The sequence below is a fragment of the Ammospiza nelsoni genome, chromosome 3 (assembly GCF_027579445.1).
Source record: "Ammospiza nelsoni isolate bAmmNel1 chromosome 3, bAmmNel1.pri, whole genome shotgun sequence".
Classification (NCBI taxonomy): Eukaryota; Metazoa; Chordata; class Aves; order Passeriformes; family Passerellidae; genus Ammospiza; species Ammospiza nelsoni.
The window spans coordinates 73,787,581-73,855,779 of NC_080635.1; the positions used below are offsets into that span (position 1 = coordinate 73,787,581).

At 38.5% G+C, this 68,199-nt stretch overlaps 1 protein-coding gene across 1 annotated transcript; it reads right to left on the reverse strand.

Annotated features, from left to right (window-relative positions):
• Window positions 1–42,381: 42,381 nt before the first annotated feature.
• TDRD15 (tudor domain containing 15) lies at window positions 42,382–51,262 on the reverse strand. Its single transcript, XM_059469110.1, has 3 exons — window positions 51,110–51,262; window positions 49,885–49,950; window positions 42,382–48,266 (listed from the first exon to the last, which is right to left on the reverse strand). Exon 3 carries the CDS (start codon window positions 48,259–48,261, stop codon window positions 42,382–42,384), a length of 5,880 nt encoding a protein of 1,959 aa, XP_059325093.1. The 5' UTR covers window positions 48,262–48,266; window positions 49,885–49,950; window positions 51,110–51,262.
• Between the last annotated feature and the right edge of the window lie 16,937 nt (window positions 51,263–68,199).

Sequence of the window (68,199 nt, forward strand, 5' to 3'; positions counted from 1 at the left end):
TAAAAAAGGTTTTTAGAATTGCTGGGGCCTATGGTATAACATTACACTAATTGTTTTAAAGTCAAGCAGAAACTGTAAAATTTATTAATTGAATCTGACAATGGTTTTGGCTTTTGCCAAGAAGCAGTAAAAATCTTAATAAATAATAATACATAATAATAAAAAATGTTTCTTTCTTCCACTGGCTCTGATATGATAAATTTTAATGGACACAGAAAGACCCATATTATGCTATCCTTGGTATCTGTAATATCCCTAAACAGAAGAACAGGTAACAGGCAAATTATTTTCCCATTTACTCTCTGTTTGAGAGTAAATAGGAAAATAATTCTTTTTTTCTCAGATAGGAATTCCAAAGCATAGTCATTAAACAATTTTTTTTTTTGAACAGTTTATGCTGTCGTCCAAAGGAAAAATTCATATTTCCATTCCTCAGTCACTATAAATTGTCTCCTCAGAAAATAAAAAAGTATGTATTTTCCTTCTGAAAGGAAATACAGAAGCAAAACCTTGGAAGAACACTGTCATTTGGGCAACTGTGTAAAAATTGCAAAAGGTAACACTTTTCAACTATTCAGTTTCCTATCAATGTTTGAAAATAGAAGAAAACAAAATGAAAGAATCAAAAAACATGGGAAAAAACCAAAAAGTTTGTGAGATATGCAGAAGGTTCTCTGATCTGTTACCCAGATTCATGCTTGGTGCTCTGCAGCCCTGGGTTGGCTGCTCACAACTTCTGAGAAAAACCCCTCTAATTGCTGTCACATGCAGGACCACAATCAATGCTGGTTTAGGGGGCATTCAGTTGATGCAAAATTTCCCTACAGAGAACTTCACTGGCTGCCAGTGCAAACTCCAGACTGGAACACAGAGAAGCTCTTGCAGTGTCTCGCAAGTGGAAGGTTTATCATGGTTGGATAAAGCAGCACTTGCTCTCCATGACTGCCTGGCAGCTGGAGATCACTACAGTGCCATCTCCACTCCTTAAGCTCTTTACTAACTTGGAACTCCTCTAGAACCCCAGATGTGAGACAGGGAGAAGGCTATGGAAAAAAAGGCTTGGTAGCTGAAGATCACTACAGTGCCATCTCCACTCCTTAAGCTCTTTACAAACTTGGAACTCCTCTAGAACCCCAGATGTGAGACAGGGAAAAGGCTATGGAAAAATGGATCTCCAGTTATCCTTCTTGAGCAGCACTGGAATCACATGACTATTGAGTTGTTTTCCTATCCTCATCGGGAGTTTTAAACCATCCCCCTGATCACCAATTCTGTTGCACTGAGCACTGCAGAATACACTTAGCATATGCAAGGCTAATTAATAAAAAATTCTAATTAGTACCTTTCAGGTTTTGAATCCATTCAGTATCACATATTGAGAATTAATTTTTTTAAAACTTAATTATGCATTGGTATTTGTCTCAGGTTATCATCAGACAATCTATGTAAAATATTATATCTGCTTAAAGATAGGTCACCTATTAATTAAGAACATTGTGGCCAAACTAATGGATGGAGGTCTTAGTAATTCATAATAACAGCATCAATGAGAGCCATAACATGCATTTAAATATAAAATGTAATAAAGTGTACTTTGAAAAAATAATGGTATTAGAGAAGCATCCTTTTAATCTCATCAAGCCTGAGCCTCGTCATAAACACAGGTTATTTCTTTTTAGGGCAAAACATTACCAGCTACATTCTCTTCTTGATGCATAAAGATCTACATTCTCAGCCTTGCACCTTTTGAGGAGGGACCATGACCTGTTTTATTTCTCAAGTTTTACCACTTATGTTTATTTGTAGAGGATGGGACAGAAGTATTTAAAAAGCAGTGAGTGCACTCCTGTTCACATTCTTCAGTGTTGAAGTTCAGAGTGATGTCAATGTAATCAGCATTCTTAATTATGTCCTTGAAATGCAAGAAGTTTGCAAATCACTTAGATGTTAAAAACAAAAGAAGAAAGGGAAAAAATTGGCAATGGGTAATTTGAAATAAGAATGCATTCCTTAGAAAGAAACCCTAATTTACAGAAGGTCCTGATTACAGCTGCTTTAGCAAGACCTTGCTTAAACAGAGAAATTATTTATGTGTGGCATGACCTTGACAAAGCTACTCCTTCTGCAAGGAGAAAACTGAAAATTAATATCTGGCAATGACACATTAGTGCTAAAACTCAGATCTGTGTGTTTAGGATCCTGTCATTGTTCTTTTTTCCTGGGGCAGGGAGAAAATGTCTCCTGAGTTTCATTCATTTAAGATTCAAATCTCTCAAGTACAGAGCAGCACTGGAAGCTGCTGAGCACAGTGAATTTTTCCCACCATCACCACAAGTGTTCATTCTGGGAGATGAAGACTTGGCTCTTCTTCCTGCAGAATCACATCTTTAGTGATAAGTTGCTTGATCCAGCTCCTCATGAAGTCAAGGGGAATCTTTCTCCTGATTTCAGTAGGACTGTATTGAGCTCTCAGTGAATTTAGTAGGAATTTCCACTGCATAAATAATGTGGGGTTTGCCACTGTATTAATTTTTTATCTTTTGTGTTTCTAGATATTTTAAATTGAAGAATTCTCTCGGCTGTTGCTAAAGTCATTGGGATTCTCAGGAGGTGCTAAGCTGAAAGTTCAACATCCCATTTGTACCCTGTCTTTTGCAGCAGCCATAAAAATTTGCTAGGAGACTGGATTATGACAGTTTTGTGCAAGCAGATATGCTTAATGTCTCTTTCAGCTAATCTGCACAATTGCCTCAGTACACAGGACATAGTTCTTAAAAATACTTGCCAGTGTGCACAGCAAATAGCTTAAAAGTTAAAAATCTGTAATTAAATACATGAAACAGGACTTTGGGGACACAAAAAGCCCAGCATACAATTAGCATCCTCTGAAGTCTGAGGTGGAACAAGATCATCATATTCTACCCCAAAGTAGCTTGCATATTTCTACCACTTTACACATCTCATAATAATAGACCAACTGAGTGAGAAATAGAGTAGCAGTGGGCAAATCATAGATAAAACTCCAGGAGAATTTATGACAGATTGTAACATAATTCCACCCTTTTGTTTATTTGTTTGTTTGCATTTTAGTTGCCAGACACTTTCACAGATCCATTTTTAATGCAAAAATTTATTATTTGTTCCTTTAATTGTTTCATAAAATATTTACCATGGTCTGTTTAAATAAAGGAATGACATCATGCATAAAAAATGAAAAATAATGTGCCTGTAATAAGCTAGAGGTTACATTTAATGAAACAATGCCCATAAATGAAATTTCATTGTGAGTGCTGATGATGTTCATTTCAGATGAATGCACTTTGTATTTATTAGTTTTAAGCGTGTTCATCCTCAGCTTCTGTAATCAGAATTACAATATCCACTCAGATGAGAAAAGTAATTAAATCATTAAGACATATTTTCTTAGGGCTGGGTGATTCTGTGGATATGCAACAGTTGGCTGTCTCCTGCCCTGAGTCCTTCCTGCAATAGATTAATTGTTTCTCATTATTTTCCAGAGGGTATCTATCCTCACAGCAATAAGCAGACACAGTCTGAGAAAAGGCCAAGTGCCTCACACTCACTTCAGTGTTTTGTGTGTCTGTCTTTGGGCTACCAGCACAAAAGGCAGCAGATTCCTTGTGTCAATACCTAGGGAGGGTGACTTGGCACAGCACACGTGAGGCAAGACCCAGGAAAGGCTTTTGGACCGTGTCAATGTTTTGCAGACATTTGGCTCTGGCTACATTTGCTCAACCTATACTCAGTGCATCAGATGTGAAGTTGTACATAAAATTCACTTCACATGCACAATTTTAGTAGAACTAACTCCACACAAAGAAAAATTATCAACTCTTCATTCATATATTCAAGTACTCTGCCTTAAGTTTTGCATTTTTCCAGCACATGCCATTGAAAAATTCAGGAGTTTCATAGTTCTTTAAGGTTTACACAAGAACCATAAATGATTTTAGGGCCTTTTGTCCAGGATGCACCATGCCTATTGAGAATATTATCATGTGTCCCTTCACAGCATCAGTCCTGTTCCAAAACAGCAGAACATTTCAATCCTTTTTTTAAAGTATGTTAGTAGCAAAAGGAAAACATTTAACTGATTCCTGTCAAGATGGTCATCTGAAGAAAAAGTGAACGTATTCAAAGGGTTTTTTGCCTCAGTCTTTAATAATACTGATAGATCTTGGGCTGCCCAGCCTCCTGAGGTGAATTCAGGAGCATAATCATAATTCTTCCAGTGATGACTATCTTCTATGGAAAATCTATGTGATTTATAATACTTATGTGCTTTAATCTTTACTATTCTACATGACGTGGAGAGTAAAACAAAAACAAAAAATAAAAAATGCTTTTAATATGATATTAAGGTGCTAAAAGCAATATTAATGCAGATAGCATGTATACTGTTTTATAAAATTTTCATTTTAAATGCTGGACTGGAAACTGTTTTCCTGTGCCACAGAATAATACTTCCACAAGTTTAAATATTCCAACTCCATATGAGGACAAGATAAAATTGAGTGAGGAAGGGAGGGGAGAGAGAAAAATCTGGCAGACACACACTCGAGCAAGCCAGCAAGACCAGTGACTGGGGCTTCAGCTCAGATGAACCTGCTCCTGTCCACACCAGGAGCTTGAACCAAGCACATTGAAGACTTCAAATGAATGTTCTTCAGTTTCTGACCTATTGGCTACTCTGTGCAGTCAGTGTCTTCTTTTGATGAGAGACTCCCTTCTGAGCCTAAGAAGCCATTTTCTGATTAAAGATTAATCAAAATTTAATTTGATTCCCAAAGCAGCTACATTTGCTGTGTTTTGTCACTAAAAGCAGTAAAAATCTACCATACTTGACTGGGAAAAAAATGAAGCTGGAACAGTTTCAGAAACCTTCTTTTGTATTATATTTTAACATTTCAGTGGCAGGGAATTTAGAAGTTAATGGCAGAAGATTACCAAGTATTTTGTTTCCCTGCTAAGAAAAAGAAAAGCGAGGGGAAGAGCCTTTGCATAGTAAGTTGATTTTTAAATGTTCCAGTTCAACTTTGAAGTTCTTTCAATGAGTGGAATGTTAGTGAGTAAATTTACATTTTCTGTGAGCTTTGTGTTAAACTAGGCAAGCAAAAATGCCTTTTCAATCATGTATGACTCTATTTTTATTTTTTCCTCCAACTAAGAAAACCACTGATTCCTTCTCTAAAAGAATCTATGTGTGAAGATCTGAGTTTCAAGCTTTGAACATTTGCTGCCATTCTGTTAAAAAAAATTTTAAAATGTAGTTATATATACTTTTAAACAATGGGAAAAGTGTTCTTTCCTCTAAGTCAAAAACCTCTAAGTCAAAAACAGCTGAAGGAATTGCATTCCAAGAATTGTATCAGCTGCTCAAATATACTATTTTCTCAGATAGATACCAGCATGAAGAATGGCAAGCTCCTAAATGAGTTCTACAGAAAGATATCCAATTTTTTTAGACACTCAATTACTACATCTATGACCAGTGGATTCTATTAAAAGAGCAAGATGCTGGGCAAAATAATTGCATTAGAGAATATGCCATACTTTTAGTCATCATTTTGACATCTGACAGATACAAGGCATTGATTTGACACTGAAACTATGAAATCAGACCATTAGAACTTAATTTCTGACATAAAAACAAGAAAATAACATTGTTATGGGGAAAGAATAAGTCCTCTGATCAATATGCACCACAAAGATGATCTTCCAGAGGGAAAATTATTTAATAGAAATTTTACTAAGATATCTTCTCTATGTTGCTTTGTCTTTCTTAACTCATGTTTAAATCTGTTAATGTGGATTTACCTTAAGCCTTTTATAACTTGCAAGTAGTTTGTCTCTGAGGTTTTAAAAACTGCTGACTAAATGATACCACTTTTTTAGGGCCATAGATATAACTAACCTTTGTTGATAATTTTGGAATTTGACAAAAATATTTTTACATTTTGCAAGGAAGTTAATGACTTGTATTGTGACAACAAAGAGTTTTAAGATTGGCCACTATTTTAAATGCTGTGAAACTCCTCATGATTCACCACAGTGAAAGTTCTTTATGATCTTTTTTCATATTTTTGAGCTGCTGTGATGAAGCTGTTACCTTTGCAAAGTAAGAAAACTACAAGAACAAAGGAACATGCAACTCAAATATCTACAAAGGGTGAGCTACACAAATGTAGTGACCAAAACAAATAGAAAACAGATGATTAAAGGGTTAAAAAAGGAGAGTACACAAGGAAAACTGCATGTTGTTGGAGGCTTGTACAATAAGGAATGTAACACACCAAGAAAATGTAATTGCAATTTGGAAAATGAGCCTGCATCCATGTCCATCCCTTAGTTTGACTGAGGAATTCTGAGAGGGGACAGCTCTGACTGCTGCAATAATAAATACAGCACTTTTGAAACTTGTAATTGGAAAAAAATTCTAATAGTTTCCCTTCAAGAAAAAACTAAATGATGACTCCCCATCTTCCACTCTGGAAGGTTCCTGCCCATTTCCCTTTCTCCCAGTTGATAAAATGTCTCCATGGCCACAGTTGGAAAGCTGAAAAATCCCACTGAAGTTTTCTGAAATGGAATTTCCCATCAGTTCTTAACCACAAAAACTTTGTGGACTTGAATTTTTGTTTTGATTAGGAGTTATTTTCTTAACACCTTTTTTCAAGGGAAATAATTTCCATCTTCTCATTAGTCCTATTAAGGAACATCCTGTGGCTTAAAAAAAAGCATTTCATTTCTCATTAGTCTCTACAATATGAAAATGTGCATTCTGTATCATTCTTGGATCTCTCTACTAATATAAGTCGGAGACAGGGGGGGAACGGAAAATGCTGATACCTTCTCCTGAAGGAGAAAGCACTGTGTTTGGTGTGAAAATAACATTTTATATAACAGTGGTAGGAGTTTCTCCATGGTTTTGCTGAGGATCCTTTGTAAGTCTATACTTATACAGCTAGGTCAAGATTTCACTTATATTTATTCTGAACTGCATCCATATATACATGACAAGTAACACAACACTCCCATATTTCTCTTTAAATTTTAAAGAGAAACATTATATTCATGGTGAAGAAGCAATAACTGAAATATTTGCTCAGAAAATTATTAATTTAATAAGTTCTGCCTTTATGTTAATGGATTAAGTGGTCAGAGAGATTAAAGACCATATTCACACTTAATAAAACAGTTGAATGACACCAAGCCCTAATAACTCTATTTGAATTATTTTATTTACAATTTTATAATATTTTGGTACAAGAAAAATAGAACGCATTTTTCAGAATTTCAGAAGTAGATCACTTGAAAATTTAGAGAAATTTATTCCAAAGTCTGTTTATCTGTATGTAATTGCAATGGTTGGCTGAATCAGCTTGAAAACTAAGACTTCACTGCTGCAGCTTCATGAATAGTTATCCATATCATGCAATAAATACCATTACTGCTTCCTGACTATGTGACCTAATTGTGCTTAAACTATTTCCCACACTGGCAAAAATAACAGCTTAAATTAAATAAACCTTTTGTGAAGGTTTACATTTCACCAGCTCCAAAGAAAGTTTTACTTGAACAAATGTTCCCAGACAATAATGGGAGAACATGCTGAACTGAAATCTATCTGGACAATTTTTCAGCAGCAGATTTCCATACTACCCAGTCATCCCTGTTAGTTTGTGGCACACAGTGTCTGACAACTGAAAAAAAATGTAAATTGCTCTATACTTGTTATGAACACTCCTCCAGATTTTGCTCAAAAGCTGTAACAGGCTGGGCTGCTCAGCATAATTTTTTGAAGCATTTGCAAAGCTGGTACAAGATCCTGCCCTCTTTCCATATGTATAGCCCTCGTTTGATTTCCATGGAAGAAATGCCCATTTAGCTACATGAAGAAAGTCATTTAAACTCAACTCCATTTCCCACATCTATTTTTGTCCCATTATACACATACCCTACACAGAAATTTTCAGTCTTGGTTATTATTTATGGAGAGCTTTTGGGATTACCTTTTACAGCTGATTTATAAAAGTAATCACCTGCCTCAGACCAAAATGTAGCACTTGAAGTTAAAATGCTGCTTCTGATTTGAAAGATGTCATCTGCTTGAATAAAATCCTTCATTTGAAGCACAGAAAATCTTTTTGTATATAAAAAAATAATTTAAAATTCAGAATATTTCTTTCATTGAATATGTACAGTTTCCACTGAATAGCTCTGTACATATTTTAATTAATTTTATAATGAGATATGTGGATTGTAAAAACATATATGCACACATTATTCCATTACCTGTCATTTGAACTAGTAATACTCAGGGTTCAAAGTAGATGCTGTTCTTTGAGTGCATGCTTATGAGAAAACTAGATTCCACTGCAAAGAGAAGCATTACACTATGCAAAATTGATTCAAGCAATGTAAAAAACATGCTCAAAATCTGTCTCTGAGATATCAAGGGCAGCTTTCAGACCCTGTACAGAGTTCTGCTCTAATGCTCCCTGCTCTACACTGCCCGTGGCAGAGCTGTAAACTGTCTGCCTGCCTGGGAGAAGGGACAGAGCATGCCATCTCCGAAACAGGCAATTTCTGATCTCCACTCCCAGCTTTTCAGGTGGCTCCTTGTCCTGCTAAACCTCCACACCTTAATTTTTACTTTATTCTTGTCGCTGCCTTGGGATCTGAAGAACCATCCAAACGGTAGAAACAACCCTTTTGTCATAAATCAAAAAGGCAGTTCAACCATACAAGTTTTACATGTGGCTTATTTTTCTTCTCTACAGACAAGTCTGCATTTATTATATAACAGAAGGTGGCATTCCAGATTGTTTGCAGGATGTAGACACAAGGGTTTCGTTTTTAGCACACTTCATAAGTATTTTGCATAGACAGATGAAGATGCACAACACAATGTAAGCAAAAGCAACATTTCATGCCTTTATTCCATAATTAGGCTTAGCTCTTAACAAGTCACATTCTAATTCCCATCAAGCAAGTATGAAGAGGGCATCTGATCTCAAATACCTTATTCATGCAAAGAACAGGTTCAGCTAGAGTGCAACAATGAATAAAATATGGGGAACGTATCTCTGAAAGGTTATTTTACTGTGTCACCAAGTTAATTCTGGCACAAGATGACTCAAACCATCTGCAGCTTGAACAAGAAGAATTAAACATTTTGACAGGCCTGAAAACCTCATACTTTGATTTTCCATTTTTTTAAAATCCCAGTTTAATTCCACTTCACTCCTCCTTTTTTTTTTTTTTAATTTTTTCCCCCTAATGCTCTCCTTGCCGTTATCTCTCCATTAAATCCAAGTGCTGGAAACCCCCCACTGTGTGACACTTTCAACCAGAGGTTTCTCAGGTTGATGTGAATACATGGTAGTTATTCACAGTCTTGCTCAGAACTCAGGCTCCAGAACTTTTTGCAAGGCTGACTTAGAGCAACCTTAACATATTACCCATGTTTTGTGTGGGTTTGAAATGCAAATGTTTACTTTCTACTGTAACATAAACATGATTTGTTATGCAGGGCACTGACACTTCTTATCATACCTCTAAGAAATGGTATAACTGCCGCTCTTAAACACATTTCTCAACACCAGGATGCTTGAAATTTATACTTTGGATAACAACAATGTACTACGGTGAATGCATAAATCAATATGCACTGATCCTCACTTGAAAATTTAGGCTCTAATTCAGGAAAAAAAATTGCGTCATATTCTTCTGTTTAAGAAAGCATTTAAATATTGTCTTCTATGAGGATGGAATTCTTAATGCACTTATAATGTTAGAGTGTGTCACTACATCCCATCCTTATGGGTTTTCTCTTTCTTTGTCCCTTTTCCTTGCCATCTGCCTTTCAGTGTTAATTACATTTATCTGTCTAAAATTTTGCCACATGCTGCATTTTTATTGAGCCAAATGATACAGTGCACATGCATTTTACTGGTGAATTTATGGCTAGAGGGCCCTCTCTTTTTTTCTGTCCTTTATGGAGAGGAACAGTTCTAGTTTAAATGCTTTGGCACATGAGCTTTAATAGCATCCATGCATCTGCTCCTGCGCTCCTCACTTAAGCTCCCTATGTACTGTCCAAGATGGAAGCTGTAACAAAGAGAGAATATTTCTCACCACTCCATTTTCACACTTGCTTCTCAATCCTTTTCCTGACTGCTGATCACATAGTTCTAAAACCTGACAGTTAAGTGAAGATGCACAAAAGGCTTCTCCATCAACAAAAAGGCCCAAGCTTTCAAAGAGATGAATTTGAGAGATGAAGCTCAGATACCAGACACTGTCCCACCCAAAATTCATGTTTGCATTAGGAGGCTTAGCCTTTCCTACTGTTCAGTTTCTGGGCTCTGCATGTGTGAAATTATTTCTTTATGCTACTCTACTTCCAACATTTAAATGCCAACATTATAAATATGGAGGGAAAATAGGAACAGGCTCAGTCAAACAATTATGGGCAAATAATTTTATTTTTCCATTAAAATCTGAATTACATTATTCTAAGGTTTATTTGGGGGTTTATTATTTTTGTGATTGTTGCTTAATTTGTAGCTGGTAGATCCAAAATGTTTTTCCAAATTGGATGTAATTTGTGCACTAAATAAAAAGGCAGTGTACACTTTTAAGAATATTCCTTAAACGTATAGACCAATCCAATAATAAGTTTTAAGGAGTAAAGCCATTAAGATGTTGTAATGTCAACCAATTTTTTTTTTTGCAAACTATTATATACTTCTGTTTGAATTTAATCACTTGCTAAGCAGCTAAATAATTATTTCAAGCTAATGAGAATTAGTTTTGAAGTTGTTAGTATTAATGAGAAATCACCATATCCATATTAGTGCTGCATAGTACTAAATATTTGATACCTCAGTTCACATTACTGCTTGGAGAATACTAACAGCAAACAAAATTATTAGTTTCATTTTGTCAGACAAAGCACAAGTTTTTACTGTTTTTAAAAGCAAGTATTTTCAAATGGAAATAAAACTGTACATCATTGTGACAACAAAAAAACCCCCACCCCAATCAGTCTCCAGATTTAGAAACACAATGCTGTCTACTTGCTTTAAGCCCTTGAGAGAAGGAAGGACAAAATCATAAGAATTCAGTAGCAATCTGGAGCATGCAACGCTTCCTAGGAGATTTTCAGCCCTGTTTTAGGCACAAGCCCTAGAGAAATTGCTTCTTTCTTCCATGCAAGATCTGCCCTATTCTCTTCCAAGGAAAGGAATGCAATTTTCACACCTTCAAGATTAAGCTCATGGTTCCTGTTCATTGGAATTTTAAATCTCTTTCACTTTTTATTGTTTTTGTGAAGTATTTGGTGCTTTTCCATTAAGCTAACAAGAGTGATTAGATGGCACTTCTCAGGCTGCCAACAATTCCACAAACTCTAGCATCTAAAAATTCTGGAAAACGTGAGCATGAATGTTTCTGGTCCAAACAGTGTTACAAGGACAGCACAGGAACACAAACAGTGAGCTAAGATCTCCTCTATTTATAAATCACCAAAATTCTCATTGCAAAAGAAATCTGCTGATTCACACCAGGTGAGTATATCTATAGAATGAACATAATTACCTTTTGGTAACATTATAATTTCTCTTTTAATGTTCTGCGACAATGATAAACGCACTCTCATCTCTTTCTGGGCAATCTGCAGAAGTTTATCCCTCAATATCAATGACCCTCAATATACAGCCTAATGATATTAATGACTTTTTTCTTGTGATCCAGACAGAATGCCTAGGATTAATAATCTTGCATTTTTTCTAACTTTCTGAGGTTCAGCTTATCCACCTCTGTGTTTCTCACATGTTATGAAGGTACCATGCTAACTGTCTTTGGCAGTCCTAGACAAGCTTCTCAAGGCAGAATTTTCCAGACAGTGTAGTTTCTCCTTCTTTTTCAGTTTAGTTGTGGTTGCAGGCTGACTCTGGCCAGCAGCTGAGCACCCACAGCCACATGCTCGTTCCCCCGCAGCAGGATGTGGGAGAGAATCACAAGGGTAAAAGTGAGAAAACTTGTGGGTTGAGATAAACACAGTTCAATGGGAAAAATTTAAAATAAAGGCAAAAAGAAGCAAAGAAAAACAAAACCAAGGGAAAAAAAGCTGTTCTAAACTCTAATCTCCCTCCTCCAGCAGACCAATGCCAGCCAGTTCCTCGTTATAGCAGTCCTGACAAAATTCCCCCACTCTGCTTGTACTGCTGAGCATGATGTCCTATGGTGTTTGGTCAGCTAGGGTCAGTTCTCCTGACTGTGTCCCCTCCCATCTTCTTCTGCACCCTCAGCTTCCTCACTGAGGGAGCAGAGTCAGAAGCAGAAAATGCCTTGATGCTGTTCACTAATAACTAAAACTGTGTTACCAACACTGTTTTCATCAGAAATTGAAAACAGCACCATACAAGCTACAATGAGGAAAATTAACTCAATCAGCTAAAAACAGTACAGTGGTACAATCTGTGGTTGGCATGGCTGTCTCTACATTCTCTGAAAAACTATTTCATGGTCTATTCAAACTTATTGCAAGGATGTTTTCCTTTGCTGTACTCTTCCACCAATAATTCTACTGCCTTTTCAAAAAAAATAAATTCTTTAAATTCTGAATGTCTTTCCAAGATTCAGTCTATCACCTTCACTCCCACACAATCTAAATTTTACGTAGTTGGCACTTTTATCTGCAATCACACTTCCTGTGGCCCTATGACTATTTTGTTTCTTTTTGACAGAAACATTTTCCACTTTGATATTCTTGGTGAATATGAACTTGTCATTACACTTGACCTGGTCATGTTTTCTACAGCACTCTCAGCTACCCAGTCATTTTACACCTACATGTTTCTACGGGTAGGCACTGTGTGATTTATCTAAGAGAAACTCTGTCTCCTGCCTTTCAGGCACAGGATACTATGGCTCTGCAATATTAATGAACCAACCCATGACAATCCTCTCCATGCCCACACTGAAAACACTCCCTTGCTCCCCAACACATTCAAACTGCCAGCAAGGAATGCTCCATGGCACAAATTCACTCCTAGACCATGCCTAGGAGTAAATTGGAAGAGCACTGGTTAGCTCAGGCCAGAGGCATGCAAGAATCCTTGTCCCATACAGCAGCAAAACCAGCCAAATTGCAATACCTGGTCCCTTGACCACGATTTGTTCAAGCACTTGGACAGACTAACCATAAATCCCAGAGCTGAAAATTATTTCTTCAGAGTAAAAAGGTGTCTCCTCATTTCTGCTTTCAGACGTCTCAAAAATTACAGGGTTTCACAAAGAAGAAAGTGTATCAGGAAATGTGTATTCACAAAAGATGTGCCTAAACAAGGAATATTGCTCATGGGAATCAGAGTTAGCAGGCATTGGTTTTCTTCACACAAAATTAGAGACGGTCATATTAAGAATCACATTACCAGACTAATGGAATGTCTGGAAAGTCCTGGAAAGAAGACTTTTTAGAAAACTTTTGCAATACACATGACACTAAACTCCCCAAATCCTGTTTAAAAGGAACCATTTAAATCACCTGTGTTCCTCAGACCATGGTGAACTCAAGTCTATACTTAAAAAACGTCTTTCAAAATCATTCAGTTATGGTCAAAAGAGTTGCTATAATAAGTGAAGGCAATGGTCTCTGAGGTTCAATAAACAGATGCCAGCAAAGACTAACTTAAAAAATATATAAGAATACACAAAACAAGGCAATCATGACATACTTTCTCTTTTGAAATAGAGTAACCTTCTTGGGCTATGCTTGGAAATGCATCTTCCGGATCACTTTAATCACTGATGTACTGAATGCTCACATTATCTATTTTCCTGTCCAGGTCCAGTCTGTGTCTGAATCAAATTTTGTTTAGGAGTTTTCTAAAACTAAATAAAGAAAATTACAGGTTTAAGGAAAAAAATAAACCAACAAAAAACCCCAACAACAACAAAAAAACTAAAACCAGAAAACACCACATCCCAGTGAAAAATATTTCCCTAGAAACATATTTGAGTACATTATCATTTTTTAGTTATTTAAAAGTATTTATTTTTCTTTTATTTTGAACAGTAATATTTCATTCTGTCCTTACTATAATTTCTGGGTTTTTATTTCTCATTCATTCTTTTTAAAGTAAAACATGGATATGAACAAATTAAGTTTTGGTGGATACTTGATGGAAAAAGAAGTTATTTATTGCTATTTGATAAAAGGAATGGAAAATTATCTATTCCTATCTCTTAGTGCCTTCCTGTATCATTAGGTTTTTTACAATTATTTCAGATGTGTCCCGCTTGGTAAATTTTTAGAGACTTTGTACATTATTGGCACACTGTGGTTTTTTTAATGGGAATGGATTGGTATTTAGGGAAAAGAAATGTTTAAGAGAGCAGGGAATCTTCACAGAAGAAGAAATATTAAAGAGAACTAAAATTTCAGTACATTTCTAAGAAAAGTTTTGCCTGAATAAAGATTTCGCATTTTAACCAAATTTAAACAGGAACATGGGACTGGAAGGGATCACCTGAGCTACTGAGTGCAGCTGATGAAATGGAGTGTTGCTATCAATGTCCTACAGCACTATTGTTATTTAGCATTTATTAAATAAAGATTTACTGTGACTCAGGTTCAACTTTCTCTGTCTACCTGCCCCAAGATTAACTCATTTTGCGTAATCTCAGACAAAGCACATGAACTGAGAAAGCCAAGCACATCCCACAGTGGGCAAGAGTGGGTTAAAATTAGTATCTGCCAGCCTGAGCTGTTGCAGTCTTTTGAATATGCAAATATCCAGAAAAACTGGAGGTGGATATTTCTGTTTTTGCAGAACAATCAGGGAAAGGCAACTCTCCCCACACAATCCTCACTAGTCCTCTCTGGATCAGCAGGGGAAAAGCCACCCTCTTCCTGCAAGCAACCTCCATATCAGAAAGAGGTCATTAATATATGAAGTGATCAATATATAATCTTGTGTCAGAGGCATCAAACGTCCAAGGACTTGTTCATCCACAGCAAACTTAAACTCCCTTATTTTAATTTGTAATCCCTCTCAGTAGGTTACCAAACATCATCTTAAAACAATTTTGATTCCTTCTCCAGTTGGCTATTTGGAACATCATTCCAGTAATTCACCCTTTTTCTTTTTTTTCATACCCTACACTTCATGAAGACCAAATTTAATTTTTTTTTTAATTTCAGAACCTTTTTTGATATTTGTTCTCCAAAAGTATCTGTAGAAAGTTATCCTTTCTGAAACTTAGTTAAAGTAAGGTTAAAAAAGCAAACTATTTTATTCTGTCAACTAAGGTTTAAATAATGCTCTTTAGAATGGAAAACACCTGAAGCCAAGTAAACTCCTTGGCAGCTCATAGTCATCGTCCATCTAATGAATGATCTTTTTTGTTTTCCAATTTAGAAATCCTCCATTTATAGAAAAAAAAATACTATTGAATATTTTGAGTGCCAAGTATTGTAATTTGAAACTCTCAAGTTTAATCTCATGCTTTTCATTTCAGTGGCGTGAGTCATCTGATCCATCTGCCCTCTTTTAATGGATGATTCTCTCCCCAACCTCTGTTTCAGCCCTACATCCCAGCTTTATGATCACTTCTGAATTTCAGAATCCCATATTTAGTTCTCTATATTTAATTAACAAATACATTAAACAGGATCTGTCCCAGACCGATCCCTTGAGGACACCAACAGTGGCCTTTCTTTGTCCCAGTATCCCCTTCTGCACATTCTCGCCTTCTAACAGCTCTTCAATCCACCCTACATTCTCCATTAATTGCCATCATCTCCACCAGCAGAACCAAATTTATACACAGGATTGTAGAAAGTGTTTTTTTTTCTACAATCTGTAGGGATAAGGTCTAACCTTACACAAAAAAACCCCAAAAACAAAACCAAAAAACAAAACCAAAAAATTCAAAAACTGAAACTAAACGAAACAAAACAAAACTAGGATCATAGACTGATCACACGAAAAAACACCTTTGATAACAAGTGATGTTCTATAAAGCTTGCATTTTCCTTTAAAATATTTTTTAATATTTTGACTAGTATCAGGACTGGTTTCAAGCATAATCTTGGGAGGCCAGGGCCTTTGCCAAGGGCAAGCTTTGGTGCCTGCTTTCTTTGTCCCTATTTTCTCTTGTTTCTGGGAGCAGGAGCTGAGAGAAGAGACAAGAAAACTGTGTCACTTCCAGCCCTTTCCTTCATGTCTGACCAGCTCCTGTTCTCAATCCCAACTGATGGCTGGAGCTACAGGAAAGAACACAGGAGAATGGAAAACTGGGAACAGGGTGAAACCTGAGAGGGTTCCATTGTGGACACTGGTGAAGATCCTTCTCCTGACATGATGAAAAAAGAACAAGAAGGTGATTTTAGAGGTGGTGCAGGAGACTCTGTCTTTTCCTGTTATGGACTGGAGAATGAGGAACTGAGCCAGAAGAAAAATACCTATGGAAATAAATGGGAAGGGAAGGGAAGGGAAGGGAAGGGAAGGGAAGGGAAGGGAAGGGAAGGGAAGGGAAGGGAAGGGAAGGGAAGGGAAGGGAAGGGAAGGGAAGGGAAGGGAAGGGAAGGGAAGGGAAGGGAAGGGAAGGGAAGGGAAGGGAAGGGAAGGGAAGGGAAGGGAAGGGAAGGGAAGGGAAGGGAAGGGAAGGGAAGGGAAGGGAAGGGAAGGGAAGGGAAGGGAAGAGGGACATAGATGACATAGATATAATTTTTTTATTAATGGGCTCTGTGGGAACAAAAGAAGCAGCTCTGGAGAGCTGACAAGCATGGGAAGGATACTCCTCACTTCCAACATCCAGAAAAGTGGGATCTATGTCCTGAGCATGTGGCCAGCATCCTTTCTATGGAGTGAAGGCTCTCTCTGAAAGACACCAGAGATTTGGCTGGCAGGGTCGGGACAGAGAAAAAGCTCCTCAGACCAGTCTCTCCCATTTACTATTACTTCACTAGAGCTTTTAAAAGCCCCTTCAAGCTTGTTATTGCCTACTCTGTCCTCCCAAAATCCTTCTTTGCTCCATGACAAAACTGAAATGTCAACCCAGAACAATAAGAAATAAATTAATGTCCCTGATGCTCACCCATGCAGTGGCAAAATTGCATCTAAGAAGCCCTGAGTTGGCCCTGATGAGAAGCAAGAGAACAGAGGCTGGGGGGGAGGAGGCAGAGCTTGTGATTTTTTTTTTTTTTTGTTACTGGTTCTGATTCTCTCTAATCATACAATCCTTGAAATCCATTAAAAAATCTTGCTGCTGCACTTGGCATTTCCTGTATTAGATTCCTTCAACAGTCTAGAAAGGAGATTATCTGGATTTTTTCACACTTAGCAATCTAATCTTCGCTTCGTAGAGCTCTGTTCTGCTGCTTCTGCTTTGCTTAGAGCTACTGGGTGTAGAGGAGTTACTATGACTGATTTATGATTATATCAGAGACCATGTACAATGCACAAAACAAAGGGCTAACATTCTAATCTTCTTGCATTCAAACAGAAACACCCCAGTGGAGCCAGACACTGAGATAATGAAATAAAGTTCAACAGGAAGATCCTGAGAAAGGATTGTAATGGTTTTAATAAACAAGAATTGCTAAAGTTGGGGAGAGAGGCTTTCTGGAGGCTTAATTAATCAAAACAGCTAGGGAACACCTAAGCAACCATGATAAATAGTGCAAATAATTGTTCTTTATGTGAGTACTTTAAGCCAGGATGTAACTTCCTAATTTAGCTGTGGAATGATATAGAGAGTGAAGAATGTAGAAAATGTCTATAGGTTCATAAAATCATAGGCATGTTTTAAATACATTTTTAAAATTATTACTTTGTTGATTGGCTAGGAAATGTAGTTAGGAAAGCAGAGCCCATAATCTGAACAGAGATATCTGTTGTACCATTTTCCTGTGAGGGACTGTACAGTAAGAAATTGTATCTGGAGGTTGCATCCAAGGCACTTTATAAAAGCTGGGACAGAATCTCAGATGGCATCTTTTCTTTCAAGTTTAATAATTTGTGATTGTTCCATCATGCAGGAGGAAGGAGTCATTCAGACAAATTCCTGGTTCAGAGCAGCATTTCTTAGGTGTACCCATGTGCTCTCCATGAGAAATGCATCACTCTAACCACACTTTTTATGACATTCTGGTGTCAGCAGAACCAGCTGTCGAGGCTAATGGAAGTGCACAATCTTCCTGATGATTTCTGGAATAATCCAAAGGAGAAGATGATGACAATTACCTTTGAGACACCTGCCTCTAAAATAGCACATGCTCATTTTAAACAGCCTGTAATCTCACCTTGACTGACTGCCAGGCTTCATTTGGATCCTTCATGTTTAATATATTATTTAGATTGCATGAGTTTAGGCCTGAAAGGAAGCAATTTAGATTAAAATTAGCAATAGAGTGTGGAATTATACTGACAGTCAGTGGAAATTAAGACAGTTGTTTCAGAAATATCACTCTGTGCTCTACATGTGCCTCTATGCTACCGAAAATGTTTAGATACATCATGACATCACAGTTAAATGCTCAAAAATTACAGTTCTTAAGTTAAGGTGTCAGGCTGCTGTTTTGCTCCTTTCTTTGTTTCCCAGTGCATGACCAACAGCAGAATGTCACACCCACACCTCTGGCTGTTGATCAAACTGAGAAATGCAGAGAAGGCTGATCAAGGAAAGGAAAACAGATTTCAAGAGAGGTAAGTAAAGGAGGGCTGGTTGGTTTGTTTGGTCAAATAAAATACGAGTAGAAGCTGATAAGAAATATATCCAAGATGATACAACAAAAAGAAAAGAATAAATATTTATATCTGAAGAATAATCTTGGTATGAGATCATCGTAGTAGAAATCTGTCACAATAATGTGATGCTGAAACACTGCAAAACACTGACTGGCTTCTCATTTTAAATCACATGCAATGCAGCTCTATGTCCTTTAAGTCTTGAAAAGGGAGGAGTTGTGATGATTATCTCCTTTTTATCTTTTTCCTGCAGAAAAATGGGTGAAGGAACTTTCAGCCAAACTGGCGAAAGTTTCTGAAAGTAGAAGGTAATCAGGTGCACTTTGACACCCAGATATAAATCTGCTAATGGTGTTCACTATGTGTCATGATATATGGAATTGCCATTCATCTTAAACAGCAGGCACTTATTCAGGGGAAGTACAATTTGCAGACACTGACAAGCTCTCATGCATGAGTTCCAGCTTTTACTTGCTGGGGACCACATACCAAAACCAGACGCTTGTAAATCAGTCACGTTAGTCTAATCCTGAGGTGACACTGCCATGGACATGCGTGGTGAGACTTGGATAGAAAAGAAGCAGACTTGTCAACACACTGGGATTAGTTGCTTTTCCTACTCCAATAATATTGTTTTATCAAAATGTAGCCAACTAGCATTTATTACTTAACTATCCATCCAGAATGGTTCTTACATTATTATCTATGCACTAATATTAGTTATATCTCCCATATGTAGCTTTATATTGCATAGTTAAGCTCTACAGAGATTGGAGACAAAAAATTCACTTACCAACATCTTGCAATTTTTTTTTTTAATTTTTTTTTTCACATACAGCAGCTTCTACTGCCTTTTTATTTTAGACAACATATCTTTTCAATCCAGCCAGCCTTCAGTGGCAGTGTATATTTTTAGGGAGCTGTACAGCCATCTGGAAAGGTTTTATTTTTTTTTTATGTTTATCCTTTGCACTTTTCAGATTTCTGTCAACGTCCATGGTAACAGCTGCTATAATACTTCCATTCTTGTGTGGTTTGAGAGCTGCACAATCCAATGTGGTTTGCAGTCTAGACTTCAATCAACCACCAATTTGTAAGACCAATAGTGGGGGAGTGACTTTGGAGAGTATCATAAGCTGCCATAAGTGTCATTTCTGTGTCCTTTTTGCTTATATTTTATTTCAAGGGCGGTTGATCAGGAGACTATGCATTAGTTTTTCATACTCATGTGTGCATATATATATCTATATATAGAAAAAATCTGGAAAATTTTGACTTTTGAATTACAGGTTTTGTGTTTAGTTTGTGGTTTGGATTTTTTGTTGTTTGGTTTTGGTTTTTTGTTTTATTTATTTATTTATTTATTTATTTATTTATTTTTATCCTCTATCATCCACCCTGTAAATTAAATTATTTTCCTTGCTTGGGAGAGCATAAACTCTGCAATGTTCAGTTCATGTACAGTTCTATTTCACTTCTCATGAACAGTAATAACTTGCATAGGTACACCATTATTCAACTCACAGAACTAAAAAAGGTGGTGTCACCTGCAGGTAAAGACATAATTACTTGTTGTTTCAACAACAACAAAAAAACCCTGTAAAAATAACTGTAAAAGCAGTAAATAAACATTTTTTCTAAAAAAAAGTAACTAAACCTGAGGGATATATTTGTGAAGATGAAATCTGAGTTGCCCTGAGAGTTAAAAGCAAAAAGGAAAACAAATACCGAATGATTGCATAATATTTTGAAACAAGTTCCCAAACATTTGTGGAAATTACTGGAAAGAAAAATATTCCAATAATTTCCTATCTTGAATTGAGGAATTTTATGGTATGTGATCTACATTCAATTACTTGCCAGACTTTTCGGCGCTTACAGCCCAGGGAGCATCAGTAGCTGTGCCAGGGATGTGTGCTGAGCCAGAGCTACGTGAACACCCAACAGCAAACACCAAGGTTGGACTGGTGTCTGAGCAGGTGCCTTCTGGGGCTTAGTTGTTTAAATCTAAATTAATCCTGTGCATCTTCAGAGCCATGCCAGGCAGTGCTTGTTCTAATCTGAAAGCTGATGCTCCGTTTATAGCCTGTGGAGAATATGCAGGGAGCGATTCATCCCACCCTAAGACCTGAACAACCACTGAAGTTTAAAAACTGTATATTTCGATCACTGAATTTTAAGGTTGGAAAAGCCTTTCAAGATCATTGAGTTCAACCATTATCACAGCACCACTGTGCTCACTCCTAAGCCACGTCTCAAGGTTCCACATCCACAGGCCTTTTGAACACTTCCAGTGATGGTGATTCCAGCACTTCCCTGGGCACCCTGGTACAAGGCCTGGGGTATTAAAAAATTTAATTAATTTAATTACTCTGTACTTGGAATTCAGTGTTTCATTTCAATTTCCTAAAATTCAACTTTTGCACAAAGGTCTACGGACTGGGACATTAGTCTCAGAACACAATCTGAGCAGGAAGGATACAAACATTTCTCTTTCAGAACTTTCACATGGCAAGTCTAGGAGAAAGATATATTTCTGTAACTTATTCAGATTTCACAGCAATGGGCAATGTAGGTACCTAAGTGCCCATTACTGAGAAATCTGAGTAAGTTACAGAAATATATCTTACCTCCATTTATATCAAAGGAAAACTGAGAGTCTCTACTTGGAATCTGCCTTACAGCTAAAGACCTCTTCAGTTCACCAGTGAGGGCTTTATCCTTCCCTTTTACAGAAGGGTAAACGGAAAAGCCAAACTGTAGCCAGCAAATTTTCATTATCTTATTCTACCTCTGTGTCACAGGACTGGGGTAGTGCCTCTGAAAAATCACATGGGTCTAAGAAACTTTATGCAAAGTTTGACTGGTCTTAAGGAATAAGAGAGAGAGAGACAAAAAGCCCTGTGAATTTATACCCAGTACAGTGTGTTGAACTATAGGCCCAGCAACATCAGCATATCAAGGAAAACAGCTCTTGGGAATGCTTAACACCATGGAGCAGAGAAAAATTTGCTATATGATGTAAATATTGGACTGTCTGTCTTTCTATATTGTTATTGCTAAGTTCTTTACTGTTTAAGCTGTGTGGTACAGTACTTGTCAGTCTCTGTTGTACCTGAGAGTTCCTATAAACAAACAGCATTATGATAAATCTCTTGAGTTTCCCTGAGGCATTTTTGCTGCTGCTGGAAACCTGAGGTCAGTGTGCAGTCAGTCCTGCAAACATCCCCCTTGACTATCAACTAGGACAGCATGAGTCTGGATGCTGTGACACTGGAATGCTTTAATAAAAATCTCACAGTACAGAGCTTTGGGAATCAGCATCTTTAGGAAGTGTAAAAAATCTTTTTGTTTCTTCTAAGGATCAAGAAAAAAAATCATGTCTGTCAAACCATCAAATGTGCAGAAGAAACTGTCCCTGAGCATACTCTGTAAGTGCACAGACAGATCTGGCAGTGAGAGCCCTGCTACTTTATCGTGATCCACTGACAACTCACAATAAGGTTCCTGCCTCCTTCAAGGCGAAAGCTACAAGGAAACTAATTTCCAGTTTGAATTAAATAGATAAATGAACAAAATTGGATATAGTGTTTCCACTTTAGAGGCTGGAGGTCAAACTCAAGCAAACTAAAGCAAGGTAACACCTAAAAATGGCACGTCAAGGTTTAGTGTTATGGTTCAGAAAATCTGAGTTAGTCATCTTGAGGTCTTAAGGCAGTGCTGCTTCCAAGGGAGCCCTTGTAGCCTGAACTCCCACTGTGGAGCCCTATGGAGCAGGGCAGCAACTGAATAACGGCCCTGCCCAGCTCAAGGCAGAGCTAAAGACGGGATACAACCACCCTAACTTCAGGCATCTAAGGAGGTTTTCTGTCTCTAAACTACCTCTGTGGTCCACACACAAAAGCAAGAGAGTTAAAGCACCTCCCAGAACACCTATTCCATGAGATGAAGTACTTCCCTAGCTGTGCATATTTGTCTCCACTGGCTGAGAACATAACTTTTGAATGAGCCTGTTTCAGGGAGGGGAAAGTCATCATAGCTGGCTTAGCCCATTTCCCATTTCCCATTTTCATATATCAAGCTATATAAGTTAATACAGAAACACAGAACTGTAAGAAAGATGACACTTATTTGCACTGACTGGACCATTATGGGTATTACTAAAGCTCCTATTTGCCTATTAATTTATCTGTGTCTGGTTATTTATTTTTTTTTAATGTGAATCAAAGAAACAACCTGTGGTTTTCTCAGTTGTCAATTCAGTTCTGTATTTCTCAAAGTATATCATCCTAAGAGAAATGCTGGCATTCCTGAGATTACAACTCATGACAGTTTTCTGACATGGACAGGCAACAAGTAAGTATTTTCCTACATGAATCACATGACTTTATCGCAGGGGCCAGTTTCAGTCAACACCTAAAAGGCCATGCTGTGGTTCTGTTCCCTTTGAACCCTCTACCACACCCAAATCAAGATCTCTACTGGAAGGCAGAACATTCTCTTGCATCTTAGTTTACAAAATTATCTTATGTCAGAATGACTTAGCTCACATGTGTATGACAATATTATACCACACATCATTACATGTATGAAAGCATGAATGTGTTCTATTTACAAATCCTAACCATGAAAAATGAAACCATCATTACTCCAGTTTTCATTTCTGAGACAGGGAATTGAGAAACTCTATTCCATATGGACTACTTGGATTTTTGTGTAAGAAAACACTATTGTTTTACTTGCAGAAAAATCCTGAAAAGCTTCCAAGGACTTTAAAAACAGTTTTGCTTTCAGTTACATTAGATCCTATAGGAACAGGAAGAAGAGAAGACTTTTCTTGTGCCATTGTGAGTACATCAGCAAGATCAGTGCAAAACTGTTCCCATTTCTCTGGATGACTTAGAAGAGCTGGAAGATTAATTTGATAACCCAGGAAGACTCATTCAGTCCATGTTTGCAGGCTAGCCTGGCATAGAATGAAATACAGAATCTCCTCTGAAACTCCTACATCTCCCAGAGTAAATCTGTGAGGATTTGTAACACTCCATTGCCCATCCACCTCCGTGTCCTTGCCCCCACCAGCAGGGCGTCCCCAGGCAACTACCTGGGAAGCAATATTGGAAGCAATATAGACAGTTATACAGGCAATATTTTTATTGCATCTGCTGGCAAAACTTGCCACAGACCCAGGCTCTCCTCCATGACTGTTCACTGCAGACCATGTCAGCCAAGGGTGGTGCAGTCAAGCACCTCTCTCCAGGTTTTACAACCACTGAGGAAGAAGAGGCTCATAAACAATGCCTTCTGCATATATAATTGCTGTTGTTTGTGTCTCCTGCCTATTAACAGGTGTATCTTGTCCTTCATGATCCCAGAAGAAATAAATCATGCACACAAATAAAGAATATATATGTATCTTTTTTAAAATATAAATCAGAATCTCCTTTATGTGTGAGTCAGGTTTTGTCCCATAACACAGGAAATAAGAGTTTTTCCAGAAAATGGTGTCATGCAGATTTCTAATACTTATTATCCTGACTGAGATGATGAAGCTACTTTTGTTCTCCATACAAAAGTGGGTGCAGTGAAAATTGTGTGTGACTTGCCAGCACATTTGTGTTTTGAAGGGTTATTGATGTGAGTAGCAGGTGAAGTGTAAAGAAAAGGCTCCAGCTGTTTCTTGTTTTGAATTCTTCCTTGGTGCAAGCACCAAGAGTAAATGCTGGAATGGGAAAAGTTAAACTCATAAGTGTCTCTGTTACACTCAAAAAGAAAAGAATTAAAACCCTTTTCTGTTGGTGTGCTATGCAGTTCTGCAACATTGATTTTATTCACACATAGTGCACAGCTGTTTATTGAGTCTGACCCTTGAGGGGAAGCTGAAGAAACACTGAAAATGAAATCACTCAGAAAAAGACAGTTTTCCTTTCCTGTTTACTTGATAGATGTTTTATATCTAAAAAAAAATCAGAAAAAGAAGGAAGCATTTTTTATATAGCAGTGACATGCAAATCATTGTTTTGAATATTAGCATAATTATTTAAATACTTCTGATGTTTTTTCCATCTTATTCTCCAGAACATTTGCTTTCACTAAAAATGAAAATAGTGGAGAAGCTACTGTTGTTATTGTTCAGGAGACTACAAAATAAAAATAAGCAATGCTTTGCTTTGATTAGAATGATTTAGTAGCCAGACCAACTCACTTGTCTTATACTGCCTTTAAATGTTACTATAACCAGCCTTAAATATGTCATTCCCATTCTATTTGATTGTTTTGTCAGAATAAGAAATAGAAAATACATAATGGATTCAAACAAACAGAGACTGAAATGAGGTGACCACATTCATATCCCTGAAGATCCAATTTTGTGGGTAGGGAGGATGACTGGGAAGTTGCCACCTGAGTACTTTTTGCTAGACTCCTGCAGAACTTTCTTTACTTAATACAACAATTCTTGAATCAAGCAGTACCATTATTTGAATACAAGTACTTACATGAAATTTTGAGCCATCCTTTTGGAACTGAAGCTTTTCTTTAAATTAACAACACCGAAGACAGTAAATGTACAAAATAAAATGATGCCTTCAATCCCCCTTTCTTCTTAGGTGCCTCTAACCTTCCAGTGGCAACATCTGCCCAGCTGAAAGTGATTTCCAGAACCATCAATTCTGTCTTCAGCACTGGGCAATTCATCACAACCAGATAAAGCTAAATTTTATCAATTTGAAATGGCATATGTCTATGCTTTGAGACTTTTAGAGGTATTCAGATTTAAGAATTCCTTTAGTTTACTTTATATTGCTATAGACTCAGCTCTAGTATATATGTCAAAAACTGAAATTCTAAATGTTCTTCTCCTGAAGGACAGCGTGATAAAATCATAAACTACTGTGAGGATGTTACCAGAAAATGAGTGTTTGAACCTCAGGGAGGTTTAAAAAGCCAGGTCAAGGGGACTTGACAGAACACAGGATCCAAGATACAACCAGAGACAGAGCTGTCAAGTGCTCTGAAGACAGTTCAAACTCAGTGCTGCTTACAGAAAGAGCCAGTGGAAGATCTGAACAATGAAACAACTGATATATCAGAAAGGCAGATTTCTAGATATTTTGATGAGGAATGCTAAATAAATGCAGAATGTTAGTATTTTCCAACAGGAAGGTAGGCTGGCCATTACGGGGTTGGAATGAGAAATGCAGATTTTAATTAAAAAGAAAAAAAATCGCACATCCTGTTCAGAGTTAGGGAGAAATATTTCCCAGCGTGTTAACTTTCAGATTACTGCACCAGGACAAATGGGTACAAATTTTTCTTCCTCATTTTTAAGCCATCTAAGCTGGAGGTCAAATGTTTGGATAAAAGTAAGCCCATGCAAATTTTCCTTTTGTTGTATGTAGACTATTTTTTCCTATTATATTACTTCTGAGTTTTATGTTAAAGTTCTAATGCTCTTAATCTTCTCCTCTGTGATATCTACAGGAACAAGGACAATAGTGAAAACCATCAGCCTGAATAGTTCAGCAGCTTAGGCCAGCACATGAATTGATCAAATTCAAATAATGTCCATGACAGTCTATGTTAGTCTGATTTATTTCAACAAAGCTGTATTAGAAACAAAGCTGTATTAGAAAAAAGATCTTAATAAGGGGCTTAATATTTTGCTGCAATTAATGCTATTCTTTGGCTTATGCATAATGGCCAATCACTAAATAAGCTCTAGCAACCTCACTGCCCTTTAATGAACCAGCTGAAAGTCTTTTGCTTTGAAATACATAGACGAAAATAGTATAAATTCAGAAAGAAAGAAAAATATTAAGGGACACATTTAAACCTGCAGGTTATGTAACAGTCCTCTTTTATAAATCAAATCTCAGTAATATAATCAAAATTCCACCCTGAAGAACAGTGGATTGCACCATCACAGAAGATCTAATGAGGGTGAACCTTACAGATGTGATCACGAGCTTTCCCCCACTATAGTATTTCATACTAACAGCGGCACCCAAAGAACTGCCTTTCACAAATGAGGGACATCAAGCAGTTTGCAGATCTTATTTTGAGTGCTAGATTATCCTCCTTCTAACCACATGGAATTATGAGCCCATATGGAACAAATGGTCCACTCCAGGAGAACCTGCCCTCAGAGTGCCACACATCCCTCATCCACTCATACAGCACTAAGGTACAGTTTTATCATTAATTATCAGGCTCTTTTTTCTTAGTCTTTGTGAATCATTTTTCTCATGATTCATAATGAACTCCCTAGAAAGCTAAACAGGAGCACCAAATACCACCAATGTCTAGAATATAAAAAAGGCAAATTCATAATAAAACTAAATATCCACATTTCTAATGACAAATGGTCAATTATCTGTGATGAATGAATTAATGTGATGACTTCAAATTAAGATGAAACATGTTTCCAAAATTTGTTCTCTATTTCAAAAAAAACCCCAGAAGATAGATGTGGATAATAGGGGGGAAAAAATAGTTCTGTACTGAAAACCAAAAGCCCATCCAGAGCAGCTTTCCTCAGGCACCCTGAATCTTTTCCACAGCACACAAGGGATGAGTGTGGCCTAGAGGCACGTTTAAGTGCAGCAGTAACCCCAGCAGAACTCACTGGGTACCCTCACTGCTCTATAAGTACCTGCAGGTTTCATACCAAATCAAAACCTGTAAAAAAATTCCTCAACTGCCCAACTCCCATGCACTACTTGATCCTAAAAGTTCTTTGGGAATCTTTAAAACTGTTTTTCTAGTACTTATTTATTTATTAAATTTAATTTTCCTTTTTTTTTTAAACAGTAACCATTTTTCTACATGAGCATCTCTTTCCATTCCACAACTCCCTCTCACTGCTACAGACAAATACTGTGTTTATCCCCAGGCCCAAAGCAGATGCCACCAGCCATGGCTTAGGCTTTAATTCCACTTGTTCTTTCTTTCAAATGAACATTTTTCAGATGTATCTGCTGATGGAATATGCCAAAAGCAGGAAGAGGATTGTCAACCCTTCTTTTGCCCAAAGGTCTTCAGGATGAAAACAAGGGAATAAACTAAGCTCATTAAAGTGCAGAATAGCAGAATAGTGATGGAATCCCTGAGACCCCTCTACCCACCACCACCAGCTTCATTCCTCACCTGACTGCAGCTTTCATTGCTCTGTCACTCAATACTGTCATGTGCACCCTTTTAAACCACATCTATATGGATTTTTTTGCCTATCCAAGACCAACTAGATCAACTCATCCTCTTTTTTTTTTTGGACACTCTCCTGCACAAAATAATCTGATTCATGATATCAACCTTTTATTTCTTCTATTCACTTGCGACTCAGCCCCCAGATTTACTCACATATCTCCCTTTTCCAACAAGTTTGTAGCTGAAACATGTTATTATTGCTGATCAGAAAGGAAAAATGGTTTATTTTCCTGCCCCATTACTGAAACTCTGCAGACAGATTAGTTACAGGGCAATGGGTCCTCACCTCTGCCTGAAGCCTCTTCATTGTATAAAAATGTAAAGAAATATGGTGGAGCTCCAATTTAATATTACTCTCCTCCATATTAATAAATAGCTAGCCTGGAAAACCAATTTCCTCCATAAATTTGCAGATTGTTATAGATGACACTGTCTATTACTATTTGCATTTAGGGACTTCCACTTACAGAAAAGCATGCAATTATGTCTTTGCTATTAACTATGCTACACAAAGATAAATGTTATTTAAACCTGCTGCAAATTCTAAAGGCCAAAGAGTCTTTATAACTAGGTCATTTTTAATGACAATAATTCGAGATTGGTCAATTCCCTGCCACTTAAAAAGAAGAATCAAGCAGATAGAACATATTTAACTTTAGCAAATTCCATTATTTCATGAAACAATTCAGCAATATATTGCTAGATCCTATACTCTATGCTTCTCTCTTTTTTTTTCAAAGAATTAAGGCTTAGCCTCCTCAGATCAGCCTAGGAAACTTTTCATTGCAAGAATTATCTACAAGAAGACCTGGAAAATAAATGGGATTATTATATTTTTGTGCAAATGGCTTCTTAGGCTGATATCTTCTTTTACACTTTTGGTTTAGGAAAAATTAAAGCAAAGTCTCCACCTGGTGGTCAGATGTATCTTAATGAAATCAAAATATTTTGCTGTCTGGTCAACATTATATTTTGATCTCTTTCCTACTCATTCAAGCCATTGCTTCAAATTTGATTGTTACCATTAAACAGTGGGCAGAAACTTTGGGTTGTAGAAACAATATCCCTAATACAGTGAATATACAACGCTAGTCATCTGTACCTCCCAGGTTTGTCATTTTGCACAGATTAACACCTCATTTTTGCCATTGTCTTGTTATGATCACAGTTTAAATATACACAATCCCAAAGTAGCCCAAGCAGGTAAATAAAAATGTGAAGAAAGGTTTAACAGAGTAGTGAGCCATTTAAACTGAAAAACTCAGCAAGTATCTTCTCTCAGAAACAAAAAAAAATGTGATAGCAGATTTCAATATAAGAAATGGGACAACCTCTGAGCTAAAAGAAGAATTAAAAGAAAACAGCAATTAGAAGAAAAGAGAGTTATTCAAATAAAGCTCAGTGTGGTGGGTTGACTCTGGTGTGGTGCCTTATTCCAACCAAAGCCCCTGTGTCACTGCCCCCCTCAACTGGGCAGGGGAGAGAAATTGTAATGACAGACTCATGGGCTGGGACAAGGGCAGGGAGAGATCCCTCAGCAGTGACCATCATGGGCAAAATAGACTTGACTTGGGGAAATTTATTGAATATATTACACATCAAATCAGAGGAGGATAATCAGAAACGAAGCCAAGCTTTTAAACACCTTCCCTCTATTCACCCTAAACTTCTTTCACAGGAGGATGGGGAATGGGGGCTGTGGTCAGCTCATCACATGTTGCCTCTGCTGCTCCTTCTCAGGGGGAGGATTCCTCAGTCTTCCCCTGCTCCAGTGTGGCGTCCCTCCCACAGGAGAGTCCTCTAGGGACCTCTCCAACATGAGTCCTTCCCATGGAGGACTGCCCAAACTGTTCCAGCATGGGTCTGTCCCTCCCATAGGATGCAGTCCTTTAGGGACAGGCTATTCCAGCATGGCTCCCTCTGAGAGTCACAGGTCCTGCACAGGGTCACAGCCTCCTTTGGGCATCCCCCTGCTCTGTTGTGGGGTCCTCCGTAGCTACAGGTGGATCTCTGCTCCCCTGTGGGCCTCCAGGGGCTGCACCAGGAGCTGCAGGGGAATCTCAGCTCCTGGGACTGGAGCAGCTCCTGCCCCTTCCTGCCCCTCCTCCTGCAGGGTTGGGGTCTGCAGGGTTGGGGTCTGCAGGGTTGTTGGGTTGTTGCTCTCACATATTCTCACTCCTCTCTCCTGGCACCCGTGCAATAACTTTTTTCCCCTTAACTCTGTCAGAAGCTCTGCCATAATCCCTGACTGGCCCAGCTGTTTGGAGCTGGCTGACATTGGCTCTGCTGGACATGGGGACATTTCTGTTCGCTTCTCATAGACGTCACCCTTGTAGTCCACCCACTACCAAAACCTTGCCATGCAAACTCAGTATAATAAAAAGTTCATCTAGCAGTGCCACTGGAAGTGATGAGATTAATTACAATTTTAAGGAAACCAGTTTGTGCATGTGCCATGCATGATGATTGCAGTGGATGACAATATAGTCTCTGGTGATGAAGATATTTTTGTATTACAGGAACAGAACTTATGTAACTATTGGCCAAAAAAAATTGGCCAAAGAAAATTTTACATTCCAAGTAAAAAATAACAATCTATTAATTATTTAGATGTGCTATAAACTACAGGTGTTTTTCTTTATGAAACTATTGTGATTATATTGTAACATTAATGCAAATTCCATATTAATATATTTCAAACTAAAAGTTAATTTCCCCTTGAAACATTCTGTGCATGGTCCAGCTCTTCATCATTAATCTTCTGTTTTGAGCATCTCTGGTCAGCTAAGTCAATCACTAGTACAACTGTTCATTGGTTTTGACAGGGACAAAAATAATAGCGTGCCATAACCACCAGGACAGCTTTGGATCTAATGATCCAAAATTAAATGAATGTCTACACTCCCTTTGGCACCAGCTATCAAATCATAACTTGTTGGAACAAATACTGTGGATTTACACTGTAGAATTGTAAATTTATAGGCCATTGGTTCTTTAGTTATTTTCAGTTTCCACTCTGATTGAGTACTTGCCAAAAAATCAAATATAGTACTATACAGACTAGCAAATTATTTTGCTTAGTATCAAATCTTTCCTAAAGCCACTGTAGAAGAAACTTTCTCCTTCTATGTAAGTAAAAAATACAAATAAGGAAAGTTCAGATCATATATGACTTACAAGTTAATAATGGAGACTAAGTTAGAAATTTAAAAAAAAATGTTGCCAAGTTTTCATGTATACACATGGAAAATGGACAGAGAATATCTCTGAAACTGTACAGTCCTGCTCTTGCCAGAACAGCAGGTGAGAAAACCAGAGAGCCACTCAGCAATGCCTATGGAGCCATTCTTCCACATCCTTTCACTTTGGGGCTGTTCCACTCGGCGTGGAATATCCACCCAGTCACTGGCACAGAGAATGATCAAACACACAGACAGACAGATCTGGGCTTCTGCAGAGCAGCTGCACAGTGACCTCCCCAGTGTACCCCTGGGAACTGGGGCTCAGCCCTGGCCAGGGCCTCAGGTCACCCCCAGCACACAAAACCCACTGGGCTCACCAGGGGCTGCATCCTGTGAACAGGAGAAAGCACCACAACCACAACTTCCAGACCGCCCATGGATATGCAGAGTCAAGGTTATAAAGACAACTACCTTAACAGCAAATTTCTAACTCTGAAAGAAAAATTAAGGAAGTATCCACACACTTCTACTTTGGCAAATTATTCCTGATCTTGTATTTTTAAAAAATATTGTTTTTACTCACAGTCAGTATGATATATATCAGTACAAAGACCAATAAACTCCTACCACAGGAAAAAAAAGTTAATTTTTAAAATCTCACAGAAGCATTGTAGAAAGGGGAGTACCTACAGAACATTCCCACATACAAATGTACAAGACTTACCAAGACCACATCACAGAATAAAATATTTCAGAAGGGAAAAAATACCTCTGAGGTAATCTCCTTCAGCCTTACAGGAAACAGCCCAAGCTTGCTCCCTTCAGGCATTTCATCTAATCTAGTTTTAAATAAGCCATATAATGAGCCTTCTACAGCTTCCCCTGGGAACTTATTCCACAGTCTAATTGAACTCGTTTTCAGGAAGTTTAAATTATTTTTAATTTCCTCCCATTACTTCTAGTTATATATATCATATTATTCTTCATACAGTAAAACCTTTTTGAAATACAGTAAACAGTAATTTTTCTTTGTAAAAATCTAACCCTTACCATCATTAATAAGCTTACTAACTTCAACAAGGTTTTCTTTTTCAAACTAATTTAATTTTCTTGAAAGGTTACAAAGTGAAAACTGATTAAAAATTTTCATTGTTTATAGATACAGATATAGATATATATAAAGTATAGTAATGTTGAAAGGTATCCTATAAATATGACCCACTCAAAAATTAGGGTTATTAGTATCAAGAAGATACATTAGGTGAGTGTCCATTCCCTTAAATTGAAAACGTCCTTGTTGAAAAATACTTGGAGAAGTAAGAATAGCAGAGAAGGGAAAAAATCTCAGTGCAAATTCTTACTGTCTAGACGGAACAGTCATTATCAAAATAAGCTACTTGTTTATTAACAAACCCTGCTAGCTCAGCTTTATTTACTCTCTTAATCATATAGATCTATAGATGGCACGTGCTGGGAAAAAGCCATTACACCAGAAGATGAGTAAATTTGAAAGAAATAAGCTAGGAAAAGGGCTTTTTAGTACTGTAGTAGATTGTCTGACATTGTTCAACCACATAATGATGGTTCCTTGTTTTTGATAGTTCTGGTAAAGGATGTCTGTACCTGAAGAGTGGCATGGAAGGCAACTGGGTATGTCTGTACTACCTGTGTGCTATATCACCATGGGAAACAGCTGGCCTGAATACAATATAAAGTCTGGAACTGAGCACTAATCCAGTTGCCCAAATGGACCAAGCTTAGTTACTACAGAGAAACCATCTGTTCCCAAACTGAATCACCTAAAAATAGTTCAGGTCTGTGTACAAGATACTGTGTCCAATCCAAGAAAATAATATTTATCAAAGAGTAAACAAGCCTGGACTGGACCTCCCAGGGCCATTTAGTGTGACTCCTGCTCAAAGTGCCAGGCTGACCTTTGACAGCAACCTGTGCTCAAAGCAGGGGCAACTCCAAAACCAGGACAGGCTGTCCAGGGCCACATTCAGTGAAGGGTTTGTATCTCCAAGAAATGGAGGCAAACTGTGTCAGTGCTTATCTGCTCTCACTGGGAATAATTGTTTTTTCTTGCATCTGTCTGAAATTTTCCTTGCTCCAAGTTGTGCCCATTGTTCTTCCACTGCACACTCCTGAGAAGAGTCTGGTTGTTTTCTCTGTACGTTCAGTTTAGGCAGCTGAAAACTGATTAAACCCAGCCCAGTCTATGGGTAGATGTCCTCACCACACAGGCATAATGCTCACACACACTCAACCTATCATCCATCAGGAGCACAAACATCTTGATTTTGGATACACCTCCCTTTTTGCTGCACAGCTGTGTTGCAGCCAGCCAGTTCCCAGCTTGTACTGTTGTATGGGGTTGCTATGATGCCAAAAGGATTTTTGCTTTTTATATATTTTAAGTGTCTGTCCCTTGGCCCTGTGTGTGTCCACCTTGCTCAAAAGTGATCCCTAGCTCAATCTTCCTAATCCATCCTCAGATATGAGTAAGTATAAATTGAAAAAAATCCCACCACAAGTCAGTTTTATTTTAAAAATATACTAAAATATTTTTGAAGGAAACTAACTGCATGAAATAGGTTGCATGGACTAAATGTAATGAAATCTTATAGCAAGGATTAAGCAGAATTGTGTTGTCCAGGTTCAAACTTATTTGAAATAACTTGTTCAACAGCTGCCCTACCTACAGGCACCTGCAATTACAAGCTGCCTCCTTATCTGATTTTCCAATTCCCCAGGCACCAGGAACTATACTCCCAAGCATGCCCTGAACTACTTGTCTCACCAGCTCAGTGCTCCCACATACACCCAGCTGGAATCCAGGCATGGGCTTTTTTCACCTGACATCCTTTAGGGGACAGGCACCAAAAAGCAGATATTCTTTGTGCCCCTCAAGGCTCACTGGTTATGAAAAAGCTTCTCTGAGAGACCACTTTGCATAAAACATGGGCTAGAGCTCCTAACCTATTTTTTTTATTTTTAAAAGTTGACAGAGAAGAGGGTAGTAAACACTAATCAGCAGTTTTCCAGTTAAATCATTCACCTAGAAAACAATGGATATTTTCAGTTTGACAGTGTCCAAAAACATACCTTCCATCACCAAGCCATAAAGGCAGAAGTAACCTTTTCATTCTCTCCTTTTGAAACTGCTCTACTGTAGACAAAGTAATGAGCAGGTCAGAGGAGGAAGCATTTAGAGCACATACCTTAATCTCTCTAATTCTGTACCCTAGCAGCTAGGCTACCAAATCATATCCTTTCCTCTTTTGCACAAGGAATTCCAAATGCCTTGCTGTACAGCTTCAGAAAGAAGGGAAACTGCTCTTTCTCAAAATGTCAGTCTGTAGGGGCTTTCTCTGGGTTGCGGCTATGGGTTTAGTAGGAACTTGTTATTGGAACTCACAACAGCTGAGGAAGTGATGTAAACTGCACACACTATGAAAAATTAGCATTATCTTCTTAACTGGTGGATGTGTTTTATGAACAACTGTTAACTGTGTTACATGAGCTATTTTCAGATGTGCAAGCCAGGGAAAGACTGCATAGACAGATGTTCCTACATACACCCCACACAAAGCACCTTGTTCTGGAAGGGAGAAAAACTTAAAATACATTCTCATCCTCATGTTTTTCTATGACCAATATGTGGACTACTTTAAATCCCACTGAGTGAATAGACTTTCCCCCATACAGACTACAGGAAGTTTTCATATTCCCAAAAGGTTTCTGTGCCTGGGACACAAAACCCCAATGTTAGATATTGTACAAGACCTTTGCTGATCTAGTGCCATAAACTGTTTCAAGGCATTACATCTCATTAGGCACAAAATAAGGCCTACTAAGTTTCACTTAACTTTTCCATCTCGCTATCAGAGCAGATTCCACAGCCCATGGCACAGGGCAGATGTTTTGGGATATGCTCTTAATGACTCATGAGTCCAAAGGGAGGAGCGCTTGAGTCAGCCAAACAGAAACGCTGCCTAGAGGCACCTGAGAGGTCACCCTTCTCTAGCCAACTTAGCCTCCACAGAGGTTCTTCCAACCACTCATTCACAGCCCTGTAGATCCTCATAAAACTAAAGTGTAATTTGTCTCATACTCCTCTGTGCTTTATCCTTTAAAACAGAAAATGAGGATACATTCTACCATGAAGTAGGCTGGTACAGTCAATCCAAGTGAAGAAAATGCAAAGTTAATTCTCTATTTCAGACCAAAGTTGGTCTTTCCCTTTTCTTGGTTTTGTTTTTAATTTCTTTCAGGTGTGGTTTAATCCAAGCGCTATCAGCCATTTCCTCTCTCTTGCTAAAGGTGTCCTGCTTTGCTGAAAAGGATCCAAGATTAATTAGGGGAAATAAAGGATGCAAAATGCAGTGAACATGACAGGATTATGAAACTCCTAATGTCTGCTCCCACAGTTGTTTTATCAATGAGGTTTTCATATAAAAATGCTTAAGAATTCCTTTCAGGGGAAAGTGGAGCAGGTTTTCCCCTGCTCAAGAAATTGTCTAGTTACTAGGCTTGACTCCTGTGGCTAGAGAGACATATCACAGCTCTTTAATACTTTTTAGTACAGTAAAACAGCTTCAAGAAGCTTTTAGCTCAAAGGTGGGAAATGAGAGATGAAGGCTTGAGCCCTTGGAGGCAGAAGGGGGAATACTGGCTTAATACAAAAGTAAGTGAAATTCCATGTTATATGGAATGTCAGATTAGAGATCAATGGTTTCATGGCTTAAAAGAAAATGAACATAATTAAAGGGCTTGATCATATATTATGCGTTAAGTTCAAACTCCTATGAAATCAAGGTGATTAAACACTAAAGAATTAATCAGAATCAAAGTCTGTCAAAGAGTGTTTTCCCTCTTAACACCTTGCTATTCCTTTAAAGTACAAAAATAAAAAGAATATTAAACCCATTTAAACCCCACTTTTATTCCATTTCTTTATATTTGCAGGAAAATAATTTCACAGAACTAGGCCTAATTATATTTCAGGGTCACCCAGTAGGATTCCTAATGTTTACTGCTCACTAAAAATTATGCTGCAATCACCATTTTAATTCCTTCATTATGCAGACCTAGACACAGTAGCCCTAGAAACTTTCTTATTAGAACTGCAGGAATCAAGATAGCTGTCCCTAAAGCCAGTTCAGAGCTGACTAAATATTTCCATGATTTTGTTTCACAATGTTTATTATGATGGAAAAATTGATTCTTGAAAAGAAATACAAAAAGAGGAGATTTTAAACTGTGTGTAAACAGTTGAGAAATAGAAATTTAGAGAGCATTAATGGAAATGTGCATTTTTAGGTGCTGTTGAATAGCCAGCCTGCAAATTCGGCATCTATTTCTCTGCAGATAACAGGAATTCACCACCAAGCAGCTTCTTATATCAGGTGTCCCTTAAAATAGCATCTCCAACCTTTTTATCTTACTCTGCCTAATCATCATGAGACCTTTAAGGCTCATCTACTCCAATCCCCCTGCAGGAACATCTCCAACTAAATTAGGTTGCCCAGAGCCACGTCCAAACTGTTCTTAAATGTTTCTAGGGGTGGAGCATCTACCACCTCTCTGAGCAAGCTGTGCCAGTGTTTCACCACTCCCTTTGCAATAAACCTTTTCCTTGTGACTCTAAGTCTGCCTTCTTTTACTTGCCCTATTCCAACAGGACCTGCTAAAATGTCTCTCCCCAGCCTGATCATTTTTATGCTTCAGGTGCTGGAAGGCTGCTATAAAGTTCCCATTCAGCCTTTCCTTATCCCAACTGAACCCCAGCTCTCTCAGCCTGTCTCCACAGGTGAGGTGAGGTGTTGCAGCTCTCTGAGCACCTTCATGGCCTCCTCTGGTCCTGCTCTGACAGGCCTATGTCTTTCCTGTGCTGAAGAGTGGAGAGCTGGATGCTCTGCTCCAGGTTTCAACTTTTCTCAGAACATAAGCAGAGAGATCCTCTCTTACAGGACATTTAAGGCTGGGGTGACCCCTGCAGGTACACCAGGAGCAACCACAGGGCCAGCAGGTGCCAATGCAGCTCCCAGGATCCATCAGAACAATCCACCTCCCACGCACAGGCAGGACCAGGAGCACATCTCTGTGTGCCTTTAAGGACACTGCCACCATACACACACCTCCTGGGGCAATCAGGAGAGCAGTCAAGCTGATACCACAAAGTTCTCTCATGTCAAGTGTTTCCTGCTGCCCTGCACACATTGGATGCTAAAAATTATTCTCAGCCTCTGCTATTCCCACTCTCAAATCAGCCAAGTAAAGCTTTTTACATTATCAGAGCTAGGCTTTCTTTGGGAATCCCTGTTCCCCAGGACTAGTCAGAAGGGATCAGGAGACAACTCCTTGGCTTTCTGAGGAAGAAGTCTTTTCTGCCTCTTCTTGTACCTCCATGCAGCACGTACATTTTGCAGTGTCTACACAGGAGCTGTCTGTAAGTGGGAAACAACACAATCTGCCAGGGAAGTGCCATGACCTCTTCTGAGTAGTCAAAGAAAGTCTTTGGATATTCCTAATGTACAAAGAGTAGCTGCAGCAGTAACAGAGAAATTCAAGTGAAGAGAGGCACCTCTAGAGTTCCCTTAACCTCCTGCCCTGAAGTGGGTCATCTGTGTGGTCAGACCAGGTTTCTCAGAACTTTATCCAGTCGGGTGATGTATACCAAATGAAATACCAAGGATGGAGACTGTGCTATCTCTCTAGGCAACCTTCTGCAACACGTGACTGTCCTCATTCTGAAAAGATCGTGCTTTCCAGCCTAAACCTTTCATTTTAATGTATGGCCATTTGTTCCTGTTACATTTCATTGTGTTTCTACTGACCTGCTTCTCCAGCCTCTCCCTCTGGATTGCTGCCTGTGGTCCTTAAGGTGTATATCAGCTGGTTCTTACAACTTGGTATAACGTGCAAACTTCATGGACAACTACTCCATTGCTTCCTTATTGCAGATAGAGTGATGCACTTCACTTGTAAGAAAGCAGAAGTAAAATGTTTACAGATAAAAAACATTTGTCAATTTAAGAGTGATTTAAGAAAATCTGATGGCAAGATACACTTGATTATTTACTGCATAGACATCAGTCAGACAGACTTGACAGGGAGACCCTACTGTTGAGTCATGGGCCTTAGAAAGGACACCCCCGCCCCCTGCTTTCCAATTCCCTCTCAGAAGGGAGTTTAGCTGTAGCTGGATCCAGCCTTAATCTCAGCCTGTTTATGTCTAAAGGCTTGCATGTGCACAATCAAGCCTTTGTATCACACAGCTAAGATTCCGAAGTTCAACATGCTATTATTCACTTACTGAGAAGCTGCTGCAGGAAGCAATCTCTCAGCCTCAAGCAGTAACCAGGAGAGAGGTCCCTACTCAAGAGGCGATCCTGGCACGCAGCCTCAACAGGCCCTGGGCTTTCTACTCCTCTCTACTTATGTGGAGAGAGATAACTGACTCACAGACTTATCTGCATAGTAATGACAGCAGTTGGTGCTTTCCAGACCTGGTTTGAGTCCAGCCTTGACCAGTACTATGGCTCAGATTAGTCCTTGGCTATTGTGTTGTCTGTGGACCCAAGTCCACGATTTCAGATGCAGCCATCACAGCCAGATGCATCCATTACATTTGGGACAGGCTGTTTATCTGGGAGGACTGTGGGCAAAGATAAGGCACAGGGGCAGGAAAGAAGCAAGGGCAGGAAGGGCAGCTGTCTGTGCAAGAGTGAAATGTGTCCCCAGACCTCGGTCTGCAGCTAACACAACATCCTCAAGCATGCACACACAGACCTGTGCAGACATTACAAGTAATTAAAAGCACTATCAAAGGCTCTTTTCCACCCCTGAATTCACCTTTATGAAACTGATGATAATTCGTTAGTTTGTAGGAGCTCTTCCTCAAACACTACACTCCCACTTAATTTCCTAACTTTTTACTGAAAACTAATCTTAACACACTAGTTTAGCACTGAAGCTTCAATTTCTGCCTGAAAGCTTACACTTCTATGCTGCCTGACTCATACAAACATTCAGTAACTATTCAGCCCTTTCAAAGCACCTGAATCACCCATCTCTTACCCCCAGTGAAGCCTTTTCCTTCTTTGCCTCTCTTCCTACATGAATCCTCCAGGATCTTGTCTCCAACTCTCAGGCCCACAATTTCTGGTGGCTCAAGTTGGTTCTGGTGGCACATTTCCTCTGGAGGTAGTGATCAGCCAAAAACGTTCAGCAAAATCAGCAAGAGGTACTTCCCCTTAGAAGTCCCATGCAACACATACTTATGTAGCTTCAGATATTTCCCAATGCATTCACTAGCAGCAAAGGTCACAGAAACCTTCAGAATGTCTTAGGCAGGGCAAGTTACACAGAGGAGATATGCATTTTATTTATTATTTTTAGTATTCATTTTATTGATGACAGAAAGGCAGTATACACATTAAAGTTTTGAATTCCAAAGAAATGAAACTGGTTCTCTATCACTTTTGTGGATTAAAAATAATCACAGTCATCAATGATACAGTATAAATAAATACAAAAATATAAAAATATAAGCATTACTTTCAAATTAAATTTCAGCAAAAAAAATTACTACTACAGAAAATACTGCATTTGTTCAGCACTATGCTCATCCAAGAACAAATAGGAAAATATACCTAAACAATTCACAACTTCTTCCAACTAGGTTCTGAGCATACATTCTCCTTCTTACAAGAAAAATGTTTTAACAGCAGAGTTACACACCAGAGAAAAAAGACTGGGCATAAAATACACAGCCAGACCTCCCAGCAACTTAATCTAACGATCATAACACATCCTTGTAATGCACTTCTGAGAATGAGCATCAACAGAGGCAACAAGACATTCTTTATATTTACAGATGCAGTATAATCCTGAAATACTTTCAATTATCTGATTTTTACTTGAAGCATTTTGAGTATCAGACCTTCAGTAAAAGAATTACTATCAAGAGCTAGTCTCATTACAAGTTGAAAACAAAACACATTCTTGAAAATAAATCTAACATTTGCAATTTGCGAAACATAAAAAGAGTACACACAGCTGTTTATTTTTTTTTTCTACATACATCATTTCTAGGCTCCATTTTAGAACATTAGAGAAGCAATATTCTACAACTACATACAAGTTAAAGCACAATATACGTAAGCAAAAAAATAATCTACTTAAAATATGCAAGTTGTGTATTACTGTACACAACATGTCTGCACTTAGGGTATCCAAATGATTTTTAAAAAGAACAGATGCCCAAGATCCTACTTTTCCAACTGAAAGACAGCCAGAAATCAGAATCAGTGTTAATTAATATGTAAGTGTCAGTGCCTCTATGTCGCACTACAATGAACCAGCACAGCAAGTGTGAAGTCATCACTCAACATGAGTAATGTTGCACAATACAACCTTTGTGTTTTATACTAACAGCCAGCAGTATGTCTAACTATTGACAAAGAATGTGCCAGGTAAGCTTACAATTTTAGCAGGAAAACCTTGAAATTCTGAAATATTAAGAAACAATGCAATATAAAGAAAACAATCACAAATGATTACAACCCCCACACCTTTTTTTTAATCACTATATTAACACAACATGACTGATATTTTAAATAGTATTTACTTGAGCAATATTATCTTACACATTTTTTGATTTGTTAGTAATGGGCACTTTTCACTTGTACTATGAAAATAACATAACCTTCAAGAATAATTCACCAGCAGAGTGAACCTTGTAAAGATCAGCTGGCATTGGCTCGCCTCTTATTTGACTTTCCCAGACATGTCTCTCTTACTGGGGGGGGAAAAAAAAAAAAAAAAAATCTGTTTTCCAGATAAAGCTTTCAGGTTTTCACATAAATTAAATACATCATGATATGGAGGGAGTGGGAGGGGGGGACTGGGGGCAAAGGGCATATGTGTTGTTAAATCTTGTTTACTTCTAGAGATGCATAAGATATGCTGTCTACCACTAGGGCTGTATTCATTTTCTCACAGAAATTCAAACTATCACAGAGCATACAAAGGAAACCCCTCATGGCTTCAGGACACTTCATACTTTGTCCAAACAACAAAGGAAGAAGGTGAGGGCAAAAAATAAAATAAATAAATATATCAGAAAAACAGACAAATTCTTACAATTTAAGACTAGATACTGAAAAAAACTACCCCGCTAAGATACACAGTACTACCATAACTTTTCAGTTTTGAAATTTCTTCCTCGCACAAAGGAGAAAAAAAAAAAGGTTCTGAATGCTCCCCTTCAAGATATAAACAATATTTTGACTTCACAGTGTATTGACTAAGCACTCAGAGAAAATCCCCTCTCTTCATGGGGAGGAGGATGAAGGAGAACTATCAGTGGAATGCATGCTTGGCAGAGTAAAAAATCCCAAAATTAATAAACTTAGATGCTAAGAGAATGTTCAGAAGGGGCAATAGCATCTTTACACGAAGAACTAATTGAGAACAACCTAATGCATGTCTCTCCCATAAATGGGGATCCCTATTTTTGGCTTAATCATAGTGAACATTGAAACTTTTCTCACATGGAAACTCTGAAATCAGAACCAAAGAAAATGTCTGGCATCTTTGTTTTCTGAACATCCAAAACATGGTGACATCATGTAAACCACCTGTAAACCAGATGTTACTGCAAATAAAGATTATATTTATACATACAAACCTTCGAGAGCATTCCAACAAAAAGGCTGTTTGGTTTATTTTCCTTTGAAGTAGTGCTTTTCTAACTGCAACCTACTGATCATTCAACTAATTCTTTGACAGTATCTTCACACACTGTCCTTCACACACTGTAGAATGTCAGAACCACAAGCCTCAACCAGGGTTTCTGGTAGCAGATTTACTTTGTGTTATGATAACTTAACTTCTCTTGTCATCATAATGCTGAAAAAATCCCATCCTCACAGTACAGTCCATCCTTTGTAGGTTTTCCTTCCTTTCAGTGTTGTAAACTCAGATCCTTTGTCAATGGTATTCCAGCAGCCACTTTACCACATTCTCTTCTTTGAAACTCTTTATAACTAATGCTGTGCTTCAAAACGCTTTTTTGTTTCTCTTCTTTGCCCGACTTCTGTCAGCAAAATCAGAATTGTTATCATAATTATACTAGTTCACAAAGGGAAGCATAGTAACTAGAATCTGGCCACTTCACTTGCAATTCTTTTTTCTGATTAGAGTCTGTCAACTGCAATGGGACAGCACCTACTGTGAGAGCAGACTGCATGGCCTGCAGCAATTAAAGCATCAGACAGATTTCTATCTTCACACAAAACATCCACCTCTAACTTCATTTCAGAGCCATAGTGGATAAAATGAAATATCAGACCTGGTTTATGAAGAAGCTGCTGAAACAGAAGTATAGCTTCCTCACTCCAGTGTTCCCCCTTCCCAGGAACTGTATCATGCAAAGAGCAAGAGTGTGCCAAGCGTGGCCAGTATAGCAGACTTTCTGGAACAACTTTAAGTTTATGGATCTCAGAATAAGGTATGGTCTTCAGAAAGCCGTAATCAATAAATGTAAGAACAACAGACTGATCTGTTACTTCACCAATTTCTGCCCTGTACCACTCTGCTTCCTGCCCAAACTCGATCAAGCAGCTAGCACCAGGTATCACAAGTTCTTCTGGCAGAGCTGGCAAGTCGTCAGGAAGGTCAGAGAGCAGCAAGGACAAGTTTCGCATGCAATCAAAGAAGATTTCAAACTGGATACTGAAGTTTGAAGGATCAGTAACTGCAGTTGCACACCCAGGATACGTTCTGCCACTACGCAGCAGCATCCACATGACTGAATTTATCTTGAATGATGTATCAAACTCCTTACAGTTTGTATTACTACATTTTTCTGGTCCAACAATTGACCAACAATGACTTAAGACCTGGTTCAAATACTCCTGAAGTGTAACTTGTCCTACTAAAATATCTACCTCCCAGATATCAGATGATTTCAAGTATCTCAAAAACAAGATCCTTATTTCACAATCTAGAAGTGCATTTACTACATGGTCTAAGTGAATTTTCTTCAGGTTTTTAAAACAAATCCACCTACAATAAACAGCTTGTTTAGGAATACTCTTAATCTCATCACTGAGCATCTTTGCATTATTTAAGGATACCATCTCACATGTGCCATAATCCATGAAAAACACTAGCATTAACTTTTCCCTGACAAATTTCTTTATCACTTTTGATCGATTCCATTTTAAGTTCCTTTCAGATTGTGTAATGCATTCCAGACCCTGTTCAATGTCATCCACTCTAATCAAATCACTTCTTTGGGCTTCTTTGTCAAGCATGACATTTAACTCATGTAGTATTTGCAGATTTTTAAGTAACTGTACATAAAATTCTCCACTCTTTGAAATATTAACTACTTCTGCTGCTTCTACTTGTCCAGAATTTAAAACCTGATGAAGGAGACTTAAGGGTTTTACAGAAATATTTTTCATCCCAGAAGTCTTGGTTTTATTTTGGCCACCTAAACTGTTCTTAGACTTTCGAGGATTACCATGTTGTTTAGGTTTATTTTCCAAAGAAAATACCCATGTGCTATTCCACTTTATGTTGTCTATTTTATGCAAAAGGCTGTTAGACAAAGACTCTCCATCACAAATTACATCTATTTCCCATTTTTCTCCATGTTGCTCTAAGAACTTGCAAGCTACTGGCTTGTCACTTACTGCTCTTGCAAAATATGCAGCACTTTCTTTAGTCCAGCTTTCCCCAGGAACACTTTTTACACTGCTAAGGAAACAATGAACACTAAACCTTGGCAGAGTTAAGAATTTTTCTGGAATCCTGCGGATTTTTGACGAACTTACAACTGCAGTATTACCATAGTCAATAAATTCTACCTCATAGGAGCTTCCCGATTTCAGAGTTTTAATAACTGCTCTATAGTAAAAACAATCAGCGTCGTGCTCTGCAACGATGAGATTCCCTACCATGAGCTCATTTAAGCAATTTTCCCAACCTCTATTCTCCAAGCTTTCATTCAAATCATCTGCTAATTTTATTATTAAGTTTTCATCTTCTGCAAAGTGAACATAGAAACTTGATGGACTATTCGTATGAGAAATATAACCTGCTACTTCAGTATTCACCTGGATATCACGTTGAGGAAGGCTGCTTAATGTAGGTATATTTTTATTACTCCTTTCCTGTTGACCTGCACAATTTGGTCTTTCATTCTGAGATTCAGAGAGAGCATTTACAGTTATTTCCTTTAAATGTAAAGCAGAGTAAGAGAGGGAGTGAGAAGCAGGTTGTCCAATCCAAGGTTCCTCTCCATTCTCCAGAAAAGCACTGAAAGTATTTCTAAAACTTTGCTCTTTGCTGTCATGTAAAGTTTGCTGTTTTGAGAATCCACTACACAATTTTGGTGCGCTACATGCAGTCTGCTCTTCATCTCCAAAATTCTCACCAGTATCTGCCTGGAAATACTCATCACAGGCTTGGCATTTCACTTCAGTTTTCAATTTAAGTATTTCAGGTTCTTTAACACTAACTTTATTAATTTCTTTGTCATCTTTCATGTGACATATCTCTCCTTCACTACTTCTAAATGGTTCCATATGGCTTTCCTGTGCCAACTCTGCCAATACCTTTTCTTTAATTTTCTGACTTACTTTGAGCTGTCCATCATACAACTCCACAACAACCTTTCCATCTGGTTCTCTGGATAAAATTACAGCCTTCAGCAGTTTACCAAGGAATGTTTTCACAAACCATGTAGTAATTCTTGCTGGAAATTCTGCCCCCCTAAGATCTGACAGACAGAATTTAATAGCTTGCATGGGTGTGAAGAGTAGGTCAGTGGCAGAATATGGAATAGGCATCAACTGGTCTCTCTCCACCATACTCCTATTTCCAAAATCCACATAGTCAACCAACAGAAAGGACGTTGATTCCACAGGAAAAGCCAAAGCTCTGTAAAAGAGACCATCTTCCACATATTTGGCTATACACAGTCGTGCATTGCCATGGTAATTTACATTACTTGACATTTGACTTACGTCACTAACCTTCTTCATCAATGCCTCAAGAGTTTCAGAGTTGCGGTTAAGCTGACAATAGAATTCTGAAGGACTATTTATGTGAGTTATATAAACCTCCTCCTCACCTCCAACTTTTATATTAAAAGATGAATAGCAAAAACTGTACAGAGAACCCAAACATGAAAGGCTTCTCGGTCCAACACATTCAGGCTGGGTGAGACCACGCTCTCTGAGGAATTCCTCTACACTATTAAGTGGAGTCCGTAAGTCAACTACATTGCATAAACAATTGGGGCTCAGAAGAACAAGAGCATAAATGGTGCAAGTCAGTGGTCCTCTGGAAGAAAAAATGAAGTCTTCAAATTGTCTATGCACTTCTTCAGACCAATTGATTGAGTCAGTCTGTAAGACTACATTTTTAAGTCCACATCGAAATGCCTGACTCTCTAGAATTAGGAAATCTGGAAGGACACCCTGTACATCTTTAAGTGAAACTCTTTCCTGATAACCATAGTCTACAAAAACCACAACAACTTCATCTGTGGATACCTCCTGCACAACAGTTGCTCTGTACCACTTCCCATCTTTGGGATACTTAACAACACAGGCAGCCTGTCCAGTTTTGTAGGGAGTGGTATGATCTTTATAATATGTCTGAATTTTTCCCATTAAGCTATTTAGCTCTGGCAGTTTGCTTTGCAGTTGACAAGAAAAATCTGCTGGGGAAAAGATGCAAGAACATACCACTTCATGAACAGTTCCTGGTTTAAAAACAAGCTCCTTATAAACTAATTTTTCCTCGCATACCAACCTATGCATTTTAGAGACAGCACCTTCTCCTGAACAAGATGGCACAACAGATTCTCTAGGCACTGGCGGCACATTTAATGATTTTTCTTTCTGAAGCACGTCTCCATTTCCAGATGCCTTATTTTTGCAAATATTACTGGTGTTCTCTGCATTGATTTTTTCTTTTTTACATTTGAGGTGATTCCCGCTGTGCCGCTTTTTTGCTGCCCTTACAACAGGCTCTGGTGGCTTCAGCCGATATTCAGCATAACCAGCTTGCACCATGCACGTGGCAACGTTTCCTTGCAGGAAACCAGTATGACACTGCACATTAACAACGTACTTGTTGTTTTGCTTTCCAACAACATGAAGCAGCAGTGGTTTGTTCAACACCACGTTTTTAAAGAAATCAGTTTCTTTTTTAACCCACACACCATCAACAGGAAATGTGCAAGCAAGGGAACAACACACAGCTAAAGCCGGTAAATCAGAAAACTCGGGAAGCAATGTTTTCACATAGTGACAAGGTATAGTATCTGTATTTCCAAAATCCAAAAAGTAAACCATAATGCTAACACGAAACACTTTGGTGACAACACCCCGGTAATAACACCCATCCCTGCTATACCGAGCACAGCACAGCAACCCTGGTTCTGGCTTTTTAAGGACCATCTCATCATCTCTACACTGACTGTATGTGCAGGCAATGTTTTTCATCAAGGCATGAAACTCATTCTGGTATCTACAAGTTTGAATCCAAAAGTCAGATGGATTTATGACGTATACTACAAAAGCTCCATAAAAAGAGTTCACTTGCATCTCTACTCTCTTGCAGTGGCTGGAGAAAGAAATGTCCCGTTCAGGTAAGCAGGCTTTTTTATCTTTGTTTCCAGAGCAATTCTTAGACGAATTGTGTCTCTCAGGACTTAGTTTGCGGTTTAGCACGGTACTTCTGGGTTTTGTTTCCAAAAGCGAGACACACGGTGCAGCTGTCTCATTCTGGTCTTCTGGATGCTCAGCATTAGTGCCAAGATTTTGTTTCTGCAGCGTTATATAATACAAGCGTTCAGCGTTATTGTACAAATCAAATTGGACACACACAGAAGTTTGTCCTATTAAGGCTTGGGTAAGTTCTTTGAGCTGAAATTTTACTACTGTTTCATCCTGACTACCAAAACAAGACAGCGTACATGGAAATGAAATCATTGGTAATGTCATGAACTCAGCTTTCAGTTTTCGAATACAACTAGGTGGCACAGCTTCAATAATACCAAAATCCATAAACCAGACCTCCACATGGTCAGAGAGAAGTTGTTTTATCACTCCTCTATGCCACTGTCCGTTTTGCCTCTTGGCAGCACAGAGCAGCCCAAAACTATCACAAGATGTGGTATTTTCTCCAACAAGAGCTTCATAGTACAAATGCATAGCTCCTGTCAAACATTCCAGCTCCTTCTGCCATTTCTGTATCTGACAATAAAATTTATTTGGGCTTACTGCACCAGTTATTTTGACATTTTCTTTACTGCCAACAGGTAGACATGGAAAGAGTTGATCTGGAACATGCCAAAAATCTGTTGGTTTCTCAGAATTATTTAAGGTAAGTAACTCCCTGAAGGGATACTGCTGTGTCAACAGTTGTGGCATTCTCTTACAAAGCATTCCTTGGGGCAATGCTCTTAAAGTTTCTACAACAAGACAAAATGAATCTCCATCAATAAATTTACCTAGCTGCAGTTCAAGAACATCAGTAATAATCTTAGGCACTTCTAGAATAAACAGCTGATATGGTGTAACAGCCTTCACATGACCGGTGATCTGTAATCCTACCAGAGATGAAAAATAGTTAACAGCTTTTGGACCCCATCTTTCTCCAAGAGGAAGTATGCTTGCAAAAACACCCAAAACCACCTTTGGAGGCAGCTGAAACAATTTATCATTAGCAGCAGCAAGATGTGTTTCCTCAACAGCCAACACATGTCCAGTGTCTATAAGAAAAGTCTCACAGATATTCCCTTTTTTTCTCAGAACTCTTCCTCTGTGCCATTCTCCTTCTGTGTCTTCCACCAAGCAAGATCCACCAACACAGACATCATCTTTTACTTTGAACACACGCTGTATTTCATTTTGTAGTATGAAATAGTCAAGCTCACATCCTGTGTTGTACTGAGCCTGGAACACTATAACCAAGCACTCAGGATGGCATTCTACATGAGTTATCTTCAATTTCTTATCTACTGAGTCTGGTGAAGGAGTCAGAGATTCCATCCTGTCTGCAAAGAAAAAGAGTATGATCATCTTGATAATTTTCTGTATTTTTTCTTTCCAATTCCTTACATGACATTTGTTTTCAAAATGGCTTAACAGCATATTATTAAAATTCTGGCTAAAACATATACTAAATATTTAAGAATGTCATGTTTTAGGCAACTGGGATACACGCCATGCAATTCTCTTAGAAAAGACATGCTCAGCTCAGGTAACATGAAAAAAGCTACCTCTTGATTCGCTCACGTGGCAACTGTTTTTATCACCTGAGAATAATTTTCAAGCAAAATGTTGCTCCCACAATAACACCAAGGTATTCCAGTCTGTTTCTCCTTCCTTTTAATCTGTAAAAGACCAAGGAGCCATCCCCTACTTACCCTGCATTTTCTGCTTAAATCACTTCTTCAAATCACTGACAATTTATAGCTCCATGCTTTACTGTTTACTCTGCCTGTCTGTACTAACAGCACATTTAAGGTTCTCAAAATTGCAAAGACATACTGAGATTATCATCTATGTGCAACAATTCTGCACTGCTCATCAAGTAACAACTGTGCCAGCCGTGTTTTGTATGGTCTCAACATTCTGAGTGTGATAGTTTAAATATCTTCAAAACAGTCAGACACTTTTCTGATCTGTAATCCAGTCTTGAAGCCCAACTTCCAGTTTAATTCATTTGTCAATGATTCAATGAATCTGTGACTTCACACTGTTTAAAAAGGCTGTGTATGATGATAATTTAATCAAGCAAAATTCCATTAAATGAACTGCTGTTCTAACAAAGTAATTTGAGGTAGACAACATCAAATGCAAAGACAGTGGATAAATGCTCAAGGATAGTCTGGACAAAGAAAACCTCCATTTATGAATTTTTATGTAAAGCTGGAACTTAAACTTTCAGTTTCAACTACAGGGATTTAGGGCGATCCCCTTAGCCTGCAAAAAAGTCTTTTATAAAACTGTCATGGTAGTTTTCATCACAATCAAACATGAAGCAGCTAGTGAACACGTAACCTGTCTTCAGAAAAAATACTGATCCCTATCATTCTAGTTCACAAAAAAATTTGAACCCCTCCCACAAAAAAACACACAAAACCACAAAAATCTCCCTCTAATAAATAAATTAACATTCCTACTGTAAAGCAGTAGGGCAGAAGGATGAAGGATGCGTAACTTCTAAAACCAAGCAAAAAAACAAACCCAAAAAATCAAAACCACTGGACACCAAAAAAAAAAATCCTCCTCCCAGTAAAAGCAGTATTAAACCCAGATCTGACAAATTCCTGCTTCAACAAGACCCCTTTTATCCACCTTCCCCTGTAACAGAAAGTGAAAATCTGGGTGCTTTTCATGCAAGCAAACAGCCTTAAGGAATTGGTCCTGTCTGCCTGGAAGAAACATTTGATCACTACAGAGACTTAAACTTTAGAAGGGGCCTGACTGAAACTCTGCTCCCTTTTTTTTCCCCCTTCACTGCAACTATGCCCTCTTTGCACTAACACATAACAAAATAAAACAATTTGTGCATTAATGCTTGTCTGTTATCACAGTCTGAGTATCAGCATCACACTGACACAGCCACATTTCTACAGCTGACAAAATGGCCTTTTGCTGTTTACTCACCTTTCCACCTTCATTAGTAACACATCTTCTAAAGGAAACACAGCCCAGTAGTCGACAACTACGTATCTATGAGGAAGAACGGTAGAAAAATCATTAGAAAAATACACATCAACTAAATTATTGTACTACTTCTACTGAGACCACCCCTGAAGATAAAGTCTTTGAGATGTTTGTTGACAAGAAGCTCAACATGAGCCAGCACTGCCCACTCACAGTCAAGGAAATCAAACACAACCTGGGCTGCATCAGAGGCAGCGTGGGCAGCAGCTCCAGGGAGGCGATTCTGTCCCTCTGCCCTGCCCTACGAGACCCCAGCTGCAGGGCTGCATCCAGCTCTGGGGTCCCCAGCACAGCAAGAACATGGACCTGTGGGAGCGAGCTCAGAAGAGGCCACAAAAATGATGAGAGGGCTGGAGCACCTCTCCTGTAGAGACAGGCTAAAGGAGTTGGGCTGTTCACCCTGGAAAAGGAACAGTTCCACAGAAACCTTATAGTACCCTACAATACCTAAAGGGGATGGAAAGTGACCTTTTACAAGGGCATGGGATAATAGGAAATGGGGGGAAATGTCTTTTAACTGAAAGGGAGTAGATTTAGAAGAGATATTACAAAGAAATACTTTATTGTGAAGGTGGTGAAGCACTGGAACAGGTTGTGCAGGGAAGCTGTGCCTACCCCATCCCTGGAAGTGTTCAAGGCCAGGTTGGACGGCACTCTGAGGAAGCTGCTCCAACAGAAGGTGTCCCTGCCCATGGCAGGGGGTTCAAAGTGGATGAACTTTAAGTTCCTTCCAACACAAACCATTCTGCAATTCTCTGAATCCTCCTCCTGCCTGATAAACACACACTGGAAAAGTTCCTCATACTTAGCTGAACTACAATCTTAAGATTACAAAAAGCAAAATCACAAAACTGAAAAACTGAATCCACCCTCCTAAAATCACAATCTGGCTATACTTCCCTCACTGAAGCTCCAAAACCCAATCCAGTCAGAGGAACACCAGGCAGGCACCCACCATCTACTTTCTAAGCAGGAGTGGTCAAACATTTTTATTTGCTTGCAACATTTCAGGCACCAAAATGCAGAGCTCCATCACGAACCACCAACTTAAAGACAATTCATGCCATAACAAAAGGACTTTTAAATGCAACCAAATGCAAGACACAAGGTACAGGTTGAGCTGCCTGCGCTCTGGCCGACGCTGTCTGACGCGGCACTCACTCACCTAAGAGGAGCCGGGCACGGGCAGAGGCTGCGGCCGCCCAGGGGGATGGGGGAACGGACCCGAGCGGAGCCGAGCGGAGCCCAGCGCCTTCCAGCAGTTTCCAGCAGCCTCCGGCAGCCGCCTCACCGCCCGCGGGCAGCAGCGCCAAGCCGCATCCGGCGGCACCGCACGCCCTAAATGGCGGCGCGAAGCGCGGCCGGAACGTGGTGCCCGGGAACGCGCGTGCGCAGCCGCACCGCCCGGCACTTTCGCGCCTCGGGCGTGGGGCTCTGGAGAGCGCCGGGTGAGCTCTGGAGCCGCGGGTTCGAGTCCCGGTGCCGCCTTCCCGCGGGCGCTGCGGCTTGGTTCGCTTTTCTTCTCGAGTTGTACTTTATTTGTTTGTTCTTGTGCTTGCTTCTCGTTGTTTTTCCTTTGCGTTTCTATGCTGCAGGTGTCATATTTTTAGGATGTCACGTGAGAAAAGTGCCCATGGGCCACAGAAGTTACTGGAGCTGCCCGAAGAGGATTCGAGAGCTCTTATTCTTTCCCGTTAGTGAAAAGAAATTCTCTAGGCTGAGAAAAGTACATCTTAACAGAGGGCAAAGTGCTGCCCCACTTCTTTTTGTATATACATCAGATTTTGTTTTTCTTAGAGGCTTGGAGGCAGTGTCGCTTTTTTATTTTATTTGGGGCTGTTTTACAAAGTGTATAAGAAAACTTGATAGGAAGTATACTCCTCTAAATATCAACATGATGGTATGTCTGTAATTGATAGAACTCTAGAAAGAGTTCAGCTGTAGATAATAATTTGTAAGAGTTTATCTTCAGTTTTTGAGCTTTGTTTTCTCAAAATGTCAGCATTGCTGCACCATAGCTACACTTGGCAAAGTTAAGAGAGAGAAATGCTGGGTTTGCAATACTTGAAGATGTAGTAATCCCCAATGCTAGAAGTAGCTGTGGAATTATTGGTTTTCTCTGTTATGTGTTAACTTTTGCAAATTATTATTAGTCATAATAAGTTTGATATAATACAGTTTATAATTACTTTTAACTGGTTTTGATATAGTATAATTTGTCAATTTTTGTGGCCAGTTCTCTGGCCATGTGTCTCAAAGACAGCTATTATATTAAAATCTGTATAATATGTGGTTAAAGTGGTATGTAGCCACTTGCATTAATCCTGACATTTACAGGAGCTTTGATTTTGTGGGTAAGCCATCATGTTTATCAGGGTCAAGTATTTGTAAGAACTACTCAGAAAAAAGGTTATAGAAGTCTGTCATTGATGGAACTTCAATTTCATGTTTCAGGTAAAATGTCCAGTTTATCTTTGTAGTTTTGCTTGGTGTCAATGATCAGACTATACATGTATAGCCTAGTTAGTCAGAGTTATGTAAGAATGGGTTTCATTTTTACCATGTTAAGAGAGGGAAAATAAAACCAGATCTTTTGAAGAAGTTAGATTCTTGCAAGATGGAAACATTAGCCTGAAATCTGGAACCCAAGGTTCTATATTGTGTTAGCATTCTCTACACTGTTAAGGGAAAGGGTTGCCTAAGACTGGGAAATTCAGAAGCCTCAGGTACTGGATAAGGTCCAGAACTTCTGACTACAAAATACTCCAACAGGCTGTGGTGTATGGTTATGTTTTTCCTGGTAATTGAGGCTGAAGTCAGTCCTAAAGGCAGAGTGCTACCATTGCTTTTTTTTAAAGGCAGAGACACCTACGTTTTTTCCAACTAAAATTACAGTGGTGATGGTAGCTCTAATACAGTGACCTTCTGCTAAGAACACTCAGAAATGTAATCTTGCAGCTTTTTTAAAATGTGCACCATTTCCCTTCAGCGTGCCTTAACCATGGTGGAGCAAGTGTGTCCTGCTTGCCTGAGGTTGTGCTGGGATGTGGGATGGGGATGTGGGGGGAAGGAAAAACAAAAGTTATAACCAGACAATCTGACAGGTACAATAGGATTCTGGAGCTTTCTTGCATTTTCCGAAAGGAAAAAAGGACTTTTTTTCTAACTATGAGTTTGTTCCAAAATTTATTTGAAATTTACATAATTATAGCCAGTGAGAGAACATGTCTTTTCTGACACTGGAGTAGGGTGGGGGGGTGTTTGATACTCTTTGCTCAGAATTTGTATGATTTTTATTTTTTTTCCTCCCCAGGGTTGATATCCACATTGGAAAATGTCAAGTAGGCATAAAACACTGCCTGATCTCAGAAGTGAGGTCCTTCAATAACATTCGAGCCATGAAGAGTCACTGTAGGTTATTGGAAGCAATCAGAAAGCATGTAATAGCCCAAAGCAGAAATCAGTGTTCCAGTACCCCAGAACATCCTTATCAAAACTTCAGCAAACTTGCAAAACCTACTCAGTGTTTACATTTGAATTGCAGATGTTTTAAAATGCTGCTGCAACTACACAATCCACATTGATGAATATTAGATCTTGGGGGTATTCCCAGTGTTGTGTACTATGAAAATAATGGGGCTAACTCTGAGTTTTCGTCTTTTTCACTTTCTTGAACTTTGAAAATTTTGTGTTGCTATTCCCAGTGTTTTCCTTCCTTGTCATTATTGTGAGGAACTCATTAAGTATTTTTGCTGTTTTATCCAGTATACAAGGTTAACAAACTTTGGTAAGGAATTTTTATATTTCATTGATAAAAATAAAATACAATTGAAACATAATTTTGTCAAGTGAGGCTCTACTCTCTTAACAAATCTTGACTAAGACAAAACCCCAGAAGTGAGACTCAGGTTGTTCTTTGTCTATATCAAACTACTGAACAGGATGTGTTCCAAAATACGTCTGTGTCCACTCAGAAATACTTTGTTACCAGGAAAATTCTGCTGTGACTCTGTATATGCTTTAAAATAGCTAATGAAAACCCAAAATTTAAAAAGCCTTCTGTTCTTATGGGAGAATGAAGTGTAGTATTAAGAAAGTAAAAATTTTCTTCAGAGTATCATAAATGAAGCTCTGCTGCCAGCTGCCTGCCAGGATGTAGAGCATATTACTGTGTGAGTGAGTACCTAGTTGAGCTCAGATAATACCTGATCACCATTCTAGCTAACTTCCAACATCTAGGAAAACTGGGTTTGAGGGCAGGGAACATTATTTGTTCCCTGCCCTCAAAGGCAAAGTTATTATTTGTTGTAAAAACTGAAGGGCATACTGAAAAATAGTACCCAAAGGATGGGTTTTGGGTAATGTGGACATTCATCATCCAGACTAAACACCAAAAGTAGTTTGCAGACTTCTTACATTCTTCTTGGTCGGTGGTAAATATGTGTTTGCTTTGAGCAGTAGAAAAATGGCAGACAAAAGCTGCAAGCTGTAGGATACCATATTAAAAGGAGGAGAGGAATTATCAACATCTTCTCTTCTGTTAGGGTTTTGTTTTAAAAATGAGTCTTACTGAATTCCATGTGGGAAAAAAAAAAAACACAACAACAAAATCAGGTAACCACCTGTTTCCAAGGAAGGCAGGAGGCACAAACTACAAGAGGATGAGAGTGTCTCCCCAGTGTAGAAATAGGAGAAGGTTTGGATCTTAATCTTCTCCTTAATGACTCCTTCTGGGGTGACTAAGGAGCTGAACATTCATGGAACTGGTTCTGTGTGCTGACTGGAATGAATCCCATTTGCAGCACCTGACCTTCACAAATAATTATGTAGGAATCATAACTGCTTTCATTCCCCACAGGGAGAGAATTAAGCTACACCAATATCCTACTTTTAAAAACCAACAACTATTCTGGGATCTGTCCTTAGTTTTACGAAGATTGTTTCTGAATATTAAAATCAAAATAGTTTCTCAGATAACTTGCACTTCCTTATTTTTAGGAAGGACCATCTGTCATAACAAAGTACTTTGAAACTGTCTCCTGTGGGATTGGGTTAATTCATGACATGCTAAAGTGTACAAGAAGAGGAAACACTCCATGCCTCAGTTCCATTCCTCTCGGCTTAATTCTTGTGCAAACCTACAAATACATCAGTGATTTCTGATTGCCAGAAACATTTTTTATTGTATGTAACCATTTGCTTTTCTAAAAGACACTGCAGCATTCCTTGTCATAGCATTTATGTTTATCTTTTAAATAAATAGCTTTGAAAGGGAAGATGTAGGTAACAGGGTTCTGAGTGGTGACAGCAGAAATTCATGACATTGCATTGTTCTGAAAATGAAGAGTGAAGGCACCTCTGCCTAAGATAAATCTCACAATAAATGGGTTGTTTTATCCAGATCACCCCAGTTTAATTGTTTAAACATTATAATTTATAGTTAGAAATTAGGGATTAAAAAATAATCATATTGTTCTATTATGTTTTCCTGGAAAATTCAGTGTCTTCTGAAACATATAACAAGACCTGTATGACACATTTTTTTTCTGAAGTCAGTCTGGAAGTTTTGCTGTTTCTTTGTAGTCGTTAACAAACTTGAAAAGTTCAACAAACTTGAAAACAAGAGGGGACTCTAAACAGTCATCCCAAAACAAAAGTTTGCGCCTGTATTCCTAATTTTTTTTGAAAGTGTGTCCTTGATGTGCTCTTAGTTTGTGTTTCTGTTAAGCTGAGCAGCTGCCACGAGGTGGCAGGAACAGCCACAAGTTCAGCGGGATGCTTGGAAATGCGCTTGTGTTCCATCGGTAGAAGGAAGGAGCACAGCAATGATAATTCAGGGTGACCCACAATGAGATATGAGGGTGCATGTGCTGGAGAGTTTCACCGGAGGAGTCATCACATTCGTCACACGGTCAGTGTTGATATATTTTCAGTGGTTTTAGGTAACCTAAAATAACTCTTGAAATATTTTCAATCTATTTACAAGGCCTATTTACTCAATATACAGTCAAAATTTCAATTCAGATAGTTTACTAAATCACAGGTCAATTTTACCACCTCCACATCTTTTAAACTGTGTTAATATCATCATTTACGTGAAATTGGCCAGTAATTCAGCAGCTTATGTATCAGAAAGCAGAGGGTAGAAACAACTTTTACAAAATACTTTCATTAGCAGATGATTGAGTCATAAAATGGTTTGGGTTGGAAGGAAACTTGGAGTTCATCGAGTTTCACCCACCTGTCATAGGCAGGGACACCTTTGAGTACTTACTGTTGCTTCTTAAAATAGACATTGCACATTTCAGTCACAGTAAGTGTCAGAGCAGAGAGGTTTGCCCTTTACATCAGAAGATGTGGCCATTTCACAGATGAAAGAACAAAGTGAGAGTTGCCAGATAGTGGGCCAAAGTAAATGGTAGAAGTTCTGTTAGTAAGGGCCTTCTAAAATAGATGAGTTTTGCCATACAGATTATACCACACCAGTACTGCTGTGCAAATGCAGACCCACGTTAGTGGTGAGATTGAGTTTCTCTGCTGTGCAGTTTGTATGGATGGGGCTGTGGGGTAAGTTCACATCACTCTGTCATCTAAAACATTTAGGTCCATAGTGCAGAGTCCTGAGATGTCAACAGATTTGAAGGGAGGGAGGATTATTTAAGACTAGCGCTAGTGTAGTCACATGGCCTGCATGTCTGCTAGCATTTGAGATAGTTTCATTGCAAAGAATTTGTGTGCTGCAGTGCTGACCAAAGCTGTCGAAGTGGGAATCGTAGGGAGAGTCACCTCCTGTTCTAAAGTAAAACTAATGTAAAAGCACCTCAGAGGAAAGCTTAGACTTAGGCACTCCATTGGTAAATTCTCCTTTCTTCAGCATGGCAGTGCAGGAGTAGGGCTAATAAAGCAATAGAATCATCATACAGGAAAAAGTAGCAACCCTCTTCAGAATAGAAATGTAGTACTTTCAATTACTCAGGTTCATATAATTCCATTTTTTGTTGCAAATACTTTATTTGTGAAGATCTATAGATCAAAAAGTTTGGTTGTTTAGTAGGAGCTGAGAGATGGAAACAAAACCTGCTAAATCATCTGAACGATCTGACAGGTTTCTAACAGTATTCATTTCTATGGTTCATACCAGCTAATTAACTTCTGGCCCCAAACCTGCAGGATGTTATGCGAAGAAAAAGCCACAGCCTCTTACAGACTTTAATGAACACTCTGGATGTCTGTGCAGGTACATATTTTGGATTATGCAGATCTGACAGCCTGTAAGTGGTGCTAATTCACACTCCCGTAAAATCTTACTAAATCTATTTATGAATTTTAGACATTCAAGGAAAATCAAACTTACCACCCTCTCAAGAAAATAATATTTTTTTGCTCAGGACACTGCCCATGCATCTGTGCACTGGACACATAATGTTTAAGGAATATGGTCTTACCTGGAATCTCTATGCACAGTTTTCCATTTAAATGTGAGCGCATAAGTCAGAAAATAAGAAGACTCTGTTGTTTTTAAGTTTCTCCATCTCAGAGTGCAGGACTATAATCTAAAAAAGGCCTTTCTGTTTAGGAATGTTGAACATCTCCATTTCCTACTGTAGCAGGGATCAAAATCTTTTCAATTTAGAGCCATGGTTTAAGCTAGTCCAGTATTAGCTTTTTCTCAAAAGCCTTACAATGTTAGACTGCAATGTTAATCATTATATCCAGCTTGTTAAATATTTTACATCTTGTCTCTGTTTACAAACAGAATGAGTTCTCTAAAACTCTTTTCTGATATTTATCAATGGCCATTTGTATGAAATCTGAAATCATAGTGCAAAGAATAAGATCATGGAATGGTTTGTGTTAGAAGGGACCTTAAAGATCACAAAATCATACAATAGGTTGGGTTGGAAGGGACTTTTAGAGGTCAGCTAGTCCAACCCCCCCTGTAATGAACAAGGACATCTTCAGCTAGATCAGGTTGCTCAGAGCCCTGTCCATTATGACCTTGGTTGTTTACAGGGGTAGGGCATCCACAGCTTATCTGGGCAACCTGTTCCACTAGCTCACCACCCTCACAGTAATGAGTTTCTTCCTTATATCTAATCTAAACCTTCTGTCTTTCAGTTCAAAGCTGTTAACCCTTGTTCTGTCACTGCAAGCCCTGCTGAAAAGTTTGTCCTCCTCATTCTCATAGGCCCTGTTCAAGTATATAATAAGGAAGGCCACAATAAGGTTTTTCTAAAGCTTTCTCTTCTCCAAACTGAATAACCTCAACTCTCCCAGCCTGTTTCCATAGCAGAGGTACTCCATCCCTGTGATCATCTTTGTGGCCTCCTCTGTACTCACTCCAACAGTTCCACATCCTTATGTTGAGGGCCTCAGAACTGAATGCAGGACCCCAGGTAGGGTCTCATGAAAGTGGATAGTTTCCCTGAAAAAGTCTGCTCTCCTGAAATCCAGGGTACTGAGTTTGCTGACTACCCTCTTCACTGCCCTAAGAAGCTCAAATTCCACCATTTCTTTGTCACTGCAGCTCAGTTGTGCTTGAGCTTCACATTTCTCACATATCTCTCCTTGTTGGTGAGAATGAAGTCCAGAACAGCACCTCTCCTTGTTAGCTCCTCTGTCACATGGAGAAGGAGGTTGTCATCAATGAATTTCAGGAACCCTCTGCATTGCTTAAGCCCTGCTGGCTGTCCTTCCAACAGATAATGGGGTGGTTGAAGTTCTCCATGAGGACCAAGGTTTGTGAATGTGAAGCTGCTGCTGTCTGTAGAGTACCTTATCCCCTCACTCTTCCTGGTCTGGTGGCCTGTAGCAAACCCCCACAATAATGTCACCTGTCCCTGCTTTCCCTTTGGTCCTGACCCCGGAGTTCTTGGGTGGCTCCTCAGCTGAGGCTCATGGCTGAGCTCTGTGCACTCCATGGTCATTGGCATAGAGGGTGACAGTCCCTCCTCATGTCCCCTGCCTGTCCTTCCTGAAGAGCCTGTATCCTTCCGTTCCAACACTCCAGTCCCAGGACCCGTCCCACCATGTCTCCATGATGCCAGTGAGGTCACAGGCCTGCAGTTAGTTGTGTGTACATCTCTAACTCCTCCTGTTTTTTAATCCTCCTGCCCTATGTGCATTTTCATAGAGGCCTTTAAAATGAGATCCTGGTGAAGCAGATCAGTATACTGGCTGGAGTGGCAGGAATTCCTTTGTGCTGCTCTTCAGCTGCTCTTCTGCAGCTGACCTGTGATTGCTCTCCAGCCTCTTGGCATCTCCTGATGGGACTGGCATTGACTGAGAAGAATGGAATGGGTTGAGGTTCCCCTTTCCCATCAAATCTCAGCAATGTTCATGACAACATACACTTGCTTTTCATGCTTCCAGCACAACCTGCTCTTTCATGTTAGCATTTGAGATGTTCATATATGTGTATGGATGTATTTTAGCATTAGTTCTCTTTTTAATGAGTGATCAAATCCTACCTTCAGATATGCAGAGGAAGCATGCTGCATACTGCATACCTGCATACATATTTTTGACCATTTAGAGATTCCTTTAGAAGTAGATTTTAAGTTGTCTTAAAACTGTTTGGGTTTGGGTATTTTTTCTGGTAAATTTTAGTTATTTATAGCACATAAAGTAAAAAATGTTTCTCCGCTATGGTCTTTCAGACAATATACTGGGTGAGTATGATATACTACAGCAGTTTTAATTACTGTGGGGTGCTGATCCATCCTTGGAATGGGAGTACAGGATTTTGTCATCACATGTATTAAAGGGAAAAAGACTGGGTGAAAATCACACCAGCCCTGGGAGAAATTTTTGTCCTTATTGAAGTCTGTGGCAGAGCTCCCACTGAATTCACTGAGGCAAGGATTTCACTCCATGTATTTAAACAACAAGAAAAGTATTACATGTGTTACTAATACTGCATGGATAGTTAAAAGCAGATAAATTTTCACTGTCTGTCTGTCTCTTCATTGTTTGTGCTGCAGATTGATTTTGATCCTCAAGTCCCCAGAGCAAGAAAGTTTTCACTTTGGGTGTCTGCTTGCACAGGCAGACTTACACGAGGGTATCCATGTGCCTGTCAGCGTCTCATTGAAATTTTCAGCTGTGAAATTGTTTGTGGGATCAACACTCCAAAGATGATAGTGCCAGAGTTGAAAGACAGAGTATATTCAGTAGCATAATTTTTCTTTGGAAACTCACTCCCACTTGACCCAGGGCTTGGCCACATCCAGAAGATTATGTAAGTTGCACCTCCCCATCCAGGTTTTGTGCTAAGCCCTTTTCCCAGCATTCAGTCTACTCTTAAGTTTTCCCTTCTCTGTCATGTAAAATGGTATCTCTGGGCAGGTGGAGATTTCTGCTTCAAAACACTTTACTTTTCCTTGCAGTCTAAGCCATGTAAAACACATTCACACCTTGTACACAGTAAGTTTCTGGTACCAGCTCAACTGCCTCCGTGTAAAACCAAGTCCCCTTATGCTCTACTTAGACGTGCTGTGAGGGTTACCAAAAAAAGGCTGAACAAACAAACATTTCAAATATTACCCCATGGATTCCCATGTTAATTTTTATAATAATAGCTATATTTCTGTATAAATTTCTTTATACAGTAACAGGGAATGTTCTAAACTAAGAAGTCCAAAGGAATTACTGGGTGTTGTTAACAAAGTATTTCACTTGTAGGATTCCAAGTACTGAGGCAGCCACTCATCTTCAAAATGAGTGCATTTCCAAGGTGCAATTATCCACAGCTCATGTACAACCCCTGTGTGCATCAAATTAAACCACTCTCTAATTCCCACATGCTGCTGAACATATCAATTTGAAATCCTTCATGTGCTGAGGCCGGCATTTAAGATAGCCAGTGTGGTTTTAAGTAGTAAATGATGATGATCTGCTAAGACTGCTATTGCTGTATCCATGGCATATGGAGGTAAACATGAGCTGAATTTAAAAAAAACCTCATCTACAAACTGCATTTATACTCTATTGAGGTTTTTTCAGACTTGAGGAATGAAGAAAATATAGTACTGATAATGAAAGCTTCTGAAAATAAGGGCATGGCATGGAAAGGAACCTCCTGGTCTATCAAATCCAGTCTCTTTCTTCCACCAGCTGTCTTACACACGACTCAGTTCTTGCAGACTTCATATGAAATGTATTTGCTTTGAAGGATTTTTTCCTTCTGCTGTTTTTCTTGAAATGTTCGGATACAAATGTGTTTTTTTGGTGTGAGACAAGAAATCTTTACCCTCCTTGATAGTTGCATTTATGGAACATGAAATTCAATTTAGTTTAAAACACAGCAAATAAAGTTAAATTAATTTCAATTACTTATCAATTAAAGGAAGTTCACACTTTTATAGCACTATTACAAAACCTACCTCCATCAGACAGAAAATATAATAATATTTATAATTTTAGTATACCTTTTCTGTCTGGATTTTAGGTGAGATTTGTGAAAAGCTTTCCTTCCCTATGTTTGATTGATTGAATATATTTTCTGCTTTATTAAGGGCTTCCATTTAATAGAAGCTATTGTTCTCTTAGTCAATGCATTAGTAAATTAGCATTAGTAAATTAAACTAATGATACTTAATCTGTGTAGAAAAAGTAGATCTATGTTTATTAAAAGTTGAGATTTTCACGTCTCACTACATCAAATTGTTGTTGATGCCTGCTGTGTCACTTTCTGGTTCTGAGAATGAATGGAATATTGTAATGCTATTATAGATACTATAAGACCACAGATTACAAATACTTTATATTTAATGAGACTCTTATTCATACATCTTAATCAGCACAATGCATCTTGTGTATATAAATATAGATATATGTATATATAATGTATATATATGTAAATATATAATATATCTTAAGTATATCTTAATCAGCAAAATAATCCTGAATATCTCTTTTCTCAAATAATGCTATTGGGAAGCTCCAAGAATCTGCCTTCATTTTTGTCTGGAAATGGCACAGAAAGATTTTTCTAGATATTTCATTAGACAAACTACATTGTCACTCACCTAATGTAAAAGGAGGGTTATTGAAAATGGAAATGACTCATTCTCCTTGCAATTTTCTTTGTTCCGTGGGATAATGGAACTGGAAAAGTAGGAGGAGCTAGAGAGTTACATACATTCAAATGGTCATAGCAGTTCATGGAAGTGAATAGTTTTCTTTCATGTGCTCTGTGTCAGGGTGATCTTTCAGATGAACAGGTCAGTGTGGTCTGAAATTGAGCATTTTCTGTTGATCTGAGCCCTGAAGTGTTTGCTTTGCCTAATTCTTATCATTCTCCATGTCTGTCCATCTCCACCCTCCTCCACTTCAGGAATTGCACAATGTGCAATACCTCCAAAAGGTCTTATCAGGAATCTTTTGTAGCGAGAATAGTCAAGTCCTAAAAGGCAGAAAAATAAGTCATTGACAAAATATAGCATTATCAAATTATGATATGCCTGTGGGAGCACATATCCAGCAAAACAGAAATCAGAATTTAAATATGTGTTGAATATAAGCAAGTTTATAAGCTCAGGAGCTTTGAACTGGCTACCACGGGTAAACAGGAAAGAGGTGATTGCACAGACTTCATCATGGATTGTGCAACTGCATGGGGGATCTAAGGCACATGCTTTGGTTCTTCTCCCTCTCTGACTTCATCCTCAAATAGTGCATTTCATGCTTCCTTGGACCATTCTCCCCTGCAGTCACACATGCAGTTGCGGTGTCAACAGATATAGAGAAAAGCTGCTGTGAATTCTCAAAAATAGCAAAACTGAAAGTCAAGCCATGTACCAGGTCCTTTTAGTTAAAAAATGTGTGAAATAAAAAAAAAAAGGGAAGGAAAAAGTTGGAACCAGATTGTTTCAGTGAGAAATACCGTTTTGAAGATTTTTGTTTTTCTTAATGGTCTTAGCATTTTGGGGACTTCCCCCTCCAAACCCCCTGAAAAAAACCAAACCAAAACATTAATTGGAGCAATTTGGGAACAATTAATTTACTGAATCAATTCAGTTATTATAACTGAAAATCAGGCACAAGTATAAACATAATTTTTCTTTAAAATCTAGAACTTTGCAGGAACTTAAACAGATTGGGGATATTTTCTGCTAAATAAAATAAAAATATCATTATTAGGAATTTTTCCCAGCTTTAAATTTTCAATGAATAGTAATTAATAGCTCTGAACTTGTGACATTCTTTCAGAACTCTGTCCTGATCTGCCTTTCTCCTTGGCTTTGATGCTTAGAGTGAGACACAAAAATTTTGGTCCAAAATTATGATAATGTACGTAATACACTGAAACAGGTTTTGAAGTTACATAAAACTTTGCAACTTAATGGATTTTGAGGTTGCACAGACTTTCCATGTTTCTCCCTTAAGCGAATAAATGCTGCCTATTTTGCCCCTTAAATGCCGACTTCTCTATGAAAAAAAATATCTTTTTTCATTTTTTATTAAGCAGACCAATGTTTGATTTCTTTAACAGTGCCACATCAAACATAACATTTATCATATTATTTGCCTTAAAATAAGAACATTCACATAAATGCAATTCAAATCACAGAGCTGAAGACAGGCTACTTCTGATAAATTTATTTTCATTTACAGTTCTAATACCTAGCCAAAAACTCGAATGATACTTGGAGTTAATTGGAAATCTGACTTGCTAAATAAGGGGTAGAGCAGCACTGTGGTACCAATGGTTCTCTTAAAAGAAGTTCATTTCACAAGCCTTCCACCTTCATGAACTGAGTTGAAATTGTGTCTCAAAACCTTTATTTCACCCTAAATAGAAAAAAATCCTGTAGAACTAAAAGCAAGTGATACTTCACACCATGTAAAATGGCACCTGTCATATTCTATCAAACTAAAAACAATTTTGGAGTGTGCAGATCCATTTTCTATGTCTTTGTTTCTTGTTACTTCAGAATTGAGGAGGACTTCATGATGGGCGTCTCTTCAGTATTCCTGCTCTAGGAAAGTCTTACTGGATAAGAAATTCATAGTGCTTGTGACATACATATTTATTTGATTATTTTCTTCTTCCCTCATAGGACATGGTGCTGATGTATGCTACTTAGTCTGTATGCCCAGATGGACTGAGGCCACATTTCAAGAGTATTCTAAAAACTAATAAAACAGTGGTTTGAGAAAAGGGTCCTTGCAAACAAATGAATAGTAAAGATGTATTGGTAATTTTCAAGGGAAAAAACCCAACATTTTTACAGACAAACTTCACCAACAGGACTACAGAAAATAGGCTAAAGAGAAATTAGGCTAATACATGTGACTTCTCACCTAACCTTTCCTTGCAATCAATAAATAAGTCATAGCCATGGTAATTTTAGGAAGTGAATCACTGAAGATTGACAATATAATTGATCCAATGCTAAGGCAAAAGAAATGAAGATTGCTCAGTCTGCTCAACAGCACCTTAAAACTTGCAAGACTTTCCCTCAAGTAGTAAACACGCTGTAACTCTTTGCTCAATCACACTAGAAATTTCACATATCTAGAAATCTGAAATCCTGAATTTGTCTTGGAGGTTGCTATATTGCAAATGATTGTACATTATTACCATGCAATACTGTTAATTAATTAATGCATTCATTACCTTCCTGGGCCTTTTTAATCACTAACAATTTGCTATTATGGAGCTAAAACATAAATGTTGCCCTAAATAATTTACATATTGATATCATGACCCTGACATTATATATGTGGGCACTCTTTGTTCATGTGATTTAGTCTACAAATAGTAGATTTATTGGCCTATACTTATTCCAGGAGTCAGACTAATGAAAAAAGCTGCATTTAATCATGATATCAGGTCTAGGGGAGTTATTTTTCCTTTTCATGGAGTATTCTTAAAACTACATCTGAGATACAGTGTCCTGAGGCTCTGAAGTAGAAGAGAGGAACTGACAAACTGAAGAGTCTGGAGGAAAGCTGATAACAGGGTTGGGACTGTGAAGCATGTGATGTGTGATGTGGGACAGCTGTTTTTGTCCAGCCTTGGAAAAAGAGAACTACATAGTGGTCTTGTTGCTACCTCCAACTACCTCATGGATACATCTTTGAGGAAGTGGAGCTGCCCACATCCAGGGGTGAAACAGAGAAACACTGAGGGAGATGAAATGCAGCAAGATGCAGCTTTTGTAAACATTCTTTGGCTGTCTCTATTGGATGCTTTTCAATCCCTGTAATGTCACAGAAATATCTCTGTATTCTGAAACTATTTTTAAAACATTTCAGAACACAGAGGTATGACTTGGAAATACCTTCTAAACTTAAATAGCAGTAACTCCAATATTACTAACAGCATTATCATTCATGTCAGTGCTTTTTAACCAAAATATCCAGAGTAGTGTATTTATAGTGTACCTATTAAAATCCTAAATCCCTCAGGAATTAAATGTTCTTAACTGCCAGTTCCATGTAGCCATGATAAGTAACTGCCTGCCACAGAAATGGATTCTGGAAGAGGAGATCATTTGGTTTTGGCCCTTTCCAGTTGCCTGTCCTTTTGGAAAGGGGGAACCAAGGTGTTGTCACTCTTTTGTCTGTGTATTTCCTTCCCACCTGAGATGAAAGGAATGAACATGCACTGAACCTGCCCATGTGTAATGCTAAGAAACAGGCACTGGGGAAAAAACAAAACTGAAATCCAGTTAGGTCTGTCATGGTTTTATGCATCAGCACATATCTGAGCCATGAAACTGTACTGGGCAGAGCCACCACTGTGTCACCACCTGTCACAAGAAATTAAAGGGAACCTATTCTTTGGAAGTAGAAGGATTTCAGTACCAGTTATTTATAGAGTATGATGGTCTTGCAGTTAATAGCAATCATCACAGTGGCAGCTCTGACAACTGAAAAATGGGCATGATAATAATGAGATAATAATGAGATTTTGATAAATTTGTACTAGTTCCTGGTGACACTAAGACCATTATCTGGGAGTGGAACATTAGTGATTTCTTTTCTGTACTTAGTCAGGAGTGCGTTTAAACTCTTGTTGATGAGTTTATGCTTGCTGACTTGCTTATCTCACTTTTATGGCTAAAGTTTATAATTCCCTCTGTGATTTTTTTTTTTCTCTTCTTAGTTTTATCATCCAGTGGAGAATGAGGTGAGATGAGTAGTTGTGATGTCTAGCTCATGATAGACAATGGAATTACCCTAGATACAATGGTTCACATTCAGTTCTATTGAAAACATTCCCAGCACTATCTCCCGTTACTTCCTCTCAGTTATATGGATGTGGAGATGCCCAGGCAGAGTCAATACTGTAGATGCAAGCGCAGTGTAGTAGATTTTTAGCTGAAAATAATTTTGACAAATAGCCCAGTGGTTTTTCTCAACTGCAAGGCCTGTGAAGTATTTGTGCAGGGAGCAGGAGCCTTATCAGCAGTGCTGACTCCAGTGCCGTTTATCAGGATTGCGCATGTAGGTTAAAGCTGGGTCCGTGAGTGAACGAGCGCGAGCCTGAAACCAGGGACTGCCTGCACCTCCTGTTTACCCCAGCCCTTATCACAGAGGTTATAAAGAAGCTGTTCCACCTGAACTCACTCAGATTATAAAGAAGCAGCAAGAAATACTACCTAGCTTTAATTGCTAAGATGCCAGATACCTGAACTTTGCACATAACAAATCTCTGTTGGCTGCAACCTTTGCACGGCACAATAAATATGTCTGCTGCGTGGCACTGAGCTCAGGGAGTTAGTAACAGAAAGACATTGCTTGAAATTAGTCATGTAAAATAACACTTAAATGCAGAAGGAAGCACTGCTCTACAGAAAATATATGGTCTAATTTGTTGAATAAAGAAATTAATAGAGGAAAAAAGTCTTTGTATTTCAGTACTGTTAATTAATAGAAGCTTTATAGCAGTGTTTGAATTTTACTCAGGCATGAAAGTCAAATGTAAATAAATAAAAAAAGGACCTTTTGCCCAGAAAAAACACTTAATGTGTGCCAGCTCTAATGCTGGACTGATACCCTTTTTGGAAAACTAAAAAGGGTAAATAATGAATTGATAAACAAATAAATAATTCAAATTGTATTTTATCTGCTTTCAACTTATTTTTTTTTTTACCCTGGGGAAGAGCAAAGAAAATTCATGTGATATTTCAATAAATGTCAACTTTTCATTTTTCAGTCAAGTAAACAGACCTAATTTTATAGTTGTAAGAGTTGGAATTTTAAAGAGAGCTGCCCTGGGAAGACAATTCTTTAAGGCATCCAGGCAGCATAAGTAAGTGGGATTGCTTGAAGTAGTGGCATAAATGTAAAACATAAACTGGTGTTTCCATTAGGTGCCTTTATGTATCACAAGATTCTTAAATGCTTTTGTAAACTGGCTGTAGCCATTGCTCTCTTTTCTTCGGGTTTTATTGTTTTAGATTGGAAAAACTAAGTGCAAGCTATTAGCAAAACATTATTCTTTAAAACAAAAAAAAAACCCAAAAACCCAGGTGTAAATTTCAGAAATATTCACGTTGTTAATTCCCAGTGTTCAAACTTATCTGTTTGTTTTTCACATTCATGTTTTACAGGCAGATTGTGTTGAATACTATTTATGGAAGTGCACTGGATTTGCCCAAAGCCTGAATTTCATCCATTTGCTCTCAAAGGGCAAGGAAAAAAAACACCTTTGGGTATATGATATTGAATGCAGTTAGGATTTTAAGCAACAGAGCTCATTAGAGTTGTTTATATAAATGTTATCTGGGCACCTACAGTTTTGTGAGTGCTTGTTATTTTAGTGAAAACTTAATTTGATGCCAAAATGCTTTATGTTCCCTGCAGCATCACTGTCCTGGCTTCTCTGTTCAGGCTGTTTATGATTTCCAAACAAGGCATTTCAACCTCAGCTTCTCTGGGAGGTCAGTTCAACCAGTGGTCTCCCGGCACCTCTAACACACATGGACAGCATTTATTTCAACACAAAGTACAGCAGTCACAGACAGTTTCATCCAAGAGTACAGCTGGAGGAAGCATCAGACTTGTGTATAACAGTCTAGAGAGTTAAACCAACTGTCCAGGAAATGGGAGTTAGAATTTCCAGACTCTCCTCAGTCCATACATGTTCTATCTGACTTTTCTCAGCTTCCAGGTGACTGCTCAGCCCCTTAGCTGTTAGGCAAACATGTAATGCAAACCAGCTACCACTTCTCTTACTCAATAATTTAGAAAATTAATCTGAAGAAAACTTTATTTTTATTCAGATATTAGGTCTGTGTA

Excerpts from the sequence above, each read along its gene's own strand:
- TDRD15 (XM_059469110.1), bottom strand. The coding sequence starts at position 48,261 with ATGGAATCTCTGACTCCTTCACCAGACTCAGTAGATAAGAAATTGAAG.